At 32.7% G+C, this 67,006-nt stretch overlaps 4 protein-coding genes across 6 annotated transcripts; 1 reads left to right on the top strand and 3 right to left on the bottom strand.

The window, feature by feature from the left end:
* Window positions 1-7,204: 7,204 nt before the first annotated feature.
* Window positions 7,205-13,754, bottom strand: LOC139513731 (acidic mammalian chitinase-like). The gene is made up of 9 exons (XM_071302485.1): window positions 13,655-13,754; window positions 11,060-11,159; window positions 10,380-10,695; window positions 10,073-10,205; window positions 9,705-9,829; window positions 9,300-9,429; window positions 8,540-8,701; window positions 7,811-7,933; window positions 7,205-7,486 (listed from the first exon to the last, which is right to left on the bottom strand). Exons 2-9 carry the CDS (start codon window positions 11,127-11,129, stop codon window positions 7,352-7,354), a joined length of 1,194 nt encoding a protein of 397 aa, XP_071158586.1. The 5' UTR covers window positions 11,130-11,159; window positions 13,655-13,754; the 3' UTR covers window positions 7,205-7,351.
* Window positions 13,755-21,754: 8,000 nt separating this feature from the next.
* LOC139513689 (chondroitin sulfate glucuronyltransferase-like) lies at window positions 21,755-40,632 on the bottom strand. 2 transcript variants are annotated; one of them, XM_071302401.1, is made up of 7 exons: window positions 39,706-40,632; window positions 36,801-36,926; window positions 36,346-36,485; window positions 26,570-26,688; window positions 25,791-25,888; window positions 25,649-25,664; window positions 21,755-23,713 (listed from the first exon to the last, which is right to left on the bottom strand). In XM_071302401.1, exons 1-7 carry the CDS (start codon window positions 40,450-40,452, stop codon window positions 22,617-22,619), a joined length of 2,343 nt encoding a protein of 780 aa, XP_071158502.1. In that variant the 5' UTR covers window positions 40,453-40,632; the 3' UTR covers window positions 21,755-22,616. The 2 variants fall into 2 exon arrangements, with proteins under 2 accessions (XP_071158502.1, XP_071158501.1); XM_071302400.1 differs by lacking the exon at window positions 25,649-25,664 and having other exon boundaries at window positions 25,775-25,888; window positions 39,706-40,623.
* On the bottom strand, window positions 30,312-34,876 carry LOC139513691 (uncharacterized). Its single transcript, XM_071302404.1, has 2 exons — window positions 33,216-34,876; window positions 30,312-30,832 (listed from the first exon to the last, which is right to left on the bottom strand). Exon 1 carries the CDS (start codon window positions 34,748-34,750, stop codon window positions 33,485-33,487), a length of 1,266 nt encoding a protein of 421 aa, XP_071158505.1. The 5' UTR covers window positions 34,751-34,876; the 3' UTR covers window positions 30,312-30,832; window positions 33,216-33,484.
* LOC139513690 (26S proteasome regulatory subunit 8) lies at window positions 40,631-60,740 on the top strand. Of its 2 annotated transcripts, XM_071302402.1 has the most exons (13): window positions 40,631-40,720; window positions 44,591-44,668; window positions 45,324-45,393; window positions 48,824-48,921; window positions 49,904-50,029; window positions 50,723-50,884; window positions 51,296-51,459; window positions 51,851-51,927; window positions 52,448-52,524; window positions 53,254-53,352; window positions 53,725-53,835; window positions 55,285-55,371; window positions 60,611-60,740. In XM_071302402.1, the coding sequence occupies exons 1-13, from the start codon at window positions 40,670-40,672 to the stop codon at window positions 60,662-60,664; spliced, it is 1,254 nt and encodes a 417-aa protein (XP_071158503.1). In that variant the 5' UTR covers window positions 40,631-40,669; the 3' UTR covers window positions 60,665-60,740. The 2 variants fall into 2 exon arrangements, with proteins under 2 accessions (XP_071158503.1, XP_071158504.1); XM_071302403.1 differs by lacking the exons at window positions 40,631-40,720; window positions 44,591-44,668 and adding an exon at window positions 44,706-44,752.
* Window positions 60,741-67,006: the final 6,266 nt, after the last annotated feature.

The following is a 67,006-nucleotide window of genomic DNA, read 5'->3' as shown; positions in this document are numbered from 1 at the left end:
TTCGGCAAACTTTACAGGTTGCAATTAAGTGAGAAACATATATTGATACAGATATATTAAATATTAATACAAATTAATAAAAACTAACCTTTCGCTTGAACCAGTATTTCTATCTTTCATCAAGAAAGAATTTAACCAGTTACCTTGACTGTTTTCTTCGCTGTGCAATGATGAAATACCCAACCCAACCGCGGGTAGGGCACTTTCACCTACTTCGTTGGAAAGTGAGTTAGTGATGTTTTGGAGTTTCGAAGATCAAAGAAATTGTTTTACTTTAACTGCCAATTAAAGCCTATGATAAGTGTCATCAAACGCAGTACCGCGTTTGACACCTTTCTTTGAAGTATACCATATGTATGATAGAACTTATAGATAAACCGTGAGTCAGTATATTAGTAATCACATTGGTTCTGTTAAACTTACTGTTTTATATACTTCTTTGAATGATAAAACAGATTGCAATGCGACGACATTATTTTTCGTCGTCTGTTCAGATACTTTATTGAGCTGGGGACAATCCATGCTTTGCAAATTTTAGGGGGGGGGCGCACGCCCGCCATGCCCCCTCCTAAATCCGCCCCTGATAATAATCTGTTTTTTACATTTCAAGCTTTAAACTACAACAAATGAATTAGTTATGAAAACACATATCATGCTGAGCTCTTTTCAATACTTTGGCATCAGTTCGTATGTATCGTATGTAGCAGTCTAATGACCACCTGCCTAATGTTTGAATGATATGATCCTCGACACCACATGCTGCTGCGGATGTAGCTGCTACTATACGAAAGGAGTGACCACAAAACTTAACAGTATTATAGCCAAGTGTGTCCAATATTTGTCTCAATGAAGAAATAAATGTTTCCCTGCTTAACGGTGATGATTGAAATTCATCCTCGACAAAAAGTGGAGATTTTGGTAAAGCGCCATTGTTATATCTTATAGACAGATACTTACTCATTGTATCCACTGGTTTAAATGTGTTATTTTCATAAATAGTAATATTCACCCCTTGACGAAAGGGGTCACGCTTAGATGATCGCAGGCGAAAAATGAAGAACAGTGATATCTTGTAAAGGTACTATACATGAATTATCATTATAAGACCGACAGGTAAATTCTCCACACCTAAGAAAACCGAAAAAAGCCATTTTAAAAGCACACTGAAACATGAGGTCTAGCATTGGTGAAAATATTCCTTTCGATAATAAAGCACAAAGCTTATTCAAAATTGATGATGTAATTGGCAATCTTTCTTGGACAACATTGTTCTGAGATTTTTTAATACCCCGAAGAATAACTGGTAATCTGATAGCATTCGCCATAGGATCATATCCTAAAATCTTATATAGTAATGACGTACTCCTGCAAGATAGAGTTTAATAGTCTGGTGTTTAAGATTAAGTGTTTTTTGACAATAAGTTACGAAATAGACTAGAAGATCTTCTTTTACATAAGGGAGATTAACTTCGGAGCACGGTTGACCATTCATTACCAAGAAAGTTCTGAAACATTTAAAAGCGGATTTATATGTCAATCTAGTGCTTTCGCTCAAAGACGCATCCCATAATTCGTCTATCTTTAAATTCAAACCATCATCAGCTCTGAGGGATGCTGACAAGGAGTTGGTATCGCATTTGCATGTGGTGCCAAGGCTCTGAACTCCATCATCTGGTAACGAGAAAGAGAATCAGCTATACAGTTTTTTTATACCAGGAATGTGTTTGGCATGCACTACAAAATTATTAATTGCTGAATGATAAGTGAGCTTTCTCATTAACTTCATCAAGCTTTGAATCTTAGATCTACCCTTTTTTATAATATCAACAGTAGCTAAATTGTCACAATTGAATAATATACGTTTTCTTTTCCATCTATCGCCCCACAGTATGCCATTACAATTGGATACAATACAAGACAATAGTTCATAAGGAAAGTCACCTTGAAACCATTCATCTTGATAAAAACCATCAAATGAGGAAGGTGTAGCATCAGTAAACAAGTGAATGTCCGCAGCATTCGTTATATTATCATTTAAAAAGAAGGAAACACCATTCCAATCTTTTAAAAATTTTGACCACATAACAAGATCTGGTTTACAGCTTTTTAAGTGTACATGGTGATGCAACTTTTTAACAGTAGTAGATAGTTTAATTAGTGTGAAACAAATGATCTACCTGGCACTATAACTCTGCACGCAAAATTTTAATGCCCTAGTAAACTTAATAACTCTCTTTTTGTGCAAGAATTGCGCTTACTAAAATATTCTATAATTTCTTGAATTCGTAAAACCTTTTCTAAAGGGAGATAAGCCTCCATATTAATAGTATCTAAAAATATCCCTAAATATTCTAACTTATGACATGGTCCTTCAGTTTTCTTAAATGAAAGTGGCACACCTAATGACTTAAAAATACCTAAAAAAGTATTCATAGTTTGTTGAGCATTGTCGTGTTCTGGTACAATAACAAGAAAATCATCTAACAAGTGTAAAATGTGCTCTATATTGTAATTGTTCTGAGCAATCCAACAAATTGCTTGTAAAAGAGTGTCAAAGATTTTTGGGCTAGACCTGCACCCAAACACCAATTTATTAAAAAAAGTAATATCTGTCATCCCATTTGATTCCATGAAACGGCCATAACATTGGCGACAGGGGCATAACCTTGAAGGCGTCGGTTATATCGGTTTTTAAAAGCCAAGATTTAAAACCTAGGCTTTTGATAGTTCTGATAGCATCATCAATTGAAACATATTGCAAAGAAAATTCATCTTTATCGATAAGTTCATTTAAACTAGGATTTTTTGGATCCTCATGAGGCGCTGACAAGTCTACGATCAAACGCTTCTTTTTATTGTATTTACCTTCTGCGACATCGATAGGGTTAATGCAGTAATGTTTAATTGGAATAAAATCAAATGGTCCTTCTAAAAAAAACTTTTTCTACCTCCGTCTCTATTAATTTTAAAACGTGGGCTGGTTGAGATAACGCTGATCTTAAGTTTTTGCACTCAATAGACTTAGATGGTAATGTTGTAATACCTGTGGAAAAAGCTTGACTTAACCCAGAAACTAGGTAATTCTTAAATTCCTTATTTGAATGATTTTCTAATTCATGAACTAAATTACTAATCACAATGGGTGTTGTTACTCCTAAACTTAGAATAACTTGATCGTTTACATTCTTCTCTGCATATTGGAACCGATTTTGTGGGATCCTAGTGCCTCGTTTTTTGAACTCGTACAGACTGTTTTAGGATGCTCTCCATAACAACTAAGACAAATATGTAAATTTCTACAATGAGGTCTAAAACAACCTGTTTTCCCGTTGAAATTATTACAGATTTCCTTTCCTCCATGGTAAGAACGCTCCCTGCCGTGTATATCTTGATCTGACTTGTTTGACCCTGTCGTATTCCTATTGTTGTTGTTTGACTGATTACAATAACTACTTGAGTGAAAAGTGCTACTGCAAATGCTACATGTTTTAGGTTTAATGTTCGCAAAAATATTGCAAAATAAAGTGTTATTTCTGATAGACCAGTCAACAGGAATATTGTTATGCCTTAAATGAGCTGCCGCATCAGCAGAAAACCGTTTATGGTACTCGTAAAATCCCTTACCCGGATACCTGGTGGCCATATCAACCAAATCACGTTCATAAAGATCCAGCTCACTCCTACAGTGAGGAAATGTTGTACACATTATGTTCTTATAAATCCCAAAAGCCTGAATAAATTCGCCCAGAGACCATGATCTTGAACTCCTAGGGTCAGATTTATTGTTTTTGTCTTCACTCAAGCTTAACTCGTGTGTTCCTGAACCAGAATAGTATGGTATCAATAAAGATGTTAGATTAATGTCCATACCTGATATAATATTCTTTCGTAACTGGGGTGATATTGTTTCCACAAACGGTAGAGTTTCTGCAGAATAGCCGTGTGCTGTTCTCACCATGTTGCCTGAATTTCCCATATTTAAAAGCTGTTCCTCGCTTCCTGCGGCTGCGTTTGGTGCAGTTCGTGTATTTTTCAATGCATTGTATGCGGACTGTAGATTAAAATTTGACCAAGATTGACTTGAATTTGTAGAGTTATGATTGATGATATTGGATACATTATCCTCCGGAGCGGAGACATTTGCATTTGGTGTTTCTGCGATTCTACTAGTACTGGTATTTTCATTTCTGGCTTGAAGTAATACATTCACCTTTCCTGTTAAGCCTGAAACATTCTGTTGTAGAGATTGTACAGTCGATGATAATTTTGAAACAATTCCAATCAAAACACGATTGTCGTTACTGGGCGTGTTTTCATTATTGTTTATGTTTGGTGCATTATGGGATCGCGGATCCTCATCTACACGTGCGTTTTGTATTGGCAATGCATGATGGTATACCGCACTACCATTTAAGGGTTCATCCCCACGTGTATTTTCGCCTCGTGCTTCCTCCCCACGTGCGTTTGTTGTATTTGGTGTGATACTATCGGAATTTTCGTATCGTTTCAATAGACGTACCAATGTCAAACGTTTTGCATTTAATGGAAAAGCGATATTCTTTCTTTCTAACTCTGCTTTTAGTCTAGCAATTGTCCAATTTTCAAGTAATGTAGGATTATATATAACTGCATTATTGTTTTTCTTTTTCCTAATCGGACCCATTGCGTCCGTGCATGGGTATAAATGTAATGTCAAATGCAATATAAGTGAATAAATAAATAAACAGACCTCAGTTCTACACTACGGCCTGCCTCATCGAATACATTCTGACCAAGGTGCTAATTTTGAAAGCCGTCTGATAAAGGAGCTCTGTGAAATCACTGGAATTAGAAAATCAAAAACAACACCGTACCATCCACAAGACAACGGCCAGTGTGAAAGATTTAACAGAACGCTTATTAACATTCATGGAACACTCCATAAAGATCAAAAGAGAGATTGTAAATCATACCTTGCTCCTATAACACATGCATACAACTACACATAACACGACAGCACAGGATATCCACCGTTTGAATTGATGTTTGGACGATAACTAAAGTTGCCCGTGGATCTTATGTTTGGTCACAGATGATAAAGAAGTGAAAAGTCCAACAAAGTTTATACACGATCTAAAAGAAAAGCTGAAGAAATCATACCAACTAGCGTCAACATCTGCAGAAAAATTGCACAAAAGACAGAAGAAAGGATATTACGAGAGAGTGAAAGGTGCTATACTCCATAAAGGTGACAGAGTACTAGTCAAGATATTAGCATTCGAGGGAAGCCAAAAATTGAGGATGAATGGGAAGAAGATACTTATGTAGTTTTAGAACAACCAAACATTGAAATACCAATTTTTGTAGTCAGGAAGGAAAATGGAATTGGAAGAAAAAGAACACTTCATAGGAATAACGTGTTACCTATTGGAAGCATAGATGTTTTGGAAGAGGAGGTTAGGCCAGTACCAGAACCAAGAAAATCTGTTCCAAAGCCAAGACTCAGGCGTACACATCCACAACAAGAAACTGTCACGGACAGTGAGGATGAATCATTTGTGGTAATGTGGAATGAACCAGAAAGCGAAAAGGAGACAGATGTAATCGCACAATCAGACGATGAAATTGATTCTGTACTTGATGAAATTGACGTTCCTGGTAACGTTGATGACGATCAAGTCCGCATCAGCGAATCGGATTCTGATTCAGTCGAGGACGCTCACGATGCTGATGATGAATTACAGATCCAAGATCAAAATGAAGAAAACGACGAAAGAAGAAGTTTTGTCCAAGATGCTCCAGTAGAGGAATCAGAAACAGAAGATGAAGAAGATGAAACAAGTGACAATGTAGTGAGACGATCCACTAGAATAGAAACATCGACAGCAACTACTAAGTACAAAGATGTTGTGGCAAAGAGTGCCCAGAAAACAGATTGGATGATACGAGCAGAATATCTCAAGTCAGCTCCGTCTTCAGGAATTTTCTCCAAATACGGCGATGATGTTTCGAAGGCCATGCTAAAGTTAATTACGAAGTCAGATGATTGAGGATATTGAAGTGATTTTGTTTTAGACGAGGACGTTTTTTTTCCTTCAGACCGGGGGAAGACAGTTGATGTAGATGTTTTAAAACATTTGATGTCATTTCGGGGCCTTTTATGGCTGACATGCGGTATGGGCTTTGCTCATTGTTGAAGGCCATACGGTGACCTATAGTTGTTAATTTCTGTGTCATTTTGGTCTCTTTTGGAGAGTTGTCTCATTGGCAATCATACCACATCTTCTTGTTTATACTTTCCTCTTTGAGGGGAACTAAAAACTTTATGAAAGCAACTGAACAATGAATTATGGGTCATGTGATCTCTATCTTAAACAATGCATCTACACTCTTCTTTAATATATACCTTAATCAGAATATAATTAAAAGATAAAAGCAACAAAGGTGATGATTGTTCAAAACAGTTTTGTGGTATATGATAGAAACTGAAAAGAAATACAAGAAAGATAGCATGTAACATCTTTTATTCACAGTATGCAGAAAAAAGAAATATTCATCATAATACATTTGTACCAAAATACATTTGTATGAATCAATCACACAGATTTTCACACATCATAGAATTTAAATGCCTAGACCAGATTTCAGATATCAATCTAACTTTCAGGGTAACACATATTTCCATTGTTTACTTACCAAAAATCGTTTCAGATATTGACAAAAAACTGGAATTTTTAATATCATGATAAACATTATTTGAAATACGACATACAGACAAAAGTTGAATTTAATCAATTCTACAATGGGATATCTCAATTTTGAAGTTATGGTTAAAGTCGGGGAAAGTAATTTATATATCGTCTTGCATTTTTTACATAAAACATTGATGGTTAAATCATCAGGTTACTTATTGGTGTAGTGCAGTTCAACAATCACTGCAAGAACAACAAAATTAAGGACTGACTATTCAAACAGCACATAGTATGTGATGGCAAGTCTGGGAAATAACAATTCTTGGAATGTAAGTTACTGTCCCTGAAAAATACAATGATCAAAAGGAACTGTAAGATTTGCGCCAATGAGACAGAAAAACAATATAAATATAAAATAAACAAGAGACATTTAGAGGTTCATATTTGATCTACAATAATAAATAAGTGTCTATAAAAAATGTCAATACAATCATCAATATACACCTCTACTCTATTAGGAGACAAGCACTGCTATCCTGGAAGTGATTGGTCCTATTGGAACTGCTAAACAGGCAAATAAATATATATAATATACATGTCATATGTTCTGCTTTTGCTATGTCTGGTTATTTATGGTCCTCAGAACAGCATTCATCAGTGGGTGTTTTGTTTAGCTCTGTCTAGTTATTTATGATCCTCAGTACAGCATTCATCAGTGGGTATTTTGTTTTCCCATCACACACTCCTTGATAATCATCAGATTTCATGTTCCATGTCATTAGACCTCCAAAACCATTTTCTTTAATCCATTTAGCCTAAATACATATACATAATAATCAATGTAACAAATATGTTTGCAATGCAATATAGCCCTACCAAAGCAGTATGTTTTTAATACTAAGCCCATAAATTAGCTGTAGAAGAGTTATATGTTATAAATATCAATCAAATGTTTTACTTTTTTTTTAATTAATCCTGAAATTTAAAATGCAATATTATTAATAAATATCAATCATTATGATGATCCTTTCAGAAAATAATATCCCAAAAAATTGTCAAATTTTATTTTCAAAGATATTCAAAGATTCCAAAAGAAGTCACATTATAATTTTGTTAAACAATGTATAATATTGTTTCACCTTTATTGTAGTACTTTGTACATCATCATAACTGACCCACTGGTCACCATAGTAAAGGTATGGAACTTTAGCAGCATTGTCAAATACACGAGTGGCATTCTTCTTCTTCAGGGCGTCACATGCCTAAAAGTCAAATATATTTCTATCGAAAAAATGTCTGCAAACTAACCTTTCATTTTACTTGAACACATCCATGTCTGAATTGAATAAGCACTATATTTTTAGTATTTGAACTACCATTTGTATTTTCATCTAGCAAAAGTTGTTTGTCTATACCTGCCCTTGTTTTCTTAATATCAGAATTTACCTTTAGCAAGGGAGACAGGTGGCGGACTAAAGCAGAAAAAACTATCCTTATTTTATTGCTACTTCACAACAACTTTTACTTAAACTCTGTCAAAGTAATAAATTTAATATGTGTATCCTAAACATTTTATATGGAAATTAGAGTGATATGTAATGAATGTTGCGTTTTCTAACCATTGACATCAGCAGAGAACCACAATTTGAACTTTTTTGGCATGGGGTACAGCCAATAAGCAAAAACTTCCCAGTCTGCTCTGTCTAAAAGCCGTGATACAGCAATTATGGAGTGACTGAGCAGGGTGGGATAGGAGAAGGGAGGAATAAATAAATACTTACACAGAGATAATCTGCCATATCACATTCCCCTCTACCAATGGCTATATCATGGTACCCAGGAGAAGGGATGGATAAATAAATACTTACACAGAGATAATCTGCCATATCACATTCCCCTCTACCAATGGCTATAGCATGGTACCCGTGCATTGATGAGGTCAACAGTTTGAATGCATGACAATAGAATGGAATGCCAACCATTAATTTGTCTTTACCAACCCATGATCCCCAGTGAGTTGCTGACCATGCCTACAATTAACAAGATATATCATATATACTAATGTTTACAATCAGTGAAGCACACAATTAATGCTGCATATTTAGATGCATATTTCTGGAATAGCAATCTCAAAGAGTACAATATGTGATCACATGTAGAAAATCAAATAAAACAAAATTGGGCATTCAAATATAACACATTTTTTAGTCTGTATAAAAAATATGATGTTAAAAGTTAATTTCTTGTATCTATAAAAAAAGTTTTAAAATAAGATTTAATAACTTCTTCAATTTAAAATATTCATGCAAATAAATTGCATTTTATAAAGAAATTATAGGTACATAGGGGACAGGACAATTGTTTTTTTTTAGCCCTCCCCCTTTTTTCAAAAATATGTTATTTATTTTATTTTCTATCAATTCAATAATTTTTTGTGTTTTTCTGTATTTTATGAACATACATATACTGCAAACAACTTGTATTTGCTTTTTCCTATCAATTCTAAGTTTACTATCCACACTGATCTTTAATATATCAGAAAAAAAACTATTTTATCAGGCATTTTTGTAGAACAGACAGACAGACAGACATGACATCCTTAAAATGCTACTAGATAATTGCACTTACCAGATTATTAGTATTGAAGGCATATTTATCATAGGCTTCCGGAAACAGTGGTGAGTTGTAAGCTGTCAATGGACTCAAGAGTCCCCATCCGTTGTAATCATATCCCATCATGTTGACAAAGTCTAAGGCCCTGTAGGGGAGAACTACAGTTAGATAAATATGGTTCTATTTTTGTTCATTCTTGGAAGTTTAAAAAGTTAGAAATTGTATTTCTAAATTTTTGAAGTTTTGTTGTAGTTTAATAACTGTATAGTGACTGTACTTGTTTAAATCATACTTATTTCACAACTATGAAATCTGTGGTTTGCATCTAAAAAAACTTATGTATTTTCTAGACAATGTTATTTTCTAGACAATGTTATTTTCTAGTAGAAATTAACATTTTTAATATACAAGAAAACTTACTTTTTTAAATAATCCATTTCATATATTTTTTCTGCCATTTCTTTTGTTGCAGCCACAGCTGCTGAGAGGAGAAGCCTGGTTCTGTTTGTCTGCATGGCTTCCATTTCAAAAGATTTTCTCAATTCCTACAAAATAAATATTGTTTATATTAATGAACATTCTTTTCACAAGAAATATTTTATTACATATTTAGAATCGTACTAAAAAAAGTAGACACATTGTACCTTTTGATACCATTGGTTTCATAATGGTTGATATTTATAAGCATTTAGAAAGTATATATTATACATGTTTCGTATTATAAGAAATATTTTAATCTGTGATTTCTGATGATTTAGTTTATCAAAAATATATTATATAATATTTACTGTAAGTACTATGCTGAAATTATGGATTTGTCCATGTGGTTTTTCTGTCATAGGCCAGCCAGGAAACTCCCAATCTAAATCTAGGCCATCAAAATTATATTTCCTCAGTAATACAACAGCACTTTGGACAAATCTGAAATAGATGTACAAACATTATTGAAGACCTGGCAAGCCAGCTATAATGATTTTAAGAATAAACTGTCTTTTGTTTCAATCATTTAATCTGTAGTTTCATTGGATGCTTTTGATCTTTGACAAAAAAGAGATTACCTAAAAATAAAATAATGAACAAATCAGTTTTACTTACTGTGAAATGTTTTCCCTACTTTCCATTACTGGATCAAAGTGGCCAACATTTGATACCATAATTATTAACTTTGGATTCTGTTGTCTAATAACAGGAATGGCCTTCTGGAAAAGGACTGCATGTGAAGGAGTTGCTGGCTGTATTCGGTTATTTCTATCTATAACAGTTGGTATAAATATAACATGTGAACACAGGCTTGAATTAAAGCCTTCTGGTAAAGGATCTTTTGTTGTGGTATTGATTGTATTACTCATAGGATAATAACACACTGTCTTAAATGTTGAGATTCTCTCTTCAGGTTGCTCAAATGTCCTCACTGTAAACAAAAAATAATACCAATTAAAGAAGTTCAAAGGGGCATAACTCCTAGAAACAAAATTTGAATCATAATTTGTTATGCAAATCTACATAGCATGTCCTAATTATCTAAAAAGGTTTCATGAAATTCTGATGTGTGGTTTCAGAGGAGTTGCAATGACAAGAACAGGACAACTGACAGACAGACAGACAGACAGACGGACAGACAGGTCAAAAACATTATACCTCCGCAACTTCATTTAATGGTGCTTGGGGTATAATTATGAAACTCATTCAGGTGACAGTACAAAGAGGATGTTATCTACCCTGTATACCCTCAATTTAATTTTGTCATTAATTCTAATTCACAATAACTAACTTACCATATGTATTCACATTTGCTTTAACACCAAGAGAAATTACAGCTAAAAGTATACAATACAGCAGATCCATGCTTCTTTATAAATCTTTTTTGCACTCCTCCTTTTTAAAAGAAAAAGTATGAAAATTGACAAAAAATATCCAGTGTATCATATATACATGATATAAATTCAGATTCTTACAAAGTTGCCAAACATGAAGAAATATGTAAGTTATTTTAATGTTTCTGTTAGTTAAAATATACACATGATCTTTATATACAGGTACAGATAATTTCATTAACTAATAAACCATATGCCCCCCCCCCCCCCCCATTAAGTTAAAATATACACATGATCTTTATATACAGGTACAGATAATTTCATTAACTAATAAACCATATGCCCCCCCCCCCCCCCCCCCCCATTAAGTTAAAATATACACATGATCTTTATATACAGGTACAGATAATTTCATTAACTAATAAATCATATGCCCCCCCCCCCCCCCCCCCCATTTCAGTATAAAATTGTCCAAAACTTTTTCACCAGTATACATTTGATTACCAGAACTTATACCTGGCCCACTTCAAAAATCTTAGAGATCCGCCCCTGATCAAGGTGTCTTTTGCATGGCACAAAAATTACAATGATATTATTCATTATATAAAAAAAACCAAAGTCAAACTAAAAAATAAACTAATAATACAATGATGGTTCATATAAATGATAATTTTGTCTTGATTGTCTTAATCATAAAATAAAATGTCAACTTTTTGTTAAGGATATCGAGCAAGGTTAGGACAAAGAGGAATAACTCCATCATTTCAGATTTGAGTATGATTTAGTCATGAATCCAGATTTCCTGTATTAGTTCAGATATGATATATGTATGTTACAGTCAATTTGTAAATCAGGGATTTTGTAAAACCACTGAAAATATTGCTAGGGATTTTGTAAAATATCTGATTACAAATTGAAACTTGTTATTAGAAATGTATTTTATAAATACAAATAAACAAATGATTTTGAAATATATTTAAGACTATTTTAAAGACTACAATTTACTTGTTTTTGAATAAGTTTGGGTGACATCTGTTACACAATTGTCCTACTTTTCGACAGGACACATATTTTGTTCACATCTACAGGATTTATTCTTTCCAAAACATCACAAATGGAAGACAGTTTAACTGCTTGATGAAAAGGTGAGAAATTGACAATAGATACAGCTGACACTCAAAAACAAAGCATCAGTCTGCATCAGTTGGTTCAAGCTGTTTTCTAGTGTATGACCCTAACAAAATGTCATGTCTGTTAACAAGACTATGTTGTTCATGTCTTCAAGACATTCATAATATCTGATATCTTTAGCTGAGGAATAATGTTTTTTACTATTTTTGTTCACATTTCCTTATTGAAGAACTTTATACCTACATTAAAAAATATCATTTTTAATTTAATTTAAATCTAAAGAGTGGAGAAAGTATAGAAACTTAATTAGGTTTTATCACTTTGTGATAGACATGATAAAATACATGTATAAGACAGTATGACCAAAGTATAGACATGATAGAATACATGTATAAGACAGTATCTGAGATAAGACTAAAGTAAGAACCTAAGTTGTTTAAAATTAATACCTATACATGTCAGAGTGTGGTAATGGGGGTACCTTCATGATGAATCACAGTAAAAATTCTTGCCAAATGACGTAAACGGTAATTTTTGATGCATGACATTGACAATAAAATGTACTTTCTTTTAGACGATAGCAAAATTGACTGATTTTGATGAATCAAGTTATATTTTCCCAAAAAAAGACGGTAACAATAATTATTTGAGACCTCTGTCAAATAAACATAAGGAGAGTTTGACAAATCACAGTAAAAATTTAACCAATTTGATGCTAACAGTAGCTAAAAATGACCATTTGACGACTGACGGTAAAGGGCATTACTACGCTCATACATATATCTGATGTGTTTTTTTCAATTTTATTATTTTGTGGTTATAAACGTCTTTGAAAGGCTGCAAATTAAAAATACAAAATTTATTTGCTTTTTATTTATAAATTTGCATATCACTATGAGATATGCATGTAATATTTGCCACTGATATCACATTTATATGTGAAAATAATGAATTGAATTGTCTTTAATTTTGTCTAATGTTATGAATTACTTTTCAAATTCTTTCCATTACTTTGGAGTAGTTTCTGGGAAATTTAATACATTTATCATTTAAGTGATGCACTCACACATGTAAATTGTGTTTAAGTACAATCGTGTCTCTAACATTAGAAGTCATGAGCAATGTCATCTATCTTGTAAAAAGGTAATTATGGTCATTGACTAACCACACAACTTTAGTATATTAAGGTCCGACTAGACTGGACAACATTTCAAGTTTTACAGGTTTGTATGTACTTAAAATCAATAATGACAGATGTGTAAAAACATTACAAATGATCTTGTGATCAGGAAACTCAAAAATAAAATGACATTTAAATGTGTATTCGTCTGTATTATAAACATTAAGGTCGTTGCAGAACTGATCCAATAAATGTATTGTTTAATGTAGATATTTTAATAGAAATCAAAAGACACCTTTACTTACAGAGAACAAAGCGAAACTACCAAAATAGACAGGTCTATTTTCGTTTTCTTATTCTTACAATAAACAAAGTAGGATACGGACTAACATTTCCGTAGTTAACGTTATAATTATGTAATATCGGATGCGAACAATATGTCTCCAGCAATATATTATCCACTAGTATGATTTTGGGCTTAACTCTTTATTTCTAACTATTTTGAACACAATTAGTTTATGAAATAAGTAAATCGAACGGCAAAACAAACCTGCAATTATCATTTCAAATATCATATTTTTACTTGTATGACAGTCGCATCAAATTCCATTATATTTACAATGATGCGTGAACAAAACAGAAATAATAGTGTCAAAATATGGGTACAGCAGTCATCACTGTGTCACAATCTTAAAACAAATAAATATTTAACAAAAAAGCTCAAAATGCATCTATCAAATTTAAAAACCACATGCATTGCTTCTTGTGTTTGACGCCATAAATGTAAACTTCACATGATGAAGAAATATAAAAAAAATTTGCCGTTGGATGTTTTTTTCTAAAAAATATAATTTTATTTAGGGAATGGTGATATACGGGGTTAAAAAGTCAAAAGTATTTTAGAACTTATTTCAGAAACAGACAGAGATTTAAAATTATGCAGAAGTTCTTTAGAATTTTTAAGAATGCACATATGGTTAATAATGGTTTACTGAAAAAATATTACAACAGGGTTTTCGATATCACAAACTAGTCAAAACATTTAGATTTTATCATCGGTACAAGGACATCATTCCTAAATATAAATCAACATGTTGACATCTTATATTACGTGCAGGTATTTGACACCCAATCCTTTATGGTAATATTCTGTACAAAGCATAAAAATGTAGCATAGACATTCACCTCAAAAGCTAGCAAACCCTTCAAACAGACTTATTCAGAAAGGATATAGTTACGATACTGTTGTCAGGTTATTAAAGAAGGCATCTGTTGGTATTAATATTGATTCACTCATAGGGACTTTGCATCGGAAATAAACACATTTATTCTGAAACCATTTGTTGCCATAATACGGGTAATGTTCTTCTCATAAATTTTATGATCGTATGCTACTAAACCCTTAACAAGAGAGATTGTGCTTGATATTCATATGATGAAGACATTATCTTTCAATCCGTTTAATTGACGCCTGGAGCTGTCATATCAGTAACTGCTAGTAGTCCATTGTTAATTTATGCATCATTGTCATCATACTTTCTTTTGTTATCCGTATTTTGACATCAGACTCTTCCTATCCGTATTCTGATATTGTACTCGGACTTCGTTCAAACTGCAGTTTAAACGTCGATATTGCTACGAGGCCATGTACATTAAGTTTTCTTTACATATTATATAGATCATGATGGCCTTACACAAAGCCTGGTTGACAATGTTTGAAGAGTTTTTAGCGTTGAAAATACACTGTTGGTTTGTTGGTCGTCTTTAATTCAAAACCTGTCTGATCGTCTTTGCACACTTTTCATATGTGTTCGGCCCCAAACCGAGCATGCATACTTAAGCTTACACTGTTCTAACTTATGTTATGCAGCGTTCAGCTTTTGTTTGTTGTAGGTAGTATAGTGCAGGTTTCTTTGGATTGCGGTCCTGGTTTAACTTGACGTTTTAGTTATGTTATTCTATTTGTTTGTTCGAATTAATGGTTTTATGGATTGTTAATTTGTTACACCTATAGGTATTTCGTTGAGTAAACCAAATCTGATATAATTTGTGGGGTATTTTTAACATCAGTGAGTATATTAATACCATTGCCTTGTGCCACAAATACACTTAAATAACAATGGTGATCTAATTTGTTAAGTAACTTATATATCCACTAAGAAGCTGGTCCAGATGAAATCCCAACAAGACTTGTCAAAGAGACTTGCACCATACTGCCTGGTAGAAACATTTACAACATTTTCCAATTATCAAACAATCAAGGCATCATTTTTTTCTATGGTCGGGTTGTTGTCTCTTTGGCACATTCCCCATTTCCATTCTCAATTTGATCATGTCAAATCTATATTTTTTTTTCGTTCAATGCTACATGCTTGTAGTGTTTAATGTCTATTGTTTTCTTATTCTTGTCACCAGATTGGAAAGAAACCATTGTCATACCAATTTCCAAAAAAGGAGACGAATTACCGTCAAGTTTCCTTGACTGCATTCACCATGGTCACATGCAAGATTTGAGAAGGCACCCTTATTAATAATGAAAATAAATACAGGTTTAGATTCAGTATTTCAAAGAACCCTGACTGTGTACACAAATTATGTTGAAATCAAATACAGTTGAAGTTTAGGCCCCCATTTGGACGATCTTTAAAACTGGGTCCAAAATCAGAAATCGAAATATATGTTTATTAATAGACAATATATAAGCTTAGTTTTTAAAGAATAACAAACAAACCTACCACAAATTCTTCAAACAATTTACCAAAGAAAAGAAAAATTTATTTATCATTTATACAATGTCTTCTAAAAATCTATAAAACTTATCGGTAATTATCTTCAAAATGGCTAATAATGAACAGCCAATTTCTGCCTATATCTATACTGTCCTTTATAGCTTATAATCACCAACACTTAGGAAACAGAAAATTTTCAAATAAATCTGTCACTCCAATTACAATTATGTGATAAGACATTTACCATATGCTTTGTAATATGGTACCAGGTGAAAATTTTCTAAAAACAATTAGTGTAATCGAACTTTGTATATAATTTCTGTTCAAAGGAAAATAACTCAATCACATAATAAGATACAACATACAAGAGTGCACACGCTGAAATGTCTCGCCTTCTATACTAATCATTGATATTATGTTGATAGTCCTAAGTATAAAGCTTGATTACAACTGTCACATAAACTTAACATTAACCAAGATAACTAAACAAAGACCAATGAACCTTGAAAATGAGGTCAAGGTTAAATGAACCATGCCAGGCAGACATGTACAGCTAACAATGCTTCTATACAACATATATAGTTGACACATTACTTATAGTTTAAGAAAAATAGACCAAAACACAAAAACTTAACACTGTGCAATGAACTGTGAAAATGAGGTCACGGTCAAGTAAAACCTGCGCGACTGACATAAAGATCATAAAATATTTCCATACACCAAATATAGTTGACCTATGGCATGTAGTATTAGATAAAAAGACCAAAACTCAAAAACTTAACTTTGACCACTGAACCATGAAAATGAGGTCAAGGTCACATGACATCTGCCCGCCAGACATGTACACTTTACAATCATTCCATACAACAAATATAGTAGACCTATTGCATATAGTATGAGAAAAACAGACCAAAACATAAAAATTTAACTATAACCACTGAACCATGAAAATGAGGTCAAGGTCAGATGACACCTGCCAGTTGGACATGTACACCTTACAGTCCTTCCATACACCGAATATACTAGCCCTATTGCTTATAGTATCTGAGATATGGACTTGACCACCAAAACTTAACCTTGTTCACTGATCCATGAAATGAGGTCGAGGTCAAGTGAAAACTGTCTGACAGACATGAGGACCTTGCAAGGTACGCACATATCAAATATAGTTATCCTATTACTTATAATTAGAGAGAATTCAACATTACAAAAAATTTGAACTTTTTTTTCAAGTGGTCACTGAACCATGAAAATGAGGTCAAGGACATTGGACATGTGACTGACGGAAACTTCGTAACATGAAGCATCTATATACAAAGTATGAAGCATCCAGGTCTTCCACCTTCTAAAATATAAAGCTTTTAAGAAGTGAGCTAACGTCGCCGCCGTAGCCGCCACCGCCGCCGGATCACTATCCCTATGTCGAGCTTTCTGCAACAAATGTTGCAGGCTCGACAAAAAAGGGCGATAACTTAACAAGGAAAAAGCAGAAATCGTCAAAATTGAATTTGAGCTTCATTTAGTGACAGGAATATATATGCTAGCGGCAATAAGTGAAATTAGGCATTAAGCTTAAATCCTAGGCAATAAGCTAACGCCTAGGCATTAAGTTATTGCCTGAAATTTTCAGGCATTAAGCTTATTTCCTGAAATATGATGATGATTATTCAACCTATTGCCGAACAAAATTTTAGGCAATAAGGGAACTGTGGAATTTATGTATATTCTGTGATTTATTCTTTATATAAAATAGTTTCTTCATTATACTCGTAATATTACATGTATTACTATACATTCATTAGACAGATCTTCAAATTTTATTTAGTAATTTTAATAGTTTAGAAAACAGAATTAAGATTGTATTCTTCTGACGTTTCAGTCTCGTTGAAACCTCGTAATGGAATTATTTCCAAAACATGTGATACTAGTGGAAAATTTAAATTATTTTAAAAAAAATGTAATACTCAAACTTAATTCTGTGAAAAATTGTGTATTTATAATAAGAAGTTTTTGAGTAATGCATTTTCAAATTTCATTATTAATCAAGTCAGTATCTTTAGCCAAAATTTTGAGAAGATGGGTAAGGGGTACAAACAATGATTCTACCAGAAACATGAACAAAAGTACATCCCATATCATTTTTTTTCTTTTCAAAATTCTTAGATATGTTGTTTTTCAATCATTTATAACAAAGAAGCTGAAACTATATGCATTTAGTACTAAAAAAATCTCTAATTTACAAAATTTATAGACAGCATGGGAAATTTGACACGAAAAGCCTCAAAATATGATAAAACTTTTCTTATATTAACACCTATAGTTTTCTTAAATGTATTCAGATCGGTCCACTTCATCTTCATTGAAAAAATGAAAAACAAATGTTTTTTTCACGATGTAAGACCAAAAATAGGTAAAACTTGATGAAAAATGGGAAAATCATCAAAATTGGGTACTTTCAAAGGGATGTAGCAAAAAAGGAGTGCACCACCATAAGATCTTTTCTTTTTTTAATCTTTTTTTATTGTTTACAGTCATATAAATCCCAAAATCAGGTTAAGAAAAAAGTTGAATTCTAGAAGTGTTTGGCTAAAATAAAAAAGTTTTTAAAAAAGTGATTGTATCAAAAAAAGGGGGTGGGTGGGGATTCTGTAAAATAGCGAATTTTTTTTTGAAATTTTCACTAGTCGAGCTGCTTTAAACTGATAAAAAGTAAACATTACTAAGATATGATTTTTTGCTCACACCATTTTCCATTTCTTTTAATTGGATAAGTAAATTTTCTTCGTTAACAGTTCCACAAATTGTGATAACAAATGATTTTAACACAAATTCGTATCTAGTTTTCATTTTTTCTAAAGTATTATTTGATAAGTTTTGATATAAATAACATATTTTAAAAGTGATTTTAATCCAGTAGATTTAAACTTCAGTTCTTATAATGTTATTTAAATGAATAAATTTCTTTTATTTACTCGCATTTATATTTTAGGCATTAAGCTTAATGCCTGCACACAATTTTCAGGATTTAAGCTTAAATCCTAGGATTTAAGACTAATGCCTAACATTATTTAGGCAATAGACTTACTGCCTAGGCGTTAGCTTATTGCCTAGGATTTAAGCTTAATGCCTAATTTCACTTATTGCCGCTAACATATATATATATCAAATTTGAATAAATTTCGTCAAAGTTTTTTTTATTCTATTAAACGGTCACTGTTTGACAGCCGCCAGCCCGCTGTACATCCCAAAATCATTAACTGATTTTCACTTTGAAAAATCTGGTTAAAAAACGAAAAAAATAAGGATTTTGGAAAAAAAGTGTGAGATCAAGAAAAAAATTGTCTTGTCCCCAAAATACCCATGGCTGATTGTTGATTACTGCTGGAATCATTAAAATGAGGACAAGGTAATTAAAACTCTGTCTGACTGAGGTAAACCCCTTAAATTATTCTACACAACTAATATTTAAAGTTTCTAAGAAACAACCCTAATTACAATCAAAGTGCGTGTAAGTACTGGTGGTAAAGATTGCTCCAATTTATCAGTGGAAAGTAAAATTAAATATTAAATTGATTGTAGATGACTTTAACAATGACATCATTTATATTTTAGAACATATATTAGATATATAGATTCCTGCAACTTGCAAAAGTTATGTAATTTTCTTGACAAGTGTAAGATCATTTTGTACCTTGAATATCTGAGCATATATTACATCGATAACTTTCCGGAAATATTCATGGATAGGATGTATAGAATGTAAATGGTCAATGCACTATATTTTGGGTATCAAAAAGGTAGTGAAAAGCCTTGGAAGATTAAGATAACAAGTCATTCCCATAAGGTTTTGATTGCATTTCGTGCAATCTTTACCTTAACATTTTACAAAACAAATGAACCATTAAATTACATTTATTTTTTAACATAAATTTATGTTGTGAATTTTTAGGTTGTACTATATCAACTGCCCTAATAGATATGGTGTCTTACATTGTCTCAGGCAAATCTACCTAAGTATGAGGAAATATACTGAAACAGCTGTTAAAGTTTCTTCTTGTTTAACTTGCTAAGCATATACAATTTCATATGCAAAGCATCACAGGCCTGTTTTCTGACTTAGTATAAATGTTGTTGTTTGCTGAACATATTGTTTTAACTGTTAGGGCAATATTTACTCACATAAAACCTGACCATGTTTTATGACTATACCATGTGAGGATAGTGACTGATCATGTTTTATGACTATACCATGTGAGGATAGTGACTGACCATGTTTTATGACTATACCATGTGAGGATAGGGACTGATCATGTTTTATGACTATACCATGTGAGGATAGGGACTGATCATGTTTTATGACTATACCATGTGAGGATAGGGACTGATCATGTTTTATGACTATACCATGTGAGGATAGGGACTGATCATGTTTTATGACTATACCATGTGAGGATAGGGACTGACCATGTTTTATGACTATACCATGTGAGGATAGGGACTGATCATGTTTTATGACTATACCATGTGAGGATAGGGACTGATCATGTTTTATGAATATACCATGTGAGGATAGGGACTGATCATGTTTTATGACTATACCATGTGAGGATAGTGACTGATCATGTTTTATGACTATACCATGTGAGGATAGGGACTGACCATGTTTTATGACTATACCATGTGAGGATAGGGACTGACCATGTTTTATGACTATACCATGTGAGGATAGGGACTGATCATGTTTTATGACTATACCATGTGAGGATAGGGACTGATCATGTTTTATGACTATACCATGTGAGGATAGGGACTGATCATGTTTTATGACTATACCATGTGAGGATAGTGACTGATCATGTTTTATGACTATACCATGTGAGGATAGGGACTGACCATGTTTTATGACTATACCATGTGAGGATAGGGACTGACCATGTTTTATGACTATACCATGTGAGGATAGTGACTGACCATGTTTTATGACTATACCATGTGAGGATAGGGACTGACCATGTTTTATGACTATACCATGTGAGGATAGTGACTGACCATGTTTTATGACTATACCATGTGAGGATATGGACTGATCATGTTTTATGACTATACCATGTGAAGATAGTGAAGTCTGAGATTTCTTTGCCAGCTTTTAGGAACTTAGGCCATGGGTTCAACGGCCCAAACATGTCATAAAAAGGCTGTCAAATGTTGGATAAACCTAAGACAAGCTTTGTTGTTTATTGATTGTTTGAGAGGAATGTGGTAGGTGTGATCAGTTGTAATGTGTTATAACTGTGGTCATTTCTGTTTCCTTTTTTTATGTATCATTATGATGAAGTTAACCATAGGACAGATTAAATATGTAATATTTGTACATATTCGTTTTGATGATGTATATATTCTATTATTAGGCTCAATGTGTCAATAACCAGCAGGGAAACATTTAACTAGTTATCACATTTACCTCCAGGGAAACATTTAACTAGTTATCACATTTACCTCCAGGGAAACATTTATCTAGTTATCACATTTACCTCTAGGGAAACATTTCACTTGATATTATATTTACCTTTGGTGAGACTTGTATCACCAAGATTGACAACTGGTTGAATTCTGCCATTTTGCTCATAAGTAGTAAGAAACTTTTCTCACTATTTTGAATGAAATAAAAAGACCTCAGAAAATGAAACAAATTTTATTCTAAAAGGTTTTAAAAGATTACATGTTTAAAAACATGCATATCAATATATATGTGTAAGTATATATATGCTATGTATATTTGGCACAACATTCAAGATTTTATCAAGCAGGTACATTTAATGTACTACAAGGTAATATATATCTTGCTATAAAATAATTAACCTTCAGTAGTTTGATCACTGAGATGAATTCTAGAGATTCTTTGTAACTAAGATCTATCTGCCACTTTCAACACATTGTCATACTAACATGACTAACCAAAGTTGGTTTTAGTTTTGAAATTAATAAGTTGTATTCAACAATTGTAAATCATTTATGTAGTCTCTTGTCATCTGAATGTCATAGTTTTGTCAGATTTTCAAAATAGCTTGATAATGTTTTTAGAAATCTCACAATTGATTATAAAATTGAAAACAGGATATATAAATAATGAGAGCTACTCAATACTTTTCTTAGAAAGACATTCTTCAATACTGTAAAATGATGTTAATGCTAAAATAAATGAAAAGGTTGAATAAGCAAGTGACTGTATTGCACAAATATCAGTTTGGATGAAACTTTGATGTCAAAATGGACATGTTTGATTAAAAAAGTTTGTTTTATTCATTGTTCGTGTGATTTATCCAAAATTAAATGAGCAAAATTTTTTTTTACCTGAATCAACATCTTGTTTCAGAGTATCTATAAACATGATAATGTATAAAGGGGATTGTGGCTTATGCATATTTTTTTGTTGCTGATTGGCAGCAATTAATGTAAGCAGTTTCATAATCATGATTGAAAATTACATCTTATTATATATTCATGGTAAGAACATGAAAGAAACAAAATTCAATAATTGTTACCCGATGGTATTTGTAAGCTGTTTGGCAGATTTGACAACCTCCTCTACCGATAAATGTTTCTTTTCAGCATAATCAAACACTGCTTTTGCAAGCTGTGAACGGCTAGCTAAACTTTCTGATTTTCTTTTATTACAGCGTAACTTATCATCATCTCTGACTGGACAATCAAGCAATTTCCAACGAATTCTGAGAGAGGGTTCAGCAGCTCTGAAGACATGGAGACTTTGAACCTTTAAGAATAAGTCTATTAATGAAGTTTTCTTTGTATCACTTGGTGACACATGTTTCCTACTGTTCATATAGTCTGACATATAGAAGGAGCTGTGTTCATAAGAATCCACATCAAAATGACCATATCTCTGACCAAGCTCAACACCAGGTGGATAGGGGGGCTTTTGATATACCATATTTTGTTTATATTGCCAGAAACTTATTGGGAAAAAGACTTGAACATTTGGTATGGTATTCATACGGACTCGGTTCAAGTAGTCAATGTCCATTTCCATTCCAATACTACATACACTGACTAGATCTCCTGATTGTAAATCTCTCATTACGTAGTCCAGGAGATCTAGTTCTGACTTCTCAGAAGTCTCTAATACCTTCCACATGACAGTACCCTTCCTACTGGGATGGTTATTTAGATGGTAATCTATTACAGTTTTGGGAACAGCAAAAGGATCCCCACTTTTCCCCTTCTTTTTCTCATACACAAATATAACATAAAGATAGGAATTATCACTGGTTTCTAAGACTGTCTTTGCAAATCCTTCCATAAAATTCCCAAAATCTTCCATCTCACTTTCATACACAGGCAAGATTAAATGTATTTGAGAATTTTCTGTCACGTAAGGCATTGGGACAATTTCCACTTTACCTAAAGGACGGAGTAAATGAACTCGTTTCTGTTCTGTCTTTTCATGCCTATGTTTACCATACAGTTCTAAATCTAATGTGTATTCCATGCCTCTCGAAGGCTCAAATCTTCTGTATCCGTTTACAAGTTTGAACTGTTTGAATTTGTCACCATAAATGCTGATTAATCTATCAAAAGCAATCTGCTGAATTTCCTGTATATCTTGTTTGTCAGCTCCTGAAACCATGAAACATTAAAATTTGTTAACAATGATACCTAAACGAAATATAATCTGACATACATTAAAATGTATTAAACATAATTAACAAAATGACATTTCATAAATGAATATTTGTCCTCTATATTAAACTACTCATATAATGATAATAAGTTTCACTCTCAGTTTAAATTAAATAAAACAATTTCATCTTTATAAAATTCATAAAATCTGGAAAAATTTTAACACGTGAGAGTGCTAACAATGCAATTTTCTATAAAATTAATATTTCCAGGGGCATTACTCTTTTTAAAATAATTGATCATCACTGATTTTTAAATTTGTCCAAAACATAGCTGATAAATACCTATGATATAAGTTTCATTAAAAAATGACAAGAATTGTACAAATGAGAGCACTTACGATGCAATTATTAATATAAGGGGCATTATATACATTTCATAAAACTCTGGCAAGAATTGTACAGGAGAGAGCGCTAACAAAACCACATATACAGATGCACTGTATTTCAATGTTCCCCACAATGAGTTGCACGAGGGACAATAATAATTTCCTTTATAAAATGTTGGTAGAGTATCATGTGAGTATAGATGTAAGACAGTTGAAGTTACCTTGTAATGGTCTAATGTTGGTAGAGTATCATGTGAGTATAGATGTAAGACAGTTGAAGTTACCTTGTAATGGTCTAATGTTGGTAGAGTATCATGTGAGTATAGATGTAAGACAGTTGAAGTTACCTTGTAATGGTCTAATGTTGGTAGAGTATCATGTGAGTATATATGTAAGACAGTTGAAGTTACCTTGTAATGGTCTAATGTTGGTAGAGTATCATGTGAGTATATATGTAAGACAGTTGAAGTTACCTTGTAATGGTCTAATGTTGGTAGAGTATCATGTGAGTATAGATGTAAGACAGTTGAAGTTACCTTGTAATGGTCTAATGTTGGTAGAGTATCATGTGAGTATATATGTAAGACAGTTGAAGTTACCTTGTAATGGTCTAATGTTGGTAGAGTATCATGTGAGTATAGATGTAAGACAGTTGAAGTTACCTTGTAATGGTCTAATGTTGGTAGAGTATCATGTGAGTATATATGTAAGACAGTTGAAGTTACCTTGTAATGGTCTAATGTTGGTAGAGTATCATGTGAGTATATATGTAAGACAGTTGAAGTTACCTTGTAATGGTCTAATGTTGGTAGAGTATCATGTGAGTATATATGTAAGACAGTTGAAGTTACCTTGTAATGGTCTAATGTTGGTAGAGTATCATGTGAGTATATATGTAAGACAGTTGAAGTTACCTTGTAATGGTCTAATGTTGGTAGAGTATCATGTGAGTATATATGTAAGACAGTTGAAGTTACCTTGTAATGGTCTAATGTTGGTAGAGTATCATGTGAGTATAGATGTAAGACAGTTGAAGTTACCTTGTAATGGTCTAATGTTGGTAGAGTATCATGTGAGTATAGATGTAAGACAGTTGAAGTTACCTTGTAATGGTCTAATGTTGGTAGAGTATCATGTGAGTATAGATGTAAGACAGTTGAAGTTACCTTGTAATGGTCTAATGTTGGTAGAGTATCATGTGAGTATATATGTAAGACAGTTGAAGTTACCTTGTAATGGTCTAATGTTGGTAGAGTATCATGTGAGTATAGATGTAAGACAGTTGAAGTTACCTTGTAATGGTCTAATGTTGGTAGAGTATCATGTGAGTATATATGTAAGACAGTTGAAGTTACCTTGTAATGGTCTAATGTTGGTAGAGTATCATGTGAGTATAGATGTAAGACAGTTGAAGTTACCTTGTAATGGTCTAATGTTGGTAGAGTATCATGTGAGTATAGATGTAAGACAGTTGAAGTTACCTTGTAATGGTCTAATGTTGGTAGAGTATCATGTGAGTATAGATGTATGACAGTTGAAGTTACCTTGTAATGGTCTAATGTTGGTAGAGTATCATGTGAGTATATATGTAAGACAGTTGAAGTTACCTTGTAATGGTCTAATGTTGGTAGAGTATCATGTGAGTATATATGTAAGACAGTTGAAGTTACCTTGCAATGGTCTAATGTTGGTAAAGTCATCATCAAAATATATATGTGTGTCTGTGAAGTAGGACCACTGTACTACATCAAATCTGGTGTTCGGTTTAAAGGCTTCAGGCACACCTGTTATGTAGAAAGTACATATTCAATTTTCATTAAATTTATGATGTTACTTTTTTACCACATTTTATTCCTTTGTGGTGAGGTCAAGCAAAGACATATTTAGTTAATCTTGAAGCAATGTAATACAGTACACTTTGTAGTCTGGGAATGATATAGAAAATTTGTGTTTTTGATTAATTTCCATATAAATATACACTACAGAAAAAAAAACATGAAATTATTGACTTATTAAATTGTTTAACATATTCAAGCATATAAACCTAATTTGACCTACAGCTTTATTATGGCATTTTACTTTTACTTGGATCATTAACAAACAATAACTTCATAAAACACTTTCCAAGTTTTTGCAAGCATTGAATTTTCATGATTTTGAGGGATGATTTTGAAAAGAGAAGGAAAATACAATTTCATAAGCATTTATATCTTCTACCACTTAGAGGGTACACTCAATCTCATAGATATTTTAAACAGAATAAATATAATTATTTCCCATACCTCTGTCAAGGGGAGGAAAACAAGGAATTAAAAATTCAATAAAATAATGGAAAAAATTCACAAGCAAATTTTATGCATCTTGTGTTGCATAAAATGCATTTTTATTTCACCAATAAAACAACACTGAGTATAATTTTTAACTTTCTCTGAAAAACATCAGCATGAACATTTGAATCCAAATACCTATTGGCCACTGAAGAGAACCTTTTCCACCAGGTGCAAATTCACTCAAACCAATTATACTGTCCTTCGCTTTTTGAATTTCTTGACGAGTAAGGTTGATTTCCAACTGACAAAAATATCTGAAAATAGTACTACATCTATCACAATATAACATACACTATGGAAACAAATTGCTTTAATGTATTATCTTTTTCTTATATAACAGTTAATATTCAAAGATAACTATGACAAAATAATATTACTTGTTTCACCATAAATAGTCATATAAATCCATCCATGCTGCAAATATCATTGTATAGATCAAAATTCTTTGTTATTTACATATTGTTGGCTATAAATAAACAATATTCATAACACATTGTTTACACAAGAGATTACAATCATTGATTATTTTTCATAAGTTTGTCTCAAGATGTGTAGTGTTTTTATTGTGTCATCTATGTTTAGACTGAAAGTGTGCCTATAGATGTGTAGTGATTTTATGGTGTCATCAGTGTGAAGACTGAATGTTTGCCTATAGATGTGTAGTGATTTTATGGTGTCATCAGTGTGAAGACTGAATGTTTGCCTATAGATGTGTAGTGATTTTATGGTGTCATCAGTGTGAAGACTGAATGTTTGCCTATAGATGTGTAGTGATTTTATGGTGTCATCAGTGTGAAGACTGAATGTTTGCCTATAGATGTGTAGTGATTTTATGGTGTCATCAGTGTGAAGACTGAAAGTGTGCCTATAGATGTGTAGTGATTTTATGGTGTCATCAGTGTGAAGACTGAATGTTTGCCTATAGATGTGTAGTGATTTTATGGTGTCATCAGTGTGAAGACTGAATGTTTGCCTATAGATGTGTAGTGTTTTTATGGTGTCATCAGTGTGAAGACTGAATGTTTGCCTCTAGAGGTGTAGTGTATTTATGGTGTCATCTGTGTTTAGACTGAATGTTTGCCTATAGATGTGTAGTGTTTTTATGGTGTCATCAGTGTGAAGACTGAATGTTTGCCTCTAGAGGTGTAGTGTGTTTATGGTGTCATCAGTGTGAAGACTGAATGTTTGCCTCTAGAGGTGTAGTGTGTTTATGGTGTCATCAGTGTGAAGACTGAATGTTTGCCTATAGATATGTAGTGTTTTTATAGTGTCATCAGTGTGAAGACTGAATGTTTGCCTATAGATGTGTAGTGTTTTTATGGTGTCATCAGTGTGAAGACTGAATGTTTGCCTCTAGAGGTGGAGTGTATTTATGGTGTCATCTGTGTTTAGACTGAATGTTTGCCTATAGATGTGTAGTGTTTTTATGGTGTCATCAGTGTGAAGACTGAATGTTTGCCTCTAGAGGTGTAGTGTGTTTATGGTGTCATCAGTGTGAAGACTGAATGTTTGCCTCTAGAGGTGTAGTGTGTTTATGGTGTCATCAGTGTGAAGACTGAATGTTTGCCTATAGATATGTAGTGTTTTTATAGTGTCATCAGTGTGAAAACTGAATGTTTGCCTATAGATGTGTAGTGTTTTTATGGTGTCATCAGTGTGAAGACTGAATGTTTGCCTATAGATGTGTAGTGTTTTTATGGTGTCATCAGTGTGAAGACTGGATGTTTGCCTATAGATGTGTAGTGATTTTATGGTGTCATCAGTGTGAAGACTGAATGTTTGCCTATAGATGTGTAGTGTTTTTATGGTGTCATCAGTGTGAAGACTGAATGTTTGCCTCTAGAGGTGTAGTGTATTTATGGTGTCATCTGTGTTTAGACTGAATGTTTGCCTATAGATGTGTAGTGTTTTTATGGTGTCATCAGTGTGAAGACTGAATGTTTGCCTCTAGAGGTGTAGTGTGTTTATGGTGTCATCAGTGTGAAGACTGAATGTTTGCCTCTAGAGGTGTAGTGTGTTTATGGTGTCATCAGTGTGAAGACTGAATGTTTGCCTATAGATATGTAGTGTTTTTATAGTGTCATCAGTGTGAAAACTGAATGTTTGCCTATAGATGTGTAGTGTTTTTATGGTGTCATCAGTGTGAAGACTGAATGTTTGCCTATAGATGTGTAGTGTTTTTATGGTGTCATCAGTGTGAAGACTGAATGTTTGCCTATAGATGTGTAGTGTTTTTATGGTGTCATCAGTGTGAAGACTGAATGTTTGCCTATAGATGTGTAGTGTTTTTATGGTGTCATCAGTGTGAAGACTGAATGTTTGCCTATAGATGTGTAGTGTTTTTATGGTGTCATCTGTGTGAAGACTGGATGTTTGCCTATAGATGTGTAGTGTTTTTATAGTGTCATCAGTGTGAAGACTGAATGTTTGCCTATAGATGTGTAGTGTTTTAATGGTGTCATCAGTGTGAAGACTGGATGTTTGCCTATAGATGTGTAGTGTTTTTATGGTGTCATCAGTTTGAAGACTGAATGTTTGCCTATAGATGTGTAGTGTTTTTATGGTGTCATCAGTGTGAAGACTGAATGTTTGCCTATAGATGTGTAGTGTTTTTATGGTGTCATCAGTGTGAAGACTGAATGTTTGCCTCTAGATGTGTAGTGTTTTTATGGTGTCATCTGTGTGAAGACTGGATGTTTGCCTCTAGATGTGTAGTGTTTTTATGGTGTCATCAGTGTGAAGACTGAATGTTTGCCTCTAGATGTGTAGTGTTTTTCTGGTGTCATCAGTGTGAAGACTGGATGTTTGCCTGTAGATGTGTAGTGTTTTTATAGTGTCATCAGTGTGAAGACTGAATGTTTGCCTCTAGATGTGTAGTGTTTTTCTGGTGTCATCAGTGTGAAGACTGGATGTTTGCCTGTAGATGTGTAGTGTTTTTATAGTGTCATCAGTGTGAAGACTGAATGTTTGCCTATAGATGTGTAGTGTTTTTATGGTGTCATCAGTGTGAAGACTGGATGTTTGCCTCTAGATGTGTAGTGTTTTTATAGTGTCATCAGTGTGAAGACTGAATGTTTGCCTCTAGATGTGTAGTGTTTTTATGGTGTCATCAGTGTGAAGACTGGATGTTTGCCTGTAGATGTGTAGTGTTTTTATAGTGTCATCAGTGTGAAGACTGAATGTTTGCCTCTAGATGTGTAGTGTTTTTATGGTGTCATCAGTGTGAAGACTGAATGTTTGCCTATAGAGGTGTAGTGTTTTTATGGTGTCATCAGTTTGTACAATTTTGTTCACAAATTGGAATTTTGTGAACGTAGTTACACTTACCTGATATCCTTACATTATGGATTATCTTTCCGGTATTTGGTCACATCTCGCTCAAAACGCTTGACTGATCAAGAATTCAAACCTCTCGGTGAATCAGTCCAAGCGTGAGAACCCCTTCAGTATTCTCCGGCGAAATCCAAACAGATTTCCAAAAGAATTACTAATGGGGAGGAGGTGGGTAGTATATCAGGTAAGTGTAACTACGTTCACAAAATTCCAATTTGTGAACAAAATTGTACAATTTTAATATTACTTGTTACACTTACCTGATATCCTTACATTATGGATATCCATAGATTCTAAAGCAGTCCCAACTCAAGCGGTGGACTGTAATTCTTTTGTTCAAATAATGTACACTATATTACACTATATACAAAGTCTAAATGTTTGACTGTAAACACATTAAATAGATGTCTTTTTCATCTCACACACAAAGGTTTAAAAACTTGCATCGCATCTCGTCAGATATGAATAGTTCCAACACTGTACAAACTATATTACAAGTTAAAAACTGTACACATTTTTCTTCTTTTTTTGAATTTTATGTATTTTTTTTTTTTTTTTTTTTTTTTTTTTTACTTCGATAAAACATGAGGGTCTATGTGACGTAAGTAAAATTTGGTGAATGTGGATTCCCTGCTCCAATCAGCAGCTTCCATGATGTTCTTCATTGATGCACCTTTATAAAGAGCCCAAGAAGGACCAATAGCTCTTGTCGAATGAGCTTTAACAGATTTCTTTTTGTCGTTATATGCCATCTGAATGGTACTCACAATCCATGATGAAATTGTTTGACTTGAAATTGGCTTATGTGGATTACTAATTGCTAAAAACAATTTACTATCTTGTCTGTTTTCACCACGAAAATTGTCAGTGCTCTTTAAATAGTAAGTTAATGCCCTTTTAGGGTCAAGAAGCTTTTCTGCCTCAAAGGCAGGTACAAAAATCTTAGCACCAAAATGTCCAGGACGGTCTTGTTTTGACAATCCTTCTCTAATAAAATAAACTCCTCTGCTATGTACAGATATATTTCCATCTCCCAAACGTAAGGCCTGTATATCACTGCAACGCCTGAAAGTAGTGATAGCAATTAAAAATACAGTTTTCCATGTGATAAACTTGAGTTCAGCCTTTTTCATTGGTTCAAAAGGCTTTTTCTTTAACATCTCAAGTATTTTATCTAAATTCCATTCAGGAAGTAGTTTGACCCTGGGAGGCCTTGAATTGAAAACACCCCTCAATAAGCGAATAATGTATGGGTGTTGACCTACTGGTATTTTTTCGACTGGTGGTAAAACACTTGATACTATAGATCTGTAGCCCCCAATCGTACTATACTGGAGACCACTGGTATACAGACTTGTAAGAAAATCTGCAGTTTCTGTTAAAGAGGCAGAATAGGGATCAATTTCCCTTTCACTACACCAGCCAGAGAATTTTTTGAACTTACTAGAATAGTCTTTTTGAGTTCCTGTTCTCCAAGAAGCTGACATGAGTTGTCTAGTTTCTTTAGAAAAGCCTCTCTTTTTGAAAATTCTGTTGATAGAGGCCATGCAACCAGACTGAATATTTCTGGGCTTGGATGGTATATTTTTGTTCTTGGTTGATGTAGTAGATTTTTTTGAACTGGTATTTTTATGGGATAATCTGATATCATTTTTAGCAGTTCTGGGTACCAGTGTCTCCTCGGCCAATGAGGAGCTACTAGAATTAGCTGGCAATTGTACCGATTCATGTGTTGAAGCACTTTCGGTACTAGACAGATCGGAGGAAATGCATACCCGATTACATTGTCCCACGGTATGGACAGAGCATCTATTGCATATGCTTCCGGGTGTGGAAACCATGAACAAAATATTTTCACTTTGCGATTTTCCGCTGACGCAAACAAATCTATCATTGGTCTGCCTAACCTGACAAAAATTTGTTGAGCTACAGTCTCCTGAAGAGACCACTCTGTGTGTCTTATTTTTGTCCGTGATAGAAGATCTGCTAACACATTCGCTTTGCCTGCTATATGTGCTGCTTTTATCTGAATTTTGTGTTCTATTAGGAGTTTCAATAAATCCCAAGTTTTTTGACAAAGCTGAATTGATTTGGTGCCCCCCTGTTTGTTTATGTATTGTACAACAGTCGAGTTGTCGCATCGCAGAAGTACATTTTTCCCTTTCAACTGAGGAAGAAAATGTTGTATTGTTTTCAGTACAGCTTCTAACTCTAGACAATTGATATGTTGAGTTTTCTGTATATCTGACCAGGTCCCTTTGACTATCTGGGAATCCATGTGACCACCCCAACCGTTCGATGTAGAAGCATCTGTTGTTATGGTCACATGAGTTTCCCAGTGTTGTAAAGATCTGCCCTTTGTAATGTTGGCTGTATCTGACCACCAAATCAGATGAGATTTTAGATATTGTGTAATTGGAACATTCAGTTCCAGATTTTGAGAAGTGGGGCGCCAATGACTCAGCAAATAAATTTGAATTGGTCTCATATGAAGTCTTGCATAGGGAATCATCTCTATGCAAGAAGCCATAATTCCAAGTAGATGTAAAAAATCTCTGGCTGTTGCATGTTTTTTCAAGTTCATTACTTTGACTGTTTTTAGTAATTTCAACACTCTTTCTTGTGTTGGCATTACCATTCCTAAATCCAGATGGAATAATGCACCTATATATGTTATTTTCTGTGTTGGAGTTAAAGAGGATTTTTTTAGATTAATTATGAAACCCAACTTTACCAGAAGATTCAACACTATCTCTCGATCCTGGACTAACATGAGAGATGATTGATTTACTAGAAACCAGTCGTCCAGGTATACTACTAGTCTGATGCCTTGTGCTCGTAAATGTGCAGCTACTACCGATACTACTTTGGTAAAAACTCGAGGAGCTGATGTTGGACCAAACGGTAGAGCTGAAAATTGTAAGCAAGGGCTGTTTTTTACACAAAACCTCAGATACTGTCTGTGTTTTTGAAATACAGGGATATGCATATATGCGTCCTTTAGATCGAGAGATATTGCCCAATCCCCTTGTTTTACTACATTCAAAACTGTTGATAGAGAGTCCATTTTGAAGTGTTGTTTTCGGAGATACCTGTTGAGGGGTTTTAAATTTATAACGGGTCTCATGTCCCCTGTTTTTTTCGGAACTAGGAAAAATGTGCTGTAGAAACCGTTTAAAATGTCCGCCTGCGGAACATATTCTACAGCGCTTTTTTCCATAAGTTCTTTTACTTCTAAATGTAAAATTTCTAAATCTTTTGCAGGAACAGAAGTTATTTTTACTCCTGTTTTTGGAGGAAACTGTTGAAATTCCAGTTTGTAGCCCTCTTTTATAATTGATAAAACCCACTGATCGTTTGTTATTTTTGTCCATTCCTTTAGAAATAGGCTTAAACGACCCCCTACAGGTATCTCTGGAAGCAACATTTGCACATGAAAGTTGCTTACCTTGATCTGATAGTCATTTCTTTTGTTGCCCCTTGGCATGAAATGGGTTGTTAAAGCGACGAAAATTGTTCGTTGTACCAGAACTCTTGTCGTCTTTATCTGGTCTTGTTACTGTACTAGTTCTTTGCACTGTACGCTGTGTATTAGACTTTGCACCTGTGAAAGTAGAACCTTGTGCATTGTCAAATTTTGGTTTCTTAGACCAATCATTCGAAAATTGATTGCCTGTAGCTTTCCTTTTCACTGAAAAAGTTTTATTCACATGTAATTCAGGCAGTAACTCTTTTTAATTGTTTATTTTTGTCAACCCTGTCTTTAAGAGTTTGTTCCATATTGTCACCAATGACACCTGACTTTGTCAAAGGTACAAGTGGATGCTTAAGCTCTTTGATATCATTAAGACCTGTGTCCTCTAAAGTAGCTTTTCTACGAATTAAGTGGTGAAATGCACCAGCCCGTGCCACTTGGTCCAAAGATTTTGTAGACATTGCAAATATGTCTCTTACAAGTTGGATAGATTTGTCTAGATTAACTTCATTTTCTGACAAAGTATTTAACAAATTGCCCAAAGCTTGTTGGGTGTATGCTGTAGTAATTATCCCCATGCGTGCAGCTACCTGGCCTTGATACGCCAACTTTTCAAGGGATTTTAAACAAGGATTGTATAAATTGCTTTTCTGGCTTACTGAATAAGCTTTAGCACCATGTTTTTTCACTAATAAATCAGGCACCATATTATCTAGACTAGGTACTTCTAAAATATCACTAGTTTTCTCGTGAACAGGAAAACTGTGTCTATATTCATCATTATAGGCTGTTAACCTTTCTGGATTTTTACACCTCCAAGAACCAGATAAAATATCAATTTGACTTTTGTCAAGAATAAGACCTCCAGAGCTTGTCTCTTTTTTAGTCTTAACATCATCCCCAAATAAAGATTTTAAGTGATCATTATTGTTCTCATCTGAGTCACTTTCATTACCCTTCACATATTTACTGAATCTTGATGAAGATTTTTGAGGATTATCAGTTTCACTTTTTAAAGAAGACTCATCTTCTGATAGTAAACCTATGTCATGTCTTTCTCTATGGCCTGGTGCCAAAGATACAACATCATCATTTTCCCTTTCACGAACTGAATCTGTTGGAAAATGTTCATGGTTAGAATCCTCAACAAGTCTGTGCGCTCCTGAAGAGCCACTATCTTGTTCAGATTGATTCTGACAAGGTCTCTGCTCACCTGACGTGACAGTATCCTTGTTTATATTTATACCATCGTTTGAACTAAATAAATCAAAAAATTTATCAAACCTGGTTTCTATCTGTGAGAAACGGCTTTCCCATTTCTTATTCAGTTCCTCGACCTCGTCCTTTTTCTTGGACCTACGGGAACTGGTCTTTCTCAAGGCTTTTGGCTCCGCCATTTTATCCCGAGCATCCCCTGCCACTGATGATTTTGGACTGCTGGCAGTAGAAAATACCTCGTCTTCACTGAGCGTGTGATGAACGGTAGCTTCCGTCATCCTTGCACGCATACGAAAAACTTAATTTGCAAAAACTTGTGTCTTAGACACGTTAATTCTGACGAATAAAGAAACGTGACCGCTTTGGATTTCACCGGAAAGAATACTGAAGGGGTTCTCACGCTTGGACTGATTCACCGAGAGGTTTGAATTCTTGATCAGTCAAGCGTTTTGAGCGAGATGTGACCAAATACCGGAAAGATAATCCATAATGTAAGGATATCAGGTAAGTGTAACAAGTAATATTAAAAGTGAAGACTGGATGTTTGCCTATAGATGTGTAGTGTTTTTATAGTGTCATCAGTGTGAAGACTGAATGTTTGCCTATAGATGTGTAGTGTTTTTATAGTGTCATCAGTGTGAAGACTGAATGTTTGCCTATAGATGTGTAGTGTTTTTATGGTGTCATCAGTGTGAAAACTGAATGTTTGCCTATAGATGTGTAGTGTTTTTATGGTGTCATCAGTGTGAAAACTGAATGTTTGCCTCTAGATGTGTAGTGTTTTTATGGTGTCATCAGTGTGAAGACTGAATGTTTGCCTATAGATGTGTAGTGTTTTTATGGTGTCATCTGTTTGAAGACTGAATGTTTGCCTCTAGATGTGTAGTGTTTTTATGGTGTCATCTGTGTTTAGACTGAATGTTTGCCTCCAGATGTGTAGTAATTTTAAGGTGTCATCTGTGTGAAGACTGAAAATTAACCTCAAGACATTTAGTGTTTTTATGGTGTCATCTGTTTGAAGACTGAATGTTTGCCTCTAGATGTGTAGTGTTTTAAAGTGTCATCAGTGTGAAGACTGAATGTTTGCCTTTGAATGTGTAGTTTTTTATGGTGTCATCTGTGTAAAGACTGAATGTTTGCCTCTAGAGGTGTAGTGTGTTTATGGTGTCATCTGTGTAAAGACTGAATGTTTGCCTATAGATGTGTAGTGATTTTAAGGTGTCATCAGTGTGAAGACTGAATGTTTGCCTATAGAGGTGAAGTGCCTTTATGGTGTCATCTATGTGAAGACTGAATGTTTTCCTATAGATGTGTAGTGTTTTATGGTGTCATCTGTGTGAAGACTGATTGATTGCCTCTAGATGTGTAGTGTTTTATGGTGTCATCAGAGTGAAAACTGAATGTTTGCCTCTAGATGTGTAATGATTTTATGGTGTCATCTGTGTGAAGACTGAATATTTGCCTCTAGATGTGTAGCATTTTTTTGGTGTCATCAGTGTGAAGACTGAATGTTTGCCTCTAGATGTGTAGTGTTTTTATGGTATTTTCTGTGTGAAGACTGAATGTGTGCCTCTAGATGTGTAGTGTTTTCATGGTGTCATCAGTGTGAAGACTTACTGTTGCCTCTAGATGTGTAGTGTTTAAATGGTGTAATCTGTGTGAAGACTGGATGCACATTTACTTGCCTCTAGATGTGTAGTGTTTTTATGGTGTCATCTCTGTGTAGAGTATATTTGCCTCCAGGTGTATAGTGATTTTATGGTGTCATTGAGTTGCTGCCTGTATATTGATGTATTTTCAATATATATTTTTTATTATAATGAAAACATGGCATCATTCTGAACATATTAACTAATGTACAATGTATAAATAAGAAACAACAAACCTGTGTATCTTATACAGAGATATATCGTCTGGCATGGGATATATTGAGAATGAACTGTTAAACATGGCATCGCTACGTAAACTTGTAATGTCATCATCAAACTCAAAATCATCTACTTTATAAGATCGAAAGTTTTTATCCTAAAAAATATAAAATCTATAAATTAGACTATAAACAAGCAACCAATGAATTTGTATGACAGTTGATGTTTTAATACACAATACTGAAGTAAATGTAAGATCTCTTTCTTCATAATAAATTGTGAGGTGTATTTAATGGACCTCTGAAATGTAAATCTGCTTGCTAATGGTGATGACATGGATGAGGAGGTTGTATAATATTTACTAAAAGATGTGGTTAATTTGTCAAAATTTCTAAAGCAAAACAGGATTCAACAAAATAAGAATATGAAATATATAGAAATTCAAAGAATCTAAATTATAAACATAAATTACCCCTCCTTTCTCTGAACACTTTGAATTGGCAGTTTGTAAAATACAAGCTTCAAATGCTAGGCTTGGGTTCTGTTCTGACTTCAAAAAACAGGAATCTATTTTAGGATATACTTTTGACAAAACATTCTGAAACAGACAAATATGAATACATTTGTGAATATCATGATTTTATAATTTAAATGTTAGTATTCACAAAAACAGTGTGAAAAGTATTGCTGATTGAACAAAAATAAAAGCATTGACAAAATAGTTAGTGTGGTATCACATTCAGAACAGATATACATTGTGCACAAAACACATCCCACTTGCATCATGTGCATTGGTCACCTTTTGTGGTGATTTATTTATCAAAATGGCATGATGTTGGACATGAAATCTGCTCTGTAGTATTTCTCAGCATGTACGTAACAATATATGTATTGGTTTATCTCATTGTTGAAGGCCGTCTGTTAGCCTTTTATTGATGTCTACAGTTTTAGACGGTGCTACTTCATTTTTACTCCGTAGAATAGTTTACTCATTGGCTATCATACAACATATCCTTTATTCTACCTAAAAACAAAGCACCATAATTTTTAACTAGAGGTAGCAGTGATCTTAGGTGGCCTAAAACCAAAAGACTATTTTCATATTGTGGACTTTCGAATTTTGAGTATAGAGGTTACAGCAAGGATTTGTATAGTAAATCTTACTGTACTATATGTACAAATCATTGGTTACAGTCAAATCCCTGAAATGTATCGATCCGTGATTCAGCTGTATAATCACATTGAATCACTGAACTGATCAGTGATTTTATAAAATTCCTGATTTTGACTTTGGTCATATCTAAGATATTGTCTTATATAAATAAAATCTATCACAACATGCACAAAGTGAACAAACTTGAAATAAGTTTCTAAACTTTCTCCACAAATTAAATTAAAAGTTAACATTTGTTTAATGTAGGTATGAAGTTCTTCAATGTGGAAATGTAAAAAAATTGTAAAAAAAAACCCTGGTATTCATCAGATATGTGTAAGATGAAGATGTCAAATATTATGCTTGAGGACATGTACATTTTACAACATACATGACATACAGGACATAGTCTTGTTACCAAATTAAACATGGCAATATGTTTTAGGGGCATGTACTAGAACCAGCCCAATGAACCCATGTGCACTGATGCTCTGCTTTTGAGTCAGACAGCTGTGCATCTCAAAAGAAAGTTTCATATCTTTTCAACAAGCATTAAGAATGTCTAAACTCTACCATTTGTAAATGTTCTGAAATATCATACAGTAGTGTAAGTTTAAATGCCTATTATTCATCATGTTCATATTAATAGTTTTGACTAGTACATTGTATTATTTCATGTACAAATGTATTTATTTAAAAATATATTTCAAAATCATTGGTTTATTTGTATTAGGAAAATGCATTTCAAATGTACTGTAATCACATGTAATAGACTGTTAGTGATTTTGTAGTGATTTTACAAAATCACTAACTATTCCAAGTATTTTACAAATTCATTGTATTTTGTACAAATATACATGAACATATGTACAATGTACTTTTTCAACAAGTTTTGTTCTCTGTGGTAGGCTATTCTGGTACACAGTCAACATGGTCAAGTATGAGCAAGTAAAATAAGTTTTAAAAAAGCTTATAGTTGACGCAACTTGGGAAAAATAAGTTTTAAAAAAGCTTAAAGTTGACGCAACTTGGGAAAAAAATAAGTGTTTATCAAATTGGAAATGGAAACGGAATGTTTCTAAGTGACAAGAAAACAGCCAAAGGCGACCAAGGGATCTTCAAAACCACAAAAAAATCTTGCAACCAGACATCAGCTGGCCACTTAACAAAAATCTGTACTAATTCAATGAAAATTGATGTCACACCAAACTACTAAACATGTTTAAATTTTCTTTGAATGTAGCAAAATCATTGAAAACAGTTAATTAATCATTGTTAAGAAATGAATAATTATAGTATAACTAATCGCCGTATTTGAATATCAAAAATAAGACAACGCGTGACCGAACGACGCATGGATTAAACGAGTGCGCAGCACGAGTTTAATCCATAGCGGCGTTCTGTCACAAGTTGTCTTATTTTTGATATTCAAATACGACGATTAGTTATTCTTTTTATTACATTGGCAAATGGTTTTTTTTAATGAAATTAATGTAGAAAATGTAAGGAACTATATCTTTTTCCTACGCATTGACAATTTGTTTTGATCCGACGTTATCGACGTCTTGACAACGCCTATTGTTGTATGACGTCAGAGAGTGAAATAACCACGTTTATTTCACATGTGAAATTATCGGTTTTTATCTAACTGGGAAATCAATGTAATTCATTGCAACCAATGTAATAATTTACATTTATTCTCCAGAGTCATAAGTTAGTTACAGTAAATGAAAATAGTTTATTGTATAAATAGATAAAAAAAACAAAAACATGTCCTAGATGAAAGCAAGTTAAGTACAAGATAACAATCATGACAATATTTGTAACTAACTTTTTTTTACTTTAGGCATTGGTCCATCTGGATAAGAAATGTTCAACAGATTGTAAAAAACAATGCTTGAATGTTGTCACGAAAAAGAAGTTCCTTTTATCTAGTTCCTTCATAATATTCTGTAACATTATTTCCTTTGGAAAATTATAGAATATTTGTTCCTACAGGTGCAGGTACATGTATAATGACAAAGTTTCCAGGGGAACTTCTGTTAGGCAGAAACAAATCTTTGTTAATAATTTACATGTATTATAAACTCTTTTTGGTTGTCCTTAATTGCTATTTTGCTCAAGTTTAATCTAAAGTTACATGTACATGTATGTTTGATTTAATGTCAAAAGAATTTTTAAAGAAGTGTCTTAACTAACGTTGACTAATTGCATGTACATTTACCTGTGAAAGAATAATACCACCATCAAGTGTACACATGTCTCCTTGGTCACCTCTATGCAATATGGCTCCCATATGTACCTCTTCACTGATACTGATGTGACCAACAAGTTCATAAAGTTTTTCTCCTCTTATATAAGTACGATCAGTGATGAACAAGTAATAATCAAATGTACTTGCATAATGTTCCTTTATGTATTTAAGTGCATGTATTGGAAGTTTCTTATTGTCCTGATCAGGAAAACTAATGACTTGCATCCCAGGGGGAGGCATTCCACTTTTACCATTTGTAAAGAAAACTGTTTTAGTGACATAATGTGCAAATGTTTTGTTCAGTGCCATTCCAAATGAATTGACTGTGTGAGGAGTGGAGAGTACTCCAACAAACAGCTTTTCTCTTATACCAAGTTCAGTAGAGGCAAATCTTGGTCGAACAAATTTTTTACCATCTTTTATTTCTTCACGCTGATATTTTTGCTCATGAATGTAGAAATCATTCCCATCTGATTCAGTCTCTTGGTCATTCACTTCACCTTTTCCTGGTTCTTGTTCCTTGTTTTTAGTATCTACCTCATGGACCATCTTTGTTTCTCGTAATTTAATTAAATTTTCTGTATCCTTTGTATCTATGGGATCACACAGATCATCAAGAAATGGTGCCACCATCATGTTCAGGGCTATACCCATGCAAATCCCTATCAAAACAGGTATACATGATCTAACAAAGCTGTTCCTCCCCAACAATGACATTTCAAGAAATTGGGAAACACTAATTTGTTCTCTTGGCAATCAGAATTGTCTGGCTTATTTAAAAATTGGATACCATAATTTTAACCCACCTCTCCTAAGTTAAAGACTTTTTAAAGTACTTCAAAGTATCTCAAATTACAAGTGTCTGTGTTAAATACGTCATTGATTTATGTGTAGATCAGTTAAACGCTTTTAGACGCCGTATTTAATTGTTGTTATGAAGAGCAAATCAACCAAGATCTATAACTACTCAGCGAAAATGGATCAGGTAAATACCGACTAACGACAAATTATCGAACAATTTTTCAAAAATATAAGGAAAGCATGTTTTCCCTCTCATAACTTTGTCTTCACCAGACATTGGTAGACTTTGACCATTGCCAGTAAGCACCCCTACCAACTGAGCTAAAAGATTTCCCATCAGGCTTTCCACTTTCAGCTTTATTTTATGTGGTATAAATTATGTTATACACAATATTCTAAACAAAAGGTTTTAATTTATGTATGAATTTGGAGTTGTTCCAAATATTTTCAGACTGTTGGAATAAGCCAGCTCTAAAAATTGCTTATTCTGATTATAACTACATTGATTGCTGGGTAAATCTTTCATGACCTCAACTCAATTATCAATGGAAGCAGGACAAATATCCCCACTGCCAAATTGCACCACAGGGGGTCTCATTGGGGGTCCCGATCCCGGATCCTGCTTACTGTTTTGTCAGATTCCCGTATCCCGCTTACACTATGTATGTAAGCAATTCTCATTTTTTTGTCATTTCCCGGGTCCCGCAAGACCTCATTTCCCGATTTCACGACACAATAATTTGACTTTCACGTGTCACGCTTACAAAAAATCAGCAATCCCGCGTCACGCTTAGACCCCAATGAGACCCACCACCACACCTAGGCTAATTGCCCCACTTTTGAAAAAAAAACCTAAACTTGTTTACCAACTCGACCAACTTATTTGTAAAATCTTCAATCTTGTAAAATCACAAATAGGGCGAGTTGGGGTCAGTTAGCCCATGGCCACAGTGAGTTAGTCCTAATAACATGTTCGCCCTGAGTTCTTTCGCCCACATAGTTTGTTCGCCCTACAAAAAAATATTAATATTCAGGGCATTAAAATTGAATAAACGTATTCAGATATTACTATCTGACTGGTATATCATGATCATTGTATATATTCTTGAAATTTATGGAAACATGGAAATATTGAAAAGTTTATGGCTTGTTTAGAATCATTAATTGTTCAATGCCAAAATAATTCGGATCACTTATTATTGTGATACTTGTCTTTTGATGGATTAATAATTAAAACAAACGTTTTGTTTTGATAAAATATTCTGCTTGAAATTAATTAAAACAATGATGTACCACTGCAGTGATATTGTTTGCCTTAAATTACTGGAGAATAAAGGCTTTTCCTCTGGAGAAAAATCCCAATTTGAAAAAAAAATGGCTTTAAATTATTCCCAAAAAGACAACTTTTTTCCCAAATAGTGCAGTCTCAGTAGTATTTGTGCATGAATGCAAACAGAATACAGACTCCTTTATACATTTTCCATGCCTAAAATGATTATATGTGTAGATTTGAGGGTCCATTTATGTATCATCACTGACAATAAGGGGTCCTATTTCAAAGCAGGGTTTGACTCTTGAAAGGGGGTCTGCAAATTGAAGTTTCAGTCAAATTCATGGTTTATTCTAAATTTCCAAATTTGATAAAAATGACTCATATTTTCCCAATAGTTTTTGAAAAATGCTAACAATATCACTGGACTGTAAATCATGAAACAGATTTACTAGTTCATTTATTGTCGAGCCTTCACTTTAGTCGAAAAAGCGAGACATAGCAATGCTACATTCCGCCGGCGGCGGCAGTGGCGTCCTCAAATATTCACTCTGTGGTTAAAGTTTTTGAAATTTTAATAACTTTCTTATAGTATCCTGGATTTCTACCAAACTTGGACAGAAGCTTGTTTATGTCAGATTGTAAGATACATGTAGTATGCAGAAGTAAATTTTGTAAAAAAATTAATATTTCCATTTTTTCCATATTTTACTTTTAAATGGATTTAGATTTTCTGCCAGAAAACAACACCATGAACACATTCACTCTGGTTAAAGTTTTTAAAATTTTAATAACTTTTTTATACTATTTTGGATTTGTACTAAACTTGGACAGAAGCTTGTTTATGGTCAAAAGCTAGTATCTAGAAGAAAATAAAAAAAAATAATAAATTCATTTTTTCTGTATTTTACTGTTACATGACTTAGATTTTCTGCCAGGAAATTTCCAGTTATCATTTCATTCAGTCTGCAGTTAAAGTTTTTAAACATTTATGAGATTCATAAACTATCCTGGGATTTTACCAAACTTGGACAGAAGCTTTATTTTTACAACCAAAAGATAGTATCAAGAGGAATATTTTTATTGACTTTTTTCCTCATTTTTGTTGAGCCTGTGATTACAGCAAAAGTAGGCGAGACAATGGAACCCTTACAAATTTTTGGGATACGATTGCTTTCAAGCAATCTGTAGAGTTTTACCATTGACTCAGGTCCATGCCCTCACGTCAACCGTTTTATTCTAAACATAAAGGAACATCTCAAATTCTTAAGATTGTCTTGCTTTAAAAGATAAAAACAATCAAAAGGATTTAATTTAGACAACTTTCTTTGAATGTTCTTCTCATAATCTTCATGTTTCCATATATATTTCCCTTGATTTATACATGTATGCGTTTTTTAATACAACACAGAACATCATAATTAAGCAGTATTTATATTTAGTGTTTTTATAAATTTAGAAACGCTTTGGAGGGAATTCCCCAGTTTTGATAAAATGCAGAGTTCTCTGAATTCCGATAAATCTATTTTTATCATATAAAAACTAAATTGGAATTTTTCTTATATGTCACCGTTCTGAAACTGATATTTGATATTGTACATGTACTTCCATAAAGAAATGGAGAACCACCTAGGTCGTTTAATTAACATTTAATATATGTCCTTGCTATAAATTACAAGTATCATTGAGTATAGGGTTTGTTTAGGTAATTATGCGCATGTGTATAGTTTTCTTGACTTCAAGGGGTATCAGATTGAATGGTTTCTCTGGATTCCCAACTCCATTGATTAATTTGAAACTCTTGAGATCCTTTCTATGTCTGTCTGCTATTGAGGGTTATTGTTGTTGCATAATTTTAAATCATATGTATCAAATAAATTAAGATAAATATAGTCCACGACGTAAAGGTGTAACTAGAACACCCCTTCAGCCGAAATGAGTCTTCCATATTATAGCTTCGCGTTGTCTCCCTTCCGTAAGTAACTTCCGTCAATACTGAATCAAAATACAACGATATGTCGAGAAAAAATAACTCGCTCTATCGATAGATGTGGTATTATATTAAAAAAAATTCTCATTTGGATTTCAGAACATTTCTTTTAATATTTTTTTGAGGGGTCAATTGACAACAGCATAGAAAGGCATAGTGTATTGCACAATAGCAAACAATTGAATATAAATTCAAAACATATATAATAACCAATTCTAAGTTCTTTGACTATAGTTATTCTGTGTCAGAAACCTTTTTGTGTCAAATATTTGATTATAATCCAAATTTATACCTGTTTCAAGCACGAATATTGTGTCCATTTTTGCCCCAACTATTCAGGGTTGGACCTCTAAGGTCGTATCCAGCTGTGCTCAGCAAAGCTATTTAGTAAATGAGAAATATGTTCCTCTAGCTCGTTACTGGTTAACATGTTTAATTTCTAAAATTCTTTACATCATGTTCATGAAAAAATCAGGTCTTAGGCAAGATTAGAATGAAGAACTTTATTTTGTACTTTGATAATGCATTTATTTTTGGCCTGTATTGTACATTGTATGCATGATATGTGTAACAACTACTGTAAAAGCAGAAATTTTCGTTGAGGATTTAATTTCTTTTATTTCGTGGAAAGAATATATCCACGAAATTAAAACCCCCACGAAAATTTAACCTCCATATAATACCACTTACATTTAAGGAAACCACGAAATTAAATCCCCATGAAATTTTAACTCCATGAAAATTAATGTTTCTACAGTATATAACTTTCTTTAAAATCTGTGATTTTGATGCAGAAAATGGAAGTTGATGACAGTACAGTAAACCATGAAGGAATCAAACAGTATTACATCAGTAAAATTGAAGATTTACAGGTAACAAATGTAGTCACTAACATGACTAAAAGACAGAAGTATTGAATCAAACAGTATTACATTAGTAAAATTGAAGATTTACAGGTAACGTCACAAAAAGACAAAAGTATTGACTACTGATATTCATTATATTGTTTAATTGAAGCATATTTTATTCTTAATACAAGTGAAAACTGAATGTGACCAAAATGTATATTATTTTAACAGTACAAAAAATTCAACAGTTAAATGAGTAATACATGTTTTTGAAGTTGTTTGATATCATTTGAATAATCATGATAAGACAGATAATCATGATAATAGCACATGTTTAAGTTTGCTCTAGTTAAATTCAATCACTATTTGAAGTGTACACATGTACAATGTAGATGTTGTTCCAAAAAGCCGTAGATGACAAATTAAAGTTTTAACAATAATTCATCTCTATTTCTTATAATATAGCTCTTACATATACAATTTTATGTAACTTATACATATATAAAAAAGACGATGTGGTATGATTGCCAATGAGACAACTCTCCATAAGAGACCAAATGAAGCAGAAATTAACAATTATAGATCGCCATAGAGCCTTCAACAAAAGCCCATACCACATAATCAGCTATTATATAAGGATGTATTTGATTAGATACAAATGAAATATTATTCTTCACAGTTAGTAAATACAGAAAAGACACAGAATTTAAGAAGATTAGAGGCCCAAAGAAATGAATTAAATGCTAAAGGTAATCTATGATATGATGAATTTTATTGTGCATTTACATTTTTATGCCCCTGCAGTAGCGGAGGAGGCTTTTTAAAAGTTTTACCCTTGTCCGTCTGTACGTCCCAAAATTGGTTTCCCTTCTCTAACTTAATTTTTCCTCAACCAAATGTTATGAAACTTACACTCAATGCTTTTTACCACAGAACACAGATCAAGTTTGAATTTTTGTGGAGTCCCTTTAACCGTTCTTGAGTTATGTCCCTTTATGGAAAAGTTACAAAATGTTTAGCTTCTGTTCTCTAACTAAAGTTTGCCCCAATCAAACATTATGAAACCTATACACAATTCTTATTACCGGTTACTATTATTATTACCACAAAACTCAGATCAAGTACAAAGTTGGGTAGCATCACTTTTATCGTTCTTGAGTTATGTCCCTTTATGGAAAAGTTGCAAATGTTTAGCTTCTGTTCTCTAACTAAAGTTTGCCCCAACCAAACATTATGAAACCTATACACATTTCTTATTACTATTATTATTACCACAAAACTCAGATCAAGTACAAAGTTGGGTAGCATCACTTTTATCGTTCTTGAGTTATGTCCCTTTTAGAATGTAGTATGCAAGTGGGGTCATCATATGTGTCCATGGGGACATATTATCCATTTATTTATTTTGGGCCTTGTTTTCAAATTAGAATATATAAAGGTTTGAAGGGTCCAAAATTGAACATTGTTAGATTTCAACTAAAATTAAATTTTTTTGTGTTATTTTGATATGCTGAATCTAACTATTTTGTTAGATTTTAGATAATAGGCAAATTAAATGTCCAATTTCAAATTTTCAAGATCTTTGACCACATTTATTTTGTGTCAGAAATCTATATTATGTCAAAAATTTGATCACAATCTCAATTCAAACAGTATCAAGCTTGAATGAGGTGTCCAAAACTTGCCACAACTGTTCAAGGTTTGACCTCTACTGTCATATCAGGCTGTGCTCTTGAAAGCATTTTATTCTACAATATAACAGATTTTTCAGCTCTGAACATCTAAGGTGAAAGCCATAGTTGATAAGAGTAGTCTGAAATTTGTTTTAAATGATAGTTTGAAGGGAGGTGATTACTCTTGATAATTAGCTCTTTACATCCAGTGAAGACCAAACCAAGTAGAAATGGAGAAAAGGGGACATAACAAAGCAGTGACAATGAGATATCTATTACAATCAGGGCTTCCAAAATTATTTTAGCCAGCCGAAAATTTTAAATATTATCACGATTTTAATCGCTTAAGACTAAATAGACAAAAGGCAATTATGGTAATCAGTTGGCCATCCCAATGAATGGCATTACAAAAAAATGATATTAAACTTTTTTTTATTCAAATTCGAAGTTCTGTCGTAATCTGTTAAATTGGCAGTGCATCATTTGAAGTGTGAAACATTAATGAACTAATATCTGCCTTAGACTTTATTTGTGCAAAATAACATTGTCAAAAACTTTATTTTGTTTTAAAAAAACACAATTTCGTACTACCGGATGTTGACTTGACAATGGTAAAATATGGACCAGATACGGATACTTTAAATATGTGTGCATTTACAAAGCACGATTAAGTTTAAGTAGCTGTATCCACTTAATTTCTTCAAGATACTCGAAATGAACCTAACAGTCGTTAGATAAATGTATCAATGATAATTTTAGCATTTTTGAATAGCAAGTATGCTTAATTAAATTTCCCATCTGTGCACATGTGGACTAGTTCAAACAACGTGGTTCTGACGACCTTTTTAAATTTTTTATCAAATCATATTTATAAACCATTTGTAATCGTATTTCTAATAATTTTAATCTTTAAGAAATTTGATGTTAACCGCTGAAATGTAAGAAAACATCTTTGACATGTTTGAATAGACCAATCAATATGTGGTACAATCTACAGTTTACCTGTCAACTGAACAGGTAAAGTTCAGCTGTCCATCAACTTATTAACCTTGATTTATAATGAGAAGTATTATAGTAGGGATTGTTTTGATAGTATTTATTCATCATGTCACTTTTATGACCGGAAATGTTTGGCTGTTAGCAAAAGGTCGGGTCAATAAGATTGCAAAAACTTCCAAATTTTTTGGTGAATTATGTTAAAATAACCGTTTCAATAATGACGATTTTGACTTCTACCATTTCTACCGTTCAGGAGTTATGGTTCTTGAAAGATTGAAAAATGGTGATGCTGATGACAAAATTGATTTTCACTTTCACTGTTCATCAGTTATGGTTCTTGTGATACTGCCAGGACACAAATAAATGTTAATAAATCCAGTTTGCTGTCGTTGTGACAGCCTCTTGTTGTGATTTTTTCCAAAAATCTCCTCGTCTTGATTTACTAGGCCAAAAAGAATTAAACTTAGCCACAAATTGAAAAATGTATCTGATGACCCTGTCATCCAACCAACATGGCTGCCATGGCTAAAATTAGAACATAGGGGATTACTATAGAAGTCTAATGGAAAAATAATTTCAAAACAATTTCAAAAAGTCACAACTTGAGAGAACTTATTTAAATAATGATAAGGGGTCTTAAGTAACTATTGTAAGACTACAATAGGAGGACCAGCGTTTACTTTAACTACTGTGCCAAATTAAGGTGGTACCTAACAGTAGAGGGAGATAACTCTGTAAAGTCAGCTAAACGTTTTAATTACGTTGTGTTGTAAAATGAATATTAAGCTTCTCAATGATCAAAATTGGTGTTTGTCAAATTGCTATATAACCAGTGTATTTTTTCTGACACAACGGTTGGTTCAATTTTTTTTAAATTTTTATATTTTTATTGAAGTCTCAAAGTAAATACTTTGACAAAATTTTATGAAAATTAAACGAGCCAAATTAATTTTAGTGAAAGTGTTGGGTACCACCTTAAACCATTAATTATGATTTAACTTTATTTTACATTATTTCCCCCAAAAAAATAGTAGATACAGGTGAGCCACACCTGCTCTTGAAAGCCTCTTGTTCTGAGTTTTCTGTAGACAGGAGAGACATCTCTACCTCTTGTTCTGAGTTTTCTGTAGACAGGGGAGACAATCTCTACAGTCTATTTTGTTTTATTAACACTACCGTTAAGCTGTTGCTTTGTTGAAATAAGTTTTATGGCCTAATAAGTTTACTTTTATACGTTTTTTAATTTTCTCATATTTTATATTTTTTAACTAAACCTCAACATTAACTAGGCAGTGCTGATCGAGGGAAAAAAGATATCAAAATTACAAAAAAAAAACATTTAAGGACATAATACAGTCTTTTATTAAAGGTGACCTATATATCAAAAGTTTTCTTGTTTTATTAACAGAAATTAAAAAGATTTGTAATAAGGTATATTGATTTCACAATTTCAATGAATGTTATCAAATGATTTGAAATTCAAATGGCTCTAACTTTTTTACTATAGTTCGAATGTTGAGAGAAGAATTACAACTTCTACAAGAGCAAGGATCCTATGTTGGTGAAGTAGTTAAAGCAATGGACAAGAAAAAAGTGTTAGTTAAGGTATAAAATATTGATATCTCAACATATGTCTGGTGATATTATCTACATAATACAATGACAGTAACAACTTTTATGACAAACGATCAAAATCAGGATAGGAGCCAATATATATGGTTTTAATGTACAAGGTGTCACAGTAGTAAACTAGGCTTCAAAAAAGTAATAAAGAACATTTGTCCTTTTGAAAAGTTAACATGCAACAAATTAAAAAGCAAAGAATTGTCATTAAACTGACAAATTGGTGATAATTGTTTTTTGTGATGAACAGATTTCTCACACCCATAATTTGTCAATGACATACATGTGTTTAGCTGTGAGGCAGTAACCAACAAACCAAAATCACCTAAACATGCTAAATAAGTTATTAAAAGATAACAATGCAGTCATTCATGAAGAACATGTGCAAGCACTCACATAATAGACCACCCTGTATGACAAAGAACTTATTTCAGTATAGAAATACAACCTAATACACTTTAATGGTTATGGACAGAATAATCCTGCATAGTTATGGTTTGCTTTGATTTTAAATTATATAACAGTCAAACATATACACTAAATGGTTTAGAACAACATAGTTGTGCACAATTGTGACTTGCCTTAACTTCAAATGATATAACCGTCATAAGCACACTGTATAGAACAAATCGTAAGCGTATTAGGTTGTATTTCTGTACTGAAATAAGATCTTTGTCATTTAGGGTGGTCTATAGAACAAATCAATGTGGTAAAATTTCAGATTGCTCAGGAAAGACCATCTGATCTTATCAAGTACAACTTAAAAGATGCTCAGAGAAGTTTGAGTACTCACAAAACAAAGAAAACTTTGTTTAATTAGGCATACATGTTTACATTGTTATTTTTTGAAAGTAAAACTTGTATAATTCCATTAAGCAATGGATATATAAGCAATGAAATCCATTGCAATTTATTACATGGGCATTCAAAAGTAAACAGTGCCATTTATACACTCTTTTTTCAGGTGCATCCAGAAGGAAAGTTTGTAGTAGACTTAGACAAAAACATTGATATCAATGATATAACACCAAACTGTAGAGTGGCCCTGAGAAATGACAGTTATGCTCTTCACAAAATATTACCTAATAAGGTTAGTCTTCACTTAATATTACCTAATAAGGTTAGTCTTCACTTAATATTACCTAATAAGGTTAGTCTTCACTTAATATTACCTAATAAGGTTAGTCTTCACTTAATATTACCTAATAAGGTTAGTCTTCACTTAATATTACCTAATAAGGTTAGTCTTCACTTAATATTACCTAATAAGGTTAGTCAGATTCTTCACTTAATATTACACTATCAAGGTCCTTTTAAGCTAAAGTCACTGGCTAATAATTTTTGGATTTCTTACACAAGTATTTTTTTATTGTGACTGAAAACTTCTCCAAGAATACACACACAAATAAGATTTACTGATAGTACATAAAACATATGACTTTTGTTTAGATGATGTCTGCCATCACATTCCACAAGATTTGTACAGTGACGGAAAAAATATGATTTATTTGACGAGCTTTAGAAATAGAAAGAATGCCAAATTGTTTGATTGGTTTTTAAATGAAATCTACATGACTTAAACAGGGACCACTTTTAGGACCTCAAATTGAACTTTGATGTAGATAGTGATTTGAATTTAATTGTTCTCTCGCAACAGAAGCATATTCCCAGGAGACTATGTCTAGTATACATTTATCACGTAGTATTATCTGTGCACCTGTTTTAGTATAGTAGAAAGATTGATTGTAGGAAAAATAGATTATTATAACTCCTTTATTTATAGGTGGATCCATTAGTCAGTTTGATGATGGTAGAGAAAGTCCCAGATTCTACATATGAGATGGTTGGAGGATTAGATAAACAGATTAAAGAGATCAAAGAAGTTATAGAATTGCCTGTAAAGCATCCAGAACTATTTGAGGCATTAGGAATAGCACAGCCAAAGGTATGATAGTAGGAGTAGTCACAAAGGTACAAATCAGATTGAAAAGAAATAAGAACAATGCAAATATTGAGCTCTTCAAATAAACCTCCAAATTTATAAGATAAAAACATAAAAAATTAAAGGCACAAAACAATATAAGCTGAAAGATATGAAATATGACCTGTAATTATGATCTCAAAGGTCTTTTTCGATGGTTGTTAAATATAATATACACAGTTGTTTCAATAAACCATACCCTTACAATCCAAGTGGATAAAATTGTTAAGTAAGTTTATTATGACAAGCCATTATACATTTTATTTTAGACTCAGTTTTTATTTGACCAATAGAAAGGAAATAGCTAGAGTTGTAGACTGCCATACAGAATGTTTATATATCACATTCTTATTCATGGTCTATTTTGTATTTAAGGGTGTCCTTTTATATGGACCACCTGGCACAGGAAAGACTTTACTGGCTAGGGCTGTAGCCCATCATACAGAATGTACCTTCATCAGAGTCTCAGGGTCGGAATTGGTCCAAAAGTTTATTGGTGAGGGGTCCAGAATGGTTAGAGAGTTATTTGTTATGGCAAGGTAGGAATAAAATATAATGTATTATGAAATATGTGAAGATTAAATTTTAAGAATAGAAAGTCTGAAGGGAAACATTTTTGTCAGACAAAATGTAAAAAAATATATTTTGATGTCAGATTTTTTCTATGGAAAAGTGAATGATATTTTAAAAAATTATTGCAATGATTTTTTTGTAGTAAAGAAAACATGCCTTGAAAAAAGGAAGATATTCATTAAAAAACATTTAACAATGAATGCAGTCATCATGGCTTAAACCTTAACACTTTGGAAAAACTGATAAAAAAATGAACTGGATAGCAAATGAAAATTCAAAAATTAACTTCTTAATTAAAAAAAATCTTCCACAACTAATCTGTGATAAGTGATTAACTGTTAATATCTGATGTTGTAGAGAGCATGCTCCTTCAATTATTTTCATGGATGAAATTGATTCCATTGGATCATCACGTCTGGAGGGAGGATCTGGCGGTAAGTTCACAGTTCATACATTTAGTTGATGTTGTTTTGTTTGTTATACATTTTAAGACAATGTATACATAAAACTAAAAGTATCTACCAAAACAGATATAAAGTTGCACGGAGGCCATCAATGAGTCCTTTAAATAAGTACACAAAGTAATATAAAACTTACATTTGAATATTTTGCACATTTTTAGGATTTGTAGAGTGTTATCTCCCTTTATAGATAAATCTGTAAAATGTGAAATAACAACTTATAAGGATTAATAAGACTTACCAATTTACAATTTTACAGAATTGCAGCTGAGCTGTTGTTCTGTTATTATTCCATGGTATTATTTGAATATTTTCAATTTCTCAATTATTTCTCAATTTCATTAGACAAAACTTGAAAGAATGATATATAGATACACTTTTTCAAGGGGCTTTCCTAGAATACCCTGTATGATAAACACGGACAGTCAGAGTTCCTTTTTTTATATCACATTTATAAGAAAGTATTACAACATATTTGCTTGCTATCTTGCAGGAGACAGTGAAGTACAGAGAACTATGTTAGAATTATTGAATCAGTTAGATGGATTTGAACCAAAACAAAATATTAAGGTAATTTAATAAATCCTGTTTTGTACACATACTCCCTTTTTTTCAAGATAGAAATTGATTGGGTCGATATCTGTCACTACGAAGGGCACATCATTATTTTGGCTGATGTCTATCAGTTTTCTTTCATGACTGGACTGTGGTAAATATTTGTAAAATCCATTTTGCAAAAAAAAGTATGAGTATATACTATATAGAGGCTTTTTGTGTCATTGGCTTGCATTTCTAAATCTGTATATCGTTTTTACGGTTTTATCTTAGAGTTATGTGTGTTGTTTTTTTCAAATGTGATGCTATTTTAAAGTTTGTCAAAATTCAATTGTGAGCATTCTCTAGGTTCCTTTCAAATAAAGGGTATGAGGTAACGCTTTTGTAATTTAAGGTTTTGAATGATGACAATTGTGTTGACCTAAGATCATTTAAGTCTCAATTTTGATTGACTTAAAAGCATTATTATTATTTTCTGTTTGTTTATTTATATATTATACATACAGTACACACAGGGTCATGTTACTTAGATAGGTCAGCTTTACTGGAGGTAATTTTTGTTAATTTTCATGATTTTTCATGAAAATATTAGGAATAACGTAAGAATTTCAAAAATGGGTTTTAAAACAAATTGAATATTCATTTTCTTATTAACAAGTTAAACCTGAATAACATTTAAATTGAAAATAATGTTTTATCTTTTTCAGTAGTTATTGATTCAATAAAATGCATTTACATTTTTAGGTCATTATGGCAACAAACAGAATAGATATATTAGATTCTGCTTTGTTACGACCTGGGAGAATTGACAGAAAAATAGAATTTCCACCACCAAACGAAGAAGTAAGAAAAACTTTTTTTCTAACACAAAATTATTTATTCTTACATTGAAAAGCTGTTTTCCAAAGTGATATATACACATGAAGTAACTTGCTTCTGATTGGTTTAATATGCATTTTTCGTTCATCAATGGAAGTGTCAAAATACACATCTGTGACAAGGACATTTTTTGAGGTTTTTTTTTAAATTCCTTTATTTAATGATTGGTTAATTTATCATTTCAACACAGAATCCTACAGATAATTCAGTGCTATTTTACTGGTCAGATTGAGAAATAAGAATAGAGTTGTTAAAGCTATAGAAGATTTATGTGGAAAAGAATACTTTGTATAAAAAAACCAACATGCAATTATGAAATGCTTGTTTAAATTTCAGGCCAGAGCAGATATCCTGAAAATTCACTCTAGAAAAATGAATTTAACTAGAGGAATTAATCTTAGAAAAATAGCAGAAATGATGCCTGGAGCTTCAGGTGCTGAGGTCAAGGTAAGCATATAACATATAAATGTGGGACATGCTCATGGTCTGCATTTTACCTGATTTTCCAGTTAATGTGATGAAGTTTATGTTGATTTAAAACATATGAAAAGTACAGTAGTAACTTTATTTCTGTAGAACGCTACTTTGATTTCTCCAACTCAACATAGTTTTGATGAACATTCTATTAAACTCTAACTAGAACTAGTAGTAATTCAATGCTTCACCGTCTTTATGAGAAGTCATAGTTCTAGTATATTATAATTCATTTGATATCAGTGGATAATGCACACTAAAACCATTCAAATTAATACCCATCAAATTTCAAATCTTCATTAAAATAATTATCAGATGTGAAAACAAACAAGTTTATTTGAACTATAACAACTTTTCAACACTTGTTTTTTTGGCTTCACAAAAAAGGCCTTATAAAGATTAAATTAAATTTGATTTTGAAATTTAAAGTTGATGTCTCTATCTGTTACAAGCATATAGACATTTGATAACACATTGAATTTGACTTTGTATATGTCAACTGGTAGGTATTTAGTACAAAGCAATCATGTATATGTACTTTTTATTTAGGGACGACATAAAAAAATCAATGAAGGATAAAAAACTTAATCAAATTATTTTAAGTGGGGAGTCAAAATTGCTGCAAATTTTGTTGAATTGACATCAATTTTATATATATCCTTATTGGTCAATAAATTTTTCACAAATTAAGTTAAGAGGGAGTAGGGGGGGGGGGGGGGGGGGGGGGGGGGGGTCAGTGAAATAACTATATGAATTAAGTTTTTTTTTATCCTACATTGAACTTTTGATGTCGTCCCTTACAGAACATGTTTTCAAATTTCTTATAAACTTTATGAAATCATAGTAAATGTGCAGAAATTTGCACAGATGGATGCTTGGAATAGAAGAAATTAAGTTGACTTTTTTTATTTGACATTCACATAAATGGCATATATCTTAAAGCTGTCCATGTTTGGAATTTTATAAAATAAACGTCTTTTTTTTCCACTAAAAACAACCTTAATGGAAAATGTTCATGGTAGAATTTAACTTTGTTACTTAATTTTACAGATTTTTTACATATGTCTATTTAAGCTCTTTTCAGAGTAGGCCCATTAGTAATACAATTCAAGAAGCATTTAAATCTTCTTACTTTTCTTTCAAAATAACAAAACACTCCAAGGAAAAGTGTCGTCTGCATCACAAGAAATCTAATTCTCCCGTCTGGAATTACTTTAATTTATATTATGTGTATTGTCTACAACAGCTTAATGAAGAAAAGGTTTCTTACAATATCTAATTTTCTTAACTTCATTTCTTCCGAGAAACTTAATCATGTACAGATGTATTTTTAAAAACAGATTGATAAAGCTTTAGGGTTTGTAAAATTCAAAATACCTCTATTTTACAGATAATTGATGAAATACATAATTGATATTGTAGGGAGTGTGCACAGAAGCAGGAATGTATGCTTTGAGAGAAAGAAGAGTACATGTCACACAAGAAGATTTTGAATTAGCTGTAGCTAAGGTTTGTTATTTGAGGATTGCACTAATAATTATTGACAGGGTGTTTCACAATTATAATGGTATTATTGCAGCAATAATATCAATTATTGTTAGAGTTAAATTAATGTTTGTCCCCATGCAAGAATATTGTAAGAGTTAAATTGATGTTTATCTCCATACAAGAATGTTGTTTTGGGGAAATATTGATTTGCTCTACAGATTAGCCTGTATTACTTGCATTATATGTTAAGTTTATACTTTATAAATTAGAAGCACAGTTAAACATTAAATTGTTGATTAATATGATTTTGTATATATATTTCTGAAAGAGATTAAAAAGGGAATTTATGCCTTTCTGTACTCAGATTATAGCTTTTCTAATGTTAAATACCATTCAAACGTAGTTTCAAAACGTTCACTTCACATGATAAATGATGCCTGGTGATGAATAAAATATCCACGTGTAAAGAAAACTTGTATTTTAATTGTAAGTTATTGAGAACAAATTTTGTTCAAGAGATTTAGTTCTGTTTAAATTTCTGATCAATTGGATAATGTTCATCAGTAAAAGTGCTAAACCCGAAATAAATAAAGAGAGCTGTGAGAAAAAGTAAAGCCAGAATATATTTAAACAAGCATATTGTTTTCTTACTTTGGGAAATAATTGAGTTAAGGTGGTAAAGAAGTCTAAAATAAAACTGATAGAATATTTTCATACATTGCTAAAACTTAGTGTATATTGATTTATGTTTAAAAATATAATAGAAATGATAGGTCACCAGACATTTTCTTAAGCTACAGGCTGTGACAAAATGACACATTCTGTAGGGATTATACAGGAAAAAACATAATTATGTGATTAGAAGCTAAACTAAATGATAGAATTTTAAAATATTAAAGTAAAAGATAGCTTTTAGAAAATGCTTTAAAAATATCAAAAGAAAAGATAAGGTCACCGTACGTTTTTATGCCCCACCTACAATAGTAGAGGGGCATTATGTTTTCTGGTCTGTGGCTTCGTTCGTTCGTCCGTCCGTTTGTTCGTTCGTTCGTTCGTTCGTCCTGCTTCAGGTTAAAGTTTTTGGTCAAGGTAGTTTTTGATGAAGCTGAAGTCCAATCAACTTGAAACTTAGTACACTTGTTGCTTATGATATGATCTTTCTTATTTTAAAGCCAAACTAGACTTTTGACCCCAATTTCACGGTCCATTGAACATAGAAAATGAAAGTGGGAGTTTCTGGTTAAAGTTTTTGGTCAAGGTAGTTTTTGATGAAGCTGAAGTCCTATCAACTTGAAACATAGTACACTTGTTGCTTATGGTATGATCTTTCTAATTTTAAAGCCAAATTAGACTTTTGACCCCAATTTCACGGTCCACTTAACATAGAAAATGAAAATGGAAGTTTCAGGTTAAGGTTTTTGGTCAAGGTAGTTTTTGATGAAATTGAAGTCAAATCAACTTGAAACTTATTACACATGTTCCCTATAGTATAATCCTTCTAATTTTAATGCCAAATTAGATTTTTACCTTATTTCACGGTCCATGGAACATGGAAAATGATTGAGTGGGGCATCCGTGTACTTTGGACACATTCTTGTTCCCAGCTAAAATAAAAAATAGGAAAATTCCTTGTAGATTCCTTCAGAAAATGCAGTTTTTTCAGAGTTATCTCCCCTTTAAAATGCCAATTCTAACATCAATTAAAAAACAAAAAATTATCTACACCTGTAAACATATTAATATTTTTAAGTTATTATCTTATGAAATTTGTTCTCATGAAAATTCACATTAGTTATCATCATTTTTGCATCAAATTTTGCTAACTTAATTTAAAATCTGGACCTAAGGTTCTCTTGTTTTTTATGATAAAAAAATGGGGAAAGACACCCATACCATCTTAAAGGGTAATAAAGGCATTTTCTTTGGTACCATCTTCCATATGGTAAAGTTGGATATGTACATGTATGACAGCTTGTTTCAAAGATGAGACATGTGTGGCTAAATTTTCTGGGTTTTCTCACAGACCAGTGATAAAAGGTCAACTTTGCTTGGTAATAAGGATCATTGTAAGATGTTAATGTCTAAAAAACAGTTCATCTGACCTTGACCTCATTTTGAAAGTTACAGAACCATTGCAGGATGTACATGTCTACCATTTCACTGTTCATTGATCTACATTAAATTCTAAGCTTGATATTATTTCATGGATTAGAAATCAAGGTTAAAGTTATCTCTGATACTAATCTATAACCATTAGGGCAAATATATACAGTGTGTGGAATGATTCTAAGGAGTACATGTCTGTCAAGCAGGGTTCAAATGACCTTGACATCATTTTTATGGTTCATCAGTTGATATTTAGATTTGTTGTTTGATCTGTCTCTCAGTTACTATTAGCAGTAGGACTATTATGTTTTGTGTAGGGAATGATTGTAACATGTACACGTCTGTTTGGCATGGTTCATCTGACCTTGACCTCATTTCATAGAATATTGATAAGGTTAAGTTTTTGTGATACTTTTAGTAAAACATCTTATTACAGACTCTCAACATGAATTAAATAATAAGTCCTACAAGCGAGACATTTTATTGTGTGCCCTCTTGTTAAAATGAGGTCTTCTCGTTTAATAGTATAGATACTAAAATGTATATCCAAATTATAAAAGTCTATAATAAACAATTTACAAGTCATGGCCTAAATAAAATGTATCTTCGTTTTGTGTGTATTTTATTCTAGACAGCAATATTAACATAAATATAGATAGCTAACTCATGCAATTGTTCAATTTTGTGTTATAGATTAAAAGTACATGTTTACAATCGTATAAGAATGACTTTTTGTAAACGGAATCAGTCAATCAAACTATTTACCTTGGTTTCACTTTCAATGTTGACTTCTTTTCCTTTTAATAACTGAACATGTATAATTCATGTGTTATCCATCTCTAGCTAAGGGGTTAAGTTAAATTGAAGGTCACATGAATATGTATTCAATGAGGTCAAATTATTCACTTGAAAATTAATAATTCATTATATTTGTTTCTTAGCTTATTTTGATTAAATTGAAACATCTTACTGCTAAAAGAGAATTATTACTTTACTGTTTTACTTTCAAAAATGATTGAACAAAATAAATCATATTTTAAATGTTTTATATATCTTGAAGCTAGTGCCCCTTTGACATAAATCATAAACTTAAATGATGATATATATTTTGTTAAGAAATGTTAATTTTAGTCATAGCCATGTAGTTCAGCTGTCGACTGTTTTTTTTTTCTCCAACTTTGATTTATTTTTACAGTGTCACATTTATTATTTTGTTTTTAAACTACAAGTGAATAAGTGAATTGAAGTGATTATTAAATGGCTAAAAAAATTTGCATTTTGCTCTATAGGTTATAGAAAGAGTATAAATGACAATTTCTTAATTTAAAAAAAAAGCTAGTTATTAGTTGACCTGAACATCCTTAAAGTCTACATATTTACAATTTAAAATGTATCGTTGATTTAAAAAGTGATGCAAAACAATTTGATAGGACTTGCCCTTTTGGCCTATGTAGATAATAGAAGTTGTACTTCAATAATCAGTAGACATATTTTCAATTTTCACTTCTTGAAAAAAAAATGCAGATTAGTAAACAAGAGTTTTCTTACTTTGATTTCCATATTTTAACTAATATTTTACTTTTTTAGAAATTTAACCAAATTTCTCCATATCTTTGTTTTGGTTTATATAGATCAGATATATTAAGTTTCTTTATATATCTAGAACTTTTGTCTGCTGGAATAAATTAAGGTTAAAATAAGAGCAGGAGTTTTTCAGTTTCTGACAGATCAATTACTTGAAATGTAACTTGTATCTTGGATGTCAGTTTCAATGTTGTAAAACAAATTGATATCAATTTTCCAGTATTTACATTATCAGAAAATCCATACTGCCAAATGGATAACTACACTAAATAAACAGAAATACAAAAGCAAAATGTGCTGGAATAATTGTATATATTTGAAACCGAATTGTAATTTTGTCATATTATTGATGTTCATTTTAAAGATTGGTATTCATACCACAGACAACTTACATTTAGGTTGAAATTCTGTCCTGTCAAAATTGTTGAGAAATTTTGATGGATGGAGAAAGGATAGTAATGGACATGTCCTAATGATGTATGAGAATAATAATGAGTAAACAAATTACAGATATATAATACTAATTACTTGTCTAGTAACATTCTAATTGGGGGGTACATTTAAACTATACATCATGTACATTGTAGTGATACATTGACACCTGACAATAAGGTCTACCACTTATGTTCTTTAAACCTCAAATTACATAATGGATTTTAGTTTTTGCTATCTCAAATGGTTGAATTAAGCACACATCTTGTGTCCATCCATCTTTTAATCCTTTAAGTGTTCTGATGAAAATGGAAATTCTTCCTCCTACATGTTTCTTAAGAAATTCCAAGCATCACTTTGATGGATACTGTATAACAGAAGAATGAAGACTGACTAAAACAATTATTGTATTTTAATCACAAGACTAAGACCTTTGGTGGGTGAGTAGTGTAAGAAGATCATCTGTTATATCACTATCCTGTAAACACTTGTGTTGTGAGTTCCAATCCTGCATATATATGGCAGGTGAATAGGACTTCAATCCAAATTGATATGGATTGTCAGTGGCATTAAAAGACAATCAATCAATCTATATTGATTTTTCTTTTGCCTATTGTTGATCCTATTCTCCTTACACTTACCTGTCTGATATTTGACATAATGGTGAGCTCTTCACAAAAATGTGTTCTGCAATATAATGAACAACAGAACTATGACCTTTTATGTCAAGGTCTTTATAGTTTTGAGCTAGTATTGCTATGTTAATTCCAACGATTTGAAGTAAGGACAGAATTCTATAAAATAAATTTAATATGTTTGGCTTGTGGTTTTAACACCTTTAGATGTTGTGTCTCATACTAAAAAATACTCACTGATATTTATCCCCAATTATTATTGATTTATTTTTTGCCATAAGCTTGCCACATTTGTTGTCTTTTGAAAGAGACTGAAGATATATGGCATGTGACATGTGGCTGTTTATGTTTTATCACATCATGATTTATATTTATATTTTGGTCAAATTGATATTTATTTTAAATTTAGAATCATACAGGTGAGGAATGCATGTGTATCTCAATGAAATAGATTGTATATATTATGTAAAAGAAATGTAAACTTCATGTTTCTATCATTACAGGTTATGCAGAAAGATTCTGAGAAGAATATGTCCATCAAGAAACAATGGAAGTAGTGCTAATAGACATATACATAACTTTATCTCTGATATCATTTGTCATTTATGTCAGAATTAAACATGTTCCACGTTGTTTACTGTGTTCCTGTGCTCATAAGTCTCAGGTTGACATTTGACCAGTTTTATATGCTGTTCTTTATACATAAGATAAAGGTTCCATGACATGAAACAATATTAAATATCAATGTTTCAGTAATATTTGGAATGGAGGGATATGTGGTAGTTAATTCATAAAACATTACAATATTAAATGCCAAAACAAAAAAAAGATTTTATTGTTGTTCTTCATTTAAAAGATGTATCAAGAACATCTTACATGGAGCAAAGCTCATTGATGTATTAAGAACATCTTACATGGAGCAAAGCTCATATCTGATTGCAAATTCAAAGCTGCCTGAAAGTGGAATGCTAGACTTTATTACCAAATGTTGATTATGCTTCATTTGTGAGTTGAAGAACATTGGTGAGGGCTAATATAACCGAATTACATGGTGTTTATGTAACATTTGTGCAATAACAGGTATAGAGATATCAATCAAATACTGTCATAGTTTTATAAGCAATCTCAACATAAATTACAAACATTAAGTCAACCAAAGGCTACATAACCAGGACAAAACATATGAATAGGATTTCTGCATAACAGATTTAACCTCCTAACAGTCAAAATGAGGAAAAATACACACACAAAAAGTTCATTCTCATAATTCATATTTCATGAATAAATAAAAAAAAAAAACAACCATACACTTCAAGCATGAAAAAATTGACAGAACAAGAAAACTGTGTAGGAAGTCTCATTCTGAAAAGGACAGCTGTTAATTATTTGCTTCAAAGAGTCCAAACAAAGTTTGTGAAATGCTATGGTATATGTTAGGTCAGTATGACTTTTGTACAGTATGGCTGGCCACTGTGTCAGTATGATGGTTTGTCTAGCAAGATCACTCTATCAGTATGACAACTATGTCGATCTATAACCAATCTTGTTGGTATCACAGAAGTCTGACTGTTTGTGGAGCTTGGCCACTAAGTCAATCTATTAAACGTTTGTTAGGCATCACAGAGGTCTGACTGGTTGTTAAGCTTGGCACCCTAGTCAATCTATTACACATATGTAGACATCACAGAGATATGACTGTCTAGCATGGCAATTATGTTAGTATAACTGTTTGTCGAGTTTGTCCACTGTGTCAATCTATTACACGTTTTGTAGGCATCACAGAGGTCTGACTGTTTGTCTAGCTTTGCCACTATGTCAGTATGACTGTTTGGAGTTTGTCCACTGTGTCAATCTATTACACGTTTCGTAGGCATCACAGAGGTCTGACTGTTTGTCTAGCTAGGCCACTATGTCAGGATAACTGTTTGTTGAGCTTGTCCACTGTGTCAATCTATTACACATTTCGTAGGCATCACAGAGGTCAGACTATTTGTTTAGCTAGGCCACTGTGTCAATCTATTTCACATTTCGTAGGCATCACAGAGGTATGGCTGTTTGTCTAGCTAGGCCACTATGTCAATCTATTCCACGTTTCGTAGGCATCACAGAGGTCTGACTGTTTGTCTAGCTTGGCCACCAAGTCAATCTATTACACATAGGAAGATATCGCAGAGATATGACTGTCTAGCTAGGCCACTATGTCAGTATGACTGTTTGTCGAGCTTGGCCACTAAGTCAATCTATTACACATTTCGTAGACATCACAGAGGTATGGCTGTTTGTCTAGCTAGACCACTAAGTCAATCTATTACACATTTCGTAGGCATCACAGAGGTCTCACTTTTTGTCTAGCTAGGCCACTATGTCAATCTATTACACGTTTCGTAGGCATCACAGAGGTATGGCTGTTTGTCTAGCTAGAACACTGTGTCAATCTATTACACATTTCGTAGGCATCACAGAGGTCTCACTTTTTGTCCAGCTAGGCCACTATGTCAATCTATTACACGTTTCGTAGGCATCACAGAGGTATGACTGTTTGTCTAGCTAGGCCACTATGTCAATCTATTACACATTTCGTAGACATCACAGAGGTCTGACTGTTTGTCTAGCTAGGCCACTATGTCAATCTATTACACATTTCGTAGGCATCACAGAGGTCTGACTGTTTGTCTAGCTAGGGCACTATGTCAGTATGACTGTTTGTCGAGCTTTGCCACTGTCAATCTATTACACGTTTCGTAGGCATCACATAGATCTGACTGTTTGTCTAGCTAGGCCGCTATGTCTATCTATTACACATTTCGTAGGCATCACAGAGGTCTGACTGTTTGTCTAGCTAGGCCACTATGTCAGTATGACTGTTTGTCGAGCTTTGCCACTGTCAATCTATTACACGTTTCGTAGGCATCACATAGATCTGACTGTTTGTCTAGCTAGGCCACTATGTCAATCTATTACACATTTCGTAGGCATCACAGAGGTCTGACTGTTTGTCTAGCTAGGCCACTATGTCAATCTATTACACATTTCGTAGGCATCACAGAGGTCTGACTGTTTGTCTAGCTAGGCCACTATGTCAGTATGACTGTTTGTCGAGCTTGGCCACTGTCAATCTATTACACGTTTCGTAGGCATCACATAGATCTGACTGTTTGTCTAGCTAGGGCAATATGTCAGTATACATCATATGTATGACTGTTGAGCATGTCATTCTATAGCAAGTCTTGAAGGCATCTTAGAAATATGACTTTGTCTAGCATAAACATAATGTCAGTATTATTGTTTGTCCATTATGGCAACTGTGTCAATCTATAATCAATCTTGTAGACATCACAAAGGTTCTATCTTCCGTAAATACTCATTATTATACAACCACAAAAAAATTGTGCATTCGTATATTGGTATCATGTTGTCAGCGTCAGCGTCGTCCGAAAACACTTAGGTTTCGGACAATGATTTTAGTTTAAGTTAATGGATCTCTATAAAATTTAAACACAAGGTTTTAAACCAAAAAAAAAAGGAAGGTTGGGGTTGATTTTGGGGGTTATGGTCCCATCAGTTTAGGAACAAGGGGCCCAAAAGGGGTCAAAATAAGTATTTTTCTAGTTTCCAGACAATAACTTGTGTGTAATTGTATGGATCTATCTGAAATTGTACCACAAGGTTCCATACCAAAAAAGGAAGGTTGGGATTTATTTTCGGGGTTAAGGCCCAAACTGTTTAGGAATTAGGGACCAGAAAGGGGTAAAAAACAATACATTTCTAATACTTTGTATAAATTGCTTATTTCTTGACCAATTTCAATGGGGTTTTATTCTTGAATTCTTAGGGTTCTTTAATATGCTGAATCTAACTATGGATTGAGTTTTTGGAATTTGGTCCCCGTTTTTAGATTGGTCCATATGAGGTTCAAAGGGTCCAAAATTAAACTTTGTTTGATTTCATCAAAAATTGAATAAGTGAGGTTTTATTTTATGCCGAATCTAACCGTATGTTTCGATTTTTAATCTTGGGTCACTTTTTCAAATTGGTCTACATTATATGTTCAAAGAGTCCAAAATTAAGTTTAGTTTGATTTTAACAAAAAATGAATTCTTGGGGTTCATTGATATGTTGAATCTAAACATGTATTTAGATTTTTGGTGGAAGAAGACGTCAAGTCTTCTGAAGACCTATGGGACCGACTTAAACTCATTGAGCCTCCGTATGCCGCATTCGTTTCTGTGTATTACAATTTCATAACAACTTAAGATTTCTGACACCGATTTTTACACATGATTAAGCATCTGAATCATTTAATTTGTAAATTAGGATTGAAAAACAATCACTATCGTAAATATGACCTTTTTATTTATGTAAATTAATAGATTTCATCTCATCCACATGAAATCAATGAACGTTATTTGTTTACTTGTAACCGGATGTTTTTACTGTAGATATTTGTAGTACGCATGCGTGAATTTGGTATCGGGACAACTCGCCTTGTTTACAAGTTCGCCCTTGAAGTTACGAATTTGCAATCTTGCAGACAAGAAGATTTTGTTTTTAATAAATAAAAAGGATCTATTTCTTATTAAATTGATGTCTTTATTCATTGTTTTCCTTGTCATGTGAATTAGATGCCTTTCTACTTCAAATGGTTTGAATCTATTTATAAAATTATTCAAGACTCAGTTGACAAGAGCAGTATGTTACTGTTGGGAGAATTTGATTAAACTCTAAATGCTCATAGAATAAGAAATATAAATGAAACTGAATGTACCTCCTTCTCAATAATTTATTGCAATATAAATATAAATCCCTTTTGACAAGAGAAATCTGACTTTTGTCAGAAATATTTTTTTCACATGTGCAAAGGTAATCACGTGTGGCGGCCATATTGGTTTGTTAACAAATATGTGAAGAAGCCTCTAGAACCATGACCTAAACATAAATAGTCTCTGAAAGTACTTCTTAGTAACTTTGTAATCATTATTAGATATATTTTCGATTAGTTACCCTCCCACCCATCCCTAACGTTTAATTATTGTACTTGTGAGTTTAATATTGACAGATTTAATTTGTGCGGTTTATTTTTGTAACTAATCGAAAATATATCTAATAATGATTACAAAGTTACTAAGAAGTACTCACTGAACATATACTATAGATAGTGGAGAATTACGAAATGTCGAAGAAAACGAACTTCGCATATAATTATGCGTTTTTAGAATTAAAAACTATACCATGCAGGTTATTATTCCAAGTTCTTATATCAAAGGAAAAATCAAAACGTAACTTATGACAAACATCTTGAAGGTCATGTCAAGGCTATCCATTTCAAGATCACAGGTTCTGAACGAAAAAAAATATTCCAATAGTGTTGGATTGAAAGGGAATTTTAAGGAATGATCTGCTTAATAATTCCATCATTAGACAAAGACGTTTATTATGTAAGCATTTTATAATTCTTTAGATACTTGCATGACAAGGTACTTTTTACATGTAATGGCGTGTTTATGAGAGTGATTAAATTGGTTAATACCAGATTTCAATCGTTTCAATAAATGATTGAATGTTTAAGAAACTATGCACATGCTAACTGATTCTGTACTGATGTCTGTTTATCGTTATCAAGCTTCGATAATTTTATTGTCTTAACTTCTATTTCTTGTTCATTTGTCAGAATACAGATTTCTTGTATTAAATTTCACGTAGTTTATCAAATGCTGAAACCTTCCAGTTGTACCAAATTATCTTAATCAAGTCACGTTTCATCTTTCCACACTGTAAATTAAAATTAGCAGTCAAATTTGCCCTTCGAATAGTTTTAATTATAAAATCTGGCAATCTTATTACAGATTATTAAATAATGGATAATTGCTGTATTTGTATGCTTCCAGGTTTAAAGGTTCATTTACATGTACTTTAGATTAGTTTAGAAACGTTATTTTAAAATCATGTTGTACGTGTTCTCTTCTCATGATTTACTTAACAATGTCAATAAGAAAGATTTTTCCGTTCTTCATCCTTTATATTATATTCGTCAATCTGCATGTATCTTATAGATATTGTATTGTTAACCTGAGTGTATCATATTAGGATTGTACAGAAACAGCAGCTATATTTCTTTGACTTCAAATGTTTGAATATTTTACAGCTTAAAGTTTGTGAGTGATTTAATGTAAGAAAGGTTCTTACAGCAGGCGTTTGATATAAACTAGTAGTTTTATGTACCTAACAAAAAAATAATAAAATGAACACAAGAAAAGTCCAAAACGGTGAATTCGAAGAGACTCAAGGATTAGATTACCAATATATGACGGGGCTTGACCTATTCAGAGATGTCGAGAAATTTCGAAAAACTTATCCGAAAGTGTTCGAGGTCTTGAAATCATGTTGGTTGTGATTTGAGGAAAATAAACGTGTAATCTGTAGAAGTCAAAAGATTTGTTTGGGCCTGATATATAAGTCCATAGAAACCATGCGAAAGATAATCTACAACTGGATGAGAAATGTCTTAAAGAAAAAGAATGTCAACAATGAAAGTGAAACTACGGTAAATCATTTGATTACTACGGAAGCCGATAAGGGCCATTCAAAAAAAAAATTATGTCGTAATTACGACATCGCTATGTCGTAATTTCGACATAACATGTCGTTATTACGACATCGCTATCTCGTAATTTCGACATAACATGTCGTTATTTCGACATAACATGTCGTTATTTCGACATAACATGTCGTTATTACGACATCGCTATGTCGTAATTTCGACATAACATGTCGTTATTTCGACATAACATGTCGTAATAACGACATCGCTATGTATATAAAAGAATATTTATTATGATTGCCAAGAGACTAAATGACACAGAAATTAACAACTATATGTTATCATAATGCCCCCAATAATT

The sequence above is a fragment of the Mytilus edulis genome, chromosome 2, assembly GCF_963676685.1.
Source record: "Mytilus edulis chromosome 2, xbMytEdul2.2, whole genome shotgun sequence".
Lineage (NCBI taxonomy): Eukaryota > Metazoa > Mollusca > Bivalvia > Mytilida > Mytilidae > Mytilus > Mytilus edulis.
This window is presented reverse-complemented; position numbering and strand designations above follow the sequence as displayed.

Bases quoted from the DNA above. Each gene is read 5' to 3' on its own strand.
- LOC139513731 (XM_071302485.1), bottom strand. From the start codon at position 11,129: ATGGATCTGCTGTATTGTATACTTTTAGCTGTAATTTCTCTTGGTGTT. The intron at 8,702-9,299 runs GTAAGTGCAATT...TGTTAATTGTAG, and splicing joins CCTTCAATACTAATAATCTG to GCATGGTCAGCAACTCACTG. The intron at 7,487-7,810 runs GTGAAACAATAT...ATATGTATTTAG, and splicing joins TACAAAGTACTACAATAAAG to GCTAAATGGATTAAAGAAAA.
- LOC139513691 (XM_071302404.1), bottom strand. From the start codon at position 34,750: ATGCGTGCAAGGATGACGGAAGCTACCGTTCATCACACGCTCAGTGAA.
- LOC139513689 (XM_071302401.1), bottom strand. From the start codon at position 40,452: ATGTCATTGTTGGGGAGGAACAGCTTTGTTAGATCATGTATACCTGTT. The intron at 36,486-36,800 runs GTAATTTATGTT...TATATTTTTTAG, and splicing joins AGTGTTCAGAGAAAGGAGGG to GATAAAAACTTTCGATCTTA. The intron at 25,889-26,569 runs GTATTTGGATTC...TCTACATAACAG, and splicing joins TTCTCTTCAGTGGCCAATAG to GTGTGCCTGAAGCCTTTAAA.
- LOC139513690 (XM_071302402.1), top strand. From the start codon at position 40,670: ATGAAGAGCAAATCAACCAAGATCTATAACTACTCAGCGAAAATGGAT. The intron at 44,669-45,323 runs GTAACAAATGTA...TATTCTTCACAG, and splicing joins GTAAAATTGAAGATTTACAG to TTAGTAAATACAGAAAAGAC. The intron at 55,372-60,610 runs GTTTGTTATTTG...CTATCATTACAG, and splicing joins TTGAATTAGCTGTAGCTAAG to GTTATGCAGAAAGATTCTGA.